The sequence below is a fragment of the Leptonychotes weddellii genome, chromosome X (assembly GCF_054177405.1).
Source record: "Leptonychotes weddellii isolate Sample4059 chromosome X, ASM5417740v2, whole genome shotgun sequence".
Lineage (NCBI taxonomy): Eukaryota > Metazoa > Chordata > Mammalia > Carnivora > Phocidae > Leptonychotes > Leptonychotes weddellii.
Genome location: NC_138385.1, coordinates 89379365 through 89451453, shown reverse-complemented (window position 1 = coordinate 89451453; position 72089 = coordinate 89379365). Strand labels below are relative to the sequence as shown.

Below are 72089 nucleotides of genomic sequence, written 5' to 3'. Positions count from 1 at the left end.
GCCCCCCAACACACATATCCTAGTTCTTGCTTGGTCCTCCCAACACTCATTTACAATCTCCTTCTCCCCTTTCTGACAGGCTAAAAATCCTAAACTCTTTCTCAACCTCTCCTGATTTTAGGAGTGGCCATGTGCTAGAGGTCTAGCCATGAAGACATAAGGGGAAATCTCCTGGGGTGCTTCTGGAGAAAATATTACTTTCCTTATTAAAGGAACAGATATAACTTTCCCCCTTTTTCCTGCCCGAGGTGCATATCTGATGTCTAGAATTGTGAATGTTGTATTTCAAGCATGAGGCAACAAACTTGAAGGGAAGGCTGAGAGAATGGGAGAGATGCCATGTCTGACATTCTTGAACCACTAAATCAATGCCCCAGTGGCTAAATCCAGATTCTGACTTATACAGGAAAAAAATCAGTCCTTTTCTTGTTAAAGTCATTCTTAGTTAGGTTTTGTCACTTGCAGACAAAAGCATTCCTAACTCATAGACCACAATAAATAGCCCCCTTCTTCCAACATCCATCCATTACTCCAGGTAACCACCCTGTTCTATTCCCAAACCCATCTGTTGTGAGGCCTACCCTTCCCCACCAACCCTTGAACCTACACAAATACTGATGACACCGGTGATAGCTCATGGCTAGCACTGCTAGCTGGGCTCAGATTCAATGTCAAATCCATCTCTTCTAGCTCCAACCTGTACAGCATCCCAGGCTTGTCTCATCACCCAACTCCCCACACAGACTTTCCACAATGCACAATTGCAGAGTGGCCAGGTATGTACAGTTCTTGACCTTAACCTACACAGTTTATCTCAAACCCCACTCCAAGAAGTCACCCCTTGTCACCCCAGCATGATGTGACCTCCCCAGCTTTGAATGCCACTTACACCTGCACCACCCACTGAGTGTGGAACACTGATGGAACATTGGTCTTAGTTATGTTCCACCTCCAGGAAGCCTGCCTGACCCTCTCAGTCTGAGTTAAACACCTCTAACACCAACTCTTGCCAATGCCCTCTGTGTTCCTCTATTAAAGTCTCCACCAGACTTTTGTCACCTTCCGTCAACCTCTCTACACCCTCCAGTAAGCTATGATCTTTCACATAGGGATGATATCTTACAACATAGATCAGTTCTCAAATTGGACCTACACATTAGATGTTTAAAATTTTTTTCCTGAATGAGTGAATAATCATATCTCCCCACTAAGATATCAAGCTCGTTGAGAATAGATATCTGGATTTTTGCCTCCTAGCAACCCCCCACCAGTGATGCATACAGTGGGCTTATAATATATATTTTGTCACTAATCTGTAGAGAGAGACATCCAGATTTTAGTTCAATAACTTCTACTTGACAACTAAGCAACATGATCATGTTTGTATATGCACATATATAAACATCTAATCACGAACTATGTAGGTATAAACATATACAACACTTAGCCTAAAGGTGCCAAATGAAAGCTTGGCCTGATGATTCTTTCCCACCAAACTGCCCAGTGGTTTAACTCAACCCTCCAGCTGATCCTACAGCATGCATACATAGCTGCTATTATTGTCTTACTAAAAGCTTTGCAACAAAAATAATCAACAATTAAGAGGAGCTCCTTCTGAAGAAGTTCTCAGATGAAGCAGAGCAAGATAAGAAGGTTTATCACAGGTAAGAGAAAGGTGCCTTCGAAGGCCAGTTTAACACCGACATAAACATCCTCTGACATTACTCATCGAAAGTCCAAGGCACTGCTGGAGATGTTCTCAGGAAAGAGAGAGCCTTGCAAACCACAACCCATCACTACGCCAAGGGCTGACCTCTCAGACATGATGGTTCTAACCAAGGTGTTTAGGATATTTAAGAGGATGCTCACCATCCCCCTTCTTCCAGATGGAAAATGCTAGCCAAGTAATTCTCCCAAATTCAAGGAGAAAGCCCCACAATGGTAAAGATGGGGTGGAGCCGGCCATGGTGTTGGCTGGCGGAGGGGATGCGGCAGGGAAACTGGGGCACCTGTTTTCAAATAAAGTAGAAGGAAGGACTCTGAGAGCCCCTGTTAGGTTAAGAATATTAAAATTCTTGGGGAGAATACCTCCTGTGGGAGAGAGTAATTTTATAAAAAGTAAAAAAAGAAAATACCCATGAATCTTCAAAATTTCAAGCTAGGCTGGAAAACATATGAAACATGCTAAGGAAGAATATTGGATTATGATCTTCAAGCCAAGGGGAGACCTGAAGCACCCTCAGAAAATGTGAGAGATTCGCCAAGTTCAAGCTTCTCTTGGACCTCAAATCTTAAAGCAACTTTTAGTCCCAGTCCTCTCAAATGTGGAGAGGAAGTTTAGAAGGGCATTAAGTGGGGGGGAAAAAAAGGATTAAATGATCCTAGCATCCAGTTGACAGTAGATTTCTACTTTGCCCTTATCTTTATCCAAAAGCATCCAATCAGAGATGACCCTTGATGAGCTGACAGAGACCCCTGGGCCTCTGTGGAGGTGCTATTAATTGCTTACCAGATGTTATAGCCTGAATTATATCCCCCCCTCCAAAATTCATATGTTAAAGTCCTAACCCCCAGGACCTTCTTTAGAAGTAGGGTCATTGCAGATGTTATTAGTTAACATGAGGTCATACTGGAGAAGAGTGGGCCACTAACTAACTCAATATAACTGATGTCCTCATAAAAGAGGAGAAATTTAAAGACAGACAGACACAGGAGAACATCACGTGAACATGATTAGTCTCCACTAAGGAAAGCCAAACGTTGCCAGCAAACGACCAGAAGCTAGAAGAGAGGCCTGGAACATATTCCCCCTCACAGCCCTCAAAAGGAATCAACCCCACTGACGTGTTGATCTCGGACTTCTAGCCTCCCAAACTATGAGACCATAAATTTCTGTTGTTTAAGCCCCCCAGTCTTGGGAATTTCGTTAAGGAAGCCCTTGGAAACTAATACACCAGATTCATCCTTGCAGCCTCCAATGTTCAAATTGCCAAGTGCCATCTCCTCCACAGATGATCTTACCACCACTAAAGAATTACCACCGCCTCAGTTTTCAGAGTTATCTTTAGGTTGCCTTCTGCCTCTGGGCCCTTCTTACGTGTTTACTTCCTTTCTACAGTTAGAAAAATCTGTGTTTACTAATTTCTAAGATGGGATTGATGCAAAGCCATCTGCTTAATGAGAAAAATTCCTGTATATATGAGATAATCAACAAATATGGCTCCAATTAATCATTTTTCAAATTGCTATTTAAATATTGACTTGGACTGTGCCCATATGATGTCAAAATAACTGATTTGCATGTGAATATTTCGGTCAAACAACTAGCTGTTTTGTCTACATAGCTCCGAATAATGTGGTTGATTGTTGTTCTATTACCAAATTGGATTGACCGGTAATTTTTGGCATCATAAAACATAGCCTAGATTCCTTTATGAGTACCAGGAGATCAAGCCAGAGAAATAAAAAGGTATTTCTTTTCTTCAAACTTCCTAGGACTGTTAATAATGAAATATTACAGTGGAGGGAATTTTCACTAAGAAGTATCACCTAATAACATTAGTTAATAGTCCTTCCTGTGGGATTTTGTCACCACCTTATTTCACCTTTATTGTTCTGTAGGGGAGTTCATTACCATGGCTTAGGTGATTCTACTGCTTTATAGAGATCAAAGTGTTATTGCTTCAGGTGAGGCAAATTAAACAGAACACCTACCAGACTGATAATAAATAGGGAGGTGAAGAAGTGGGGGAAGTGTCATGAACACATATGTTCTCACTTTTCTTTTTCCCATTCCCCAATTTTCCTCACTACCCACTGGCCAGAGTGATGGGGAATGGATGGATAAATGTAGGGTGGAACTGGAAGAAGTAGACTGCGGAGAGTGGTCTGAACTGGAGAAAGGGGAAGAAGTGAAATGAGCAAGCTTCCAAGGTCCAGACAAGACCCACTATTGTACCTTGGACACTGGCCCTCCACTAAGGTCAAAGCTATAACAATAGTCAGCACATTACATCTTCATGGCCTTACCCAACTCCCTCTCAGTCTTTCACCTCCTTTGGCCCTCCTTCCTTTCTTCCCTCTTTTCAGTGTAAAATAAGAGACCATCATAGTGGTCCCCATATTCCATCTTTGCTGTTCCACGGGTTAAATGAATCTCCCTTTGGGGTGGGGGGAGGGGGTGCCTGGGTGGCTCAGTTGGTTGAGCATCTGACTCTTGATCTCAGCTCAGGTCCTGATCTCAGGGTCATGACTTCAAGCCCCATGTTGGGCTCCACACTGGGTGTGGAGCCTACTTAAAAAAGAAAAAATCCCCCCAAGCTGGAGACTCTATGGAAGATTTGGGTTTCCACAGCAAGATGTGGACATCGCAATCTGAAATTCAGAATCCCCAAACAATGAGCTAAGTAATACACTGGTCCAATCTAGTATAATTTCTAGATAATCTCATTATCCTAATTCTTACTAATACGGGGATTTTCAAGTAACATTCTAAAATATTAAAAAAAAGTATTTCACCAAAAAGAATTTAAAAGGAAGACAAATCAAGAAAGAGGGGCGCCTTGGTGGCTCAGTCGTTGAGCATCTGCCTTCAGCTCAGGCCATAATCCCAGGGTCCTGGGATCGAGCCCCGCATCAGGCTCCCTGCTCAGCGGGAAGCCTGCTTCTCCCTCTCCCAACTCCTCCTGCTTGTGCTCTCTCTCTCGCTGTGTCTCTCTCTGTCAAACAAATAAAATCTTTAAAAAAAATCAAGAAAGAGATTGCAAAGGCTTTGTGAAACTAACATCTAACAATAAGTAGAGAAAAAACGATTACATATAATGATTAAAACAAACAAGCAAACAAACAGAAAACATTGCTGGTAAGAATGTAAAATGGGTCAGGCCCTTTGTAAAACAGTTCAGCAGTTCCTCAAAACGTGAAGCATAGAGTTACCACGGGACCCAGCTCTTCCAGCGGTAGTTACATAGCCAAGAGAAACAAAAACATATATCCACACATAAATGTTAATAGCAGCATAATTTATTTTTTTTAAAGATTTTATTTATTTATTTGACAGAGAGAGACACAGCGAGAGAGGGAACACAAGCAGGGGGAGTCGGAGAGGGAGAAGCAGGCTTCCCACTAAGCAGGGAGCCCAACGCGGGGCTCGATCCCAGGACCCTGGGATCATGACCTGAGCCGAAGGCAGACGCTTAACGACTGAGCCACCCAGGCGCCCCAGCAGCATAATTTATAATAGGACTAAAAATATTTCATTAAAATGGTCTCCCATTTACAGTGCCCCACACAGGTGTCAGTTAAAGAATGAGTGTCTAATACCATAAAATATCGGTGCCTATTTTCTTCAATGTGATTGCTAATTGTGTCAGTTAAATCACACACATGTGAAATGTGTGTGTGTGACCTAACAATGTATAAGCTGCCGCCAGAAATGGGGCCTTACGTATAGAGTATGCTCTTCGGTCACCTTCAGGGATGGGTCCTGGAGAGTCAGCAGAGGAGAAATCGCAGGTATGCATTACAAAGATGAAGCAAATTGAGATGAAACAAAGAGGGAGGTTTCTGGGGAATCTCACCCATGAAAGCCACACATTTCATTTTCCCAACCCCCGCTTCTCATTGATCTCCTTTCCTTCCCCTCTAGATGAAACTGCCTTATGTAAGCAAAAGCCCTAAGGTGTAACTCAATTCCCTCTGAAGAACGACATTCATCAATCCATGTGAATCACCATATTATGGATTTGACCTGATCAGTTTTCACCTCCACCTTGTAAACTCCTCCAGGCCACTGACCTCTCTTGTCCAGCTCTCATGTCCAAACCTTTACATTCAACCCCCCTTTGTTGTAGCTTGGAGCTTGACACAGTCTCCCCATTCCTTCTTCCTCACCCTGACAAGAGGCTCTGACCTCCAATGGAATTTGGTAAAAATGCACTAGTATCTCTAGGGTTGCGTATGGTTTAGCGTAGCTCTTTGGAACAACACTGTGTCTTCAGAAATCTTGAGGCAGTATCTTAGCTCCATTCTGCAATCATCTAAGTCCTGCTAGTTCTATCTTCCGAAAAACCTATCAACCCTTCCCTTTCTATCACACTGGCCTCTACCTTGCTTCAGGCCCTAATCTCTTCTCGTCCTAATTATTATCATGACCTCCTAATTGGTCTCTTTGTCTCTAGTCTTGCCCTTCCTTTATCCACCTTCCATGTGGCCACTAGAGTAACTTTATAGAACATAAGCCTGGCCATAAACCGCCCCCCCCCCGCCGAATTCAAAGCCCTGAAATGGCTTCCCGTCACCTTCAGAATGAACACCCAGCTCCTTATCTAGGCCTGTAAGTCCCTTTTTAACCCAGTTCCTGTCTTCTTTTCCCAACTATTGCCTATCCATCCTGAACTATTCATAGTTCCCAAAACAAGCTAAGCTCTCTATCTATCCCATCCTTAGAATTTCAAATGATATTTCCTTTGCCTTGAATACTCCAAGTAGCCTTGAATATTCTTTCCCTCCATGGGGGTTAGCTAATTCTCTTCTTTTTCAAACAGCTTTACTGATGCATAATTTACACACCATTAAATTCACTAGGCTAGACTGAACTACTAACCTTTGAGACTCCATTTGGATGTCATCTCTTGTTTTTGATTGGGCTCCCTCAAAAACAGATCTTGAAACAAAGGTGTGGGTGCAAGTGGTTTATGTAGGAGGGGATTCCCAGAGAGCAAAGTGAGGGCGTAGAGATGGGAGATGGAGAGGAGAGAAAAGCCAACAAAGGGTGTGTTCAAGAATGGGTTACTGCTGTGGGCAACTAGGGCAGTCAACTCTGCTGGGAAGTCTTTGAGAGTCTGCATGAAACACATCTCTGAGTTGTCCCACAGAGAGGCAAAGAAATTTGGGTACTTATTTTCCTGTTCCTCATTAATTGAGAGTCACTCCCAGGGCTGCTAGCCCACTGGCACTTCCAGCCTACCCCACGGCCATAGAATATCTCAAACAGAGAAAGGCAGGAAGCCGTTAATGTATATAGGAACAACCTAGAGTGAACTTCTAAGCCAAGACAGTGAGGATGGAGCACCAGACAGCATCTCTACGCATTCTCTCCAAAGCTTTTCCAAACCCTACCTCTACATTTCAGGTTGGGTTAGGGAAACATTCTCACTGGTCCCATAGCACCAATGTCCTTTCCACACTCCGCAGTTCTGTGGTTTCATCCGTTGGCCTCAGTCCACTACACTGTGGACTCCTCAAAGGCAAGGACTTTATATGCCTTCATGCACCACATTTAACAAAGTGCCTTGGACCTTCTACCTAGCCCAATAATGTGTGAGGTTGTTTCAAAGCACTTTACATTCATTATTGTATTTCATATCTGAAAATCTCCTTACCAGGGAGATAGCATCATCATCTTTAATCATTCTGATTTTATGGACAGAAAGCTAAAATACAGTGATGAGACAGAGCTAGATGAAGGACCACATTTGCTGATGGCTAGGCCAGTGGCCAAACTAGTTTCTGCTCCTTGGCACACCTCAGGAGGTAATAGCATTCACCTGAGGCTAAATCTTTCAACCCATGGCAGAACAGACTATTCCATATCTAGAATAATCCGCTTTACAATATTCAGAAGATGCCTGAAGGTGGAAGCAAAGCAGGCCTAGAAATGCCAAGTCCTATGCTATATCTGAAAAAGGAACCTTTGATTTTTTTTTCTCCTCTCACTTAACCTCTCCAAGGAACTGCCTCCCAATGTAATTTTTCTACAATTCTAATATCTGTGAATATGTAAATCAGATTTTACTATTAATTAATTCACCAACATAACGCCATTCACTGGAAGGAAGTGATCAGCCATGGGGAACACAATGCCTTGTAGCTCTGTCATTTTTAAAAGTCAAAGCAAGAAGTACACAGTTCTAATAACAGAAGGGATGAAGTGCTTTGTTCTTAGGTTATGCTCTGGAGTACAATTTTTAAAGGGATTAAATATATAAACGTCAAAGAAAGACTGCCCTGAAGCTAAGAGTTGTATCAGGAAACCCCCTGCTTTTTTACGTCCCCTATGTTCAAACATAAGACAATGGATCTGGTGATTATAATAGTCTCTACTCACTTTACACAGGAAAGTAAAGGAAGAGAATTAAAGAATTTTTCCCTCTGCAGTATAATGACTGTTGGTGAACCACTAAAAAATGGAAGAATTTCAACAGGCATAAGGTCAGTCTATTTGGTTGCTTTTTTCATTATGTATTTTTTAACCACTCGACAGTTTTCCATTTTAACATTCTGAGAGATTTTTCTTGGTAGAAAAATCTAGACAAGGACTGCAGAAGTTTTACCATCTGCAAAAAGAGTGGGTTGTATTAGATCAGCAAACACTGTGGGTTCCATAACAATATTTTTGTTTGTCCACAGAACTCCTCTGAGGAATACCAACATCAGAAATGAATCCAAACACTGAAAAACTGATTAATGGACGGGAGGTCACAAAATTGCCGCTTTACAACACTATTATATGAACAGCAAATGCAGAAATAGCAGTAAATTGTTTATAATATTCATAGCATATTATGTTATCGGATTAAGATGTTTTTGACGTATTATGATACCCAGTCAAGGCATTTTAGAAAAGGAGTTAAGTCAATTGTGCTGAGAAGAAGAATGAGTGAACAGAAAAACATAGATTTTGATATCAGATAGGCCTAGATTCTATTTATACTTCCATTGCAGTGTAACCCTGCATAAGATATTTAATCTCCTTAATCCTCAGTCTCCTCTCTCTTTAAAATGGGTATGACAATTCTTAATAGCCCATGGTAATTTTGCAAATTACAAAGGTAAGATATGGGAAAGTGCCTAGGGCTAAACTTAGCACATAAAATGCATTAAAATGTTCTTTCCCCCATGTTCTATTACTTCTGTAAATTGTCTGCAAAATTACTCCTAAAATTCAAGAGATTATTTTTTAGAGTCAGTTCTAATGTATCCCTGTAAATGTCCCCCTCCCCATACAAACACATCACAAAGGCATAAAAGTATTGGGCACAATTTTAAATATGATTCTATTGGATTTAGTGTTCCACCAATTTAAATATATTTCCATTTTAATTGGCCTGGCTTAGAAAAAAAATTGTCGATCCCCTGGATTACATTATTCTAAAGAATCTCTTTAGCTCTAATTTTTCTCTAAAAACGGTTTAGAAGTGATGGGGGCTAGAAGGGGGAGGAGTACCTAGGTTTAAGTGGATCTGTCCCTGGTGCTGAAAGTGAAAAATGTACCTAAACTCTCCTCATTTAGGTGTGGTGGACGGAAAGCTAGTTTAACTTAATGAAAAAACCCGAGCGGCACTTAGTTTGATATCAAGAAAGTGACATTACTCAGGACGCCCCAAGACTTTAAGATGATCCCAAGGGAAGAGAGAAGGGGTCCTCTAGCAGCTCAGCCAAGTGATCAAAGGGCTATAAAAAAAACTGACACATAATATCATTAACATGTAGATATCTATAACATTAGATAACAAAGACACTCAAATCAGCAAGATGCTAATTCTAGACTAAAGGCATTCTAAAACTAGAGACTAACCAGATATCATTTATGCCTTTTTTGAGACCCACACCATTGTTGTGAGCTCTCCTCTGACATTTCCCTTACTCAGGTTCATATTTTAGTCTTCGGTAGTCTTTAGTTTAATAGAGTTATTGATCCCATTTACAAAAAACAAAAACAAAACAAAAACCCAAAAATGTCTCACCCTGAATCAGTGCATGAAATAGCCCTCTCTCTTAGCCCTGAGTCCTATGTTTATTCAGGAAAATGATTCTGCATGACTTTTTTCCGTATGTCATGATAGATCACTTTTTTAAAAGACTCACGATGATACTGACTGAGTTGGCAGAATACCCTGAAAAACACAGATATCCAATTAGCACACTTTCCTTTAGGATGGCAGAAACACCCAACACTTAAAAAATATGAGTGTCACTGAGATTGGAATAGTATAAAGAAGTGATAAGCACACTATCCTAAGTGCTACCCTAAATTGTAGCTGCCCAAATATCCTTTGCATGATCCTGCTATGTATAGTGACTTCATGGTTGACATCGAACTGTTTAGATTTAACATATATGCATGAAAATATTTTGTTGTCTCTCTGGCAGAAAATGGTGGTATGATTATTGAAAGCTAGTGAGTGACACGCTTGTTACACAAGAGTAGACCCCTGTTTCTAACCTTATCAAACCAAATACGCTTTTCTTTTGAGTCCACACTCCCTCCACACCATGATTAATCCCTCTGGCATCCCTGAGAAGACTGAGCCAAGAGACTTAATCCAAATGTAACAGATGATAGGAATCCCCTCCCAAGTGAGAATACTTCATTAATTTTATCAACAAATTTAATTCCCATGAAGTAATGCCCTTGTCCCTTCCAATTTAACAATAATTAGAAAGTCATCTGTAAGGAGCAGTCTACTTAAAAAGTAGTGATGGATATTTGACCCTAATAGAGATGTAGTCACAGATTTATGTAAAGGATGTTCATCTCAGTGTTATTTATAACAGTAAAAATTTATTTATTTGTTTATTTGTTTTTAGAGGGGCGGAGGGGCAGATAGAAGGAGAGAATCTTAGGCAGGTTCCTTGTCCAGCACACAGCCCAGATGTGGGGCTAGATCTCACAACCCTGAGATCATAACCTGAGCCAAAATCAGGAGTCAGATGCTTAACCAACTGAGCTACCCAGGCGCCCCAACAGTAAAAATTAAAAAAAAAAAAACCTAAATGCCCAAAAATAGAATATAAGTTAAATAAATCCAGTTTTAGCCATTTGATGGAATCCTATGCAGCCATTAAAATGTTTTATAGCAATATTAATCAACATGAGAAAAAGCTTACGATCTATTTAACAGGAAAAAAAAATGTTTACCAAACAGAATCTTTACTATGGCTTTCAATTTCAGAAAAAGTGTATAAACATTTCATATACATTGCCTAAGCCCTCCTGCCAAAGACCACCAGGAACACACCAGTAGTTGAATGAGCTGGGTTTATTTTTTGTTGCAGTGAAGGAGAACATGCACCATGGGGAACTGAGGGGCATCTCAATAAGAAGGGTTTGTGTTTGTGTTAAGTAATTTGGGGGAAAGTTTAAGGCAGCGGGGCTTGCTGTAGATTGGGTGCCGTCAGGAAGTAGGGGTAGTTTTATGATTGGGTGTTTTAACAAATCTTTATCTAAGAGAGAAGACTAGACCGAAGCTAAAGCTGGAATTTGTTTAAAAATAAAAAACACAATAACCACTCCTATTAGCCAGGATAGGGACTTGTTTGGTCATTTTTGGGATTTGGACAACGCTCACGCTTCTTCATCTGTGTTCAGACATGATTATGGAGTGGTCCTAATTTTGTCTGGATCCATCACAGTTACCGAATGACCTTATCTGACATTAGTGTTTTGGAGAATAGTTTTTATTCACAAGGAGAACACGGAAGCTTAGTTGTGAGTACCAGGGCAGCTCCCAGCAATACCAAGTCCCAAATGATAATACCAGGCCAGCTCCTGGATGGCAGGGGCTGATTTTCTTTTCCACACACACATATTCAAGAAAGACTAGAGTTATGATGGATAATCATTAACTAGGTGTTTGTGATATTCCAGGCACTGTTTTAAGTGCCTTACATCTTTTAACCAATTTACTCCCCACAGCAACTCTATGAGATAGGTACTATTAATTATTCCCATTTTCCAGAACAGGAAAGTATGGCATAAGGAGGTGAAGTTACTCACCCAACTTATCATAGTAAGTAGTGGAGCATGGATTCAACTTAGTGGCTATGGAACCAGCAGCCCAAACCTCTGCATTATATTGTCTATGTGTGCAATAAATTATCACCGGTGGCTACCTTTGAAAGGCAGTGCGAGTAACAGGGCTATGGAGTCGTTCTGTTTCCTTCTTTTTCTAGTTCTTATTTTCTAAATTTTCTACAATTAAAATGTATCAATTTTTAATCAGAAAAAGGAATAATTTACAAATGTACTGATGGAAGCTCTATTCCCAAGGTTATTGTCCCAAATGCAAACCCAGGTCTTTGGTTGGTGGTAACGCTCCCCTGAACATCTGAATCAAGAGAAGAAAAATCACATCGGGAGGAGGCGACACCCCCCACGCTCTTGCTCCAACTCAATTTAGGTAATACTAACGGAATTTCCCGCAATACAAAGTGGCAGCAAGATCCACTCTGAGGTCACTCAGTGCCTCTGAATTAAAGGAGGCAGGGTGGAAGCTGCCCCACATATACATCGAGACGATTAGGAATAGAGTTGGAAGGACTAGAAGCAAAATGCCTGGGTCTCAAATGAAAGGCCTTTCCGTGTAGGAGGACAACAGTCCCACCCGGGCCAGCTGACCAACGCTGGGTTTCTCCAGCTCTCAGATTCAGCCCAGGCGCTGAGAAAGGGGATGCCTACTCTTCAGCCTGCGTGAGGGCTCACATTAAGAGGCCGGACATTCTCGGGTCGCGAGGGGACCAAGGTTAGGAGGGAACCATTTCGAGGGACAAAGACTTCAGAATGAAAAGAGCTTCGCCAAAATGTTAAAGGCTCCCAAGGAGACCTGTCGGTTGGTTTGCCTTCTCTTACTTTTGTCGCTGCGCTGGCGTCAGGGCATACGAAACATCTCTGTTCGCTCCGCGCGCAAAGACCGACTTTAGTTAGGCCTGCTGAGAGGTGCCCACCCACCAGCTGCCGCCAGCTCAGCGGCAAAGAACTGGGCTCAGTATTTCCCACTGCCACCGCACACACACCCCCCGCCCTTTCCGCCTTTCCTTCTGCCCCGGCTGAGAGCCACGCAGGGCATCCACCCTGCCATTTAGCACCTCGGCTGCACAGTGGTGGGTGGTTTCCCAAAGCGTGTGCCCTCGCAGCCACTTGCGCTTGCCTCGCCAGTTGCAGGGGCACAAGTCAAAGAGGCTTTTCCCTCCGCGATCATCGTGAATCAGCAAAGCGCTGCAGAGCAGCGGCGTCTCCTCGAGCAGATATTACGATGCTGGGGGAAGGGCACAAGTGGAGTGTTGCAGGGGAATTTCTAGCCCCTCCCAACGTGGCCCTCCCGGGGACGACGATACTGGGGTGGGGGTGGGGGAGGTGTTGGCTGGAAGCTGCTGTTTGAACCTAGGCGCCCGGGGGGAGCCTTTGGAAACAGAGATCGGTGTGGGGGAATAGCGAGGGTGAGCCGGGAAAGTGGACTAGAGTGGATGGGTAGAAGGACCTAGGGAGCAGGCAGAGCAGAGCGGGTGCGCCCCCGGGGTGGGCAGCGCAGCAGTTGCAGGTGCTGCTGAGGGAATGTAGGAAGGAGGGTCTGGTGTGGGGGAAGGGAAGAGAGAAACCAAAAAAGGAGGATTTCCCAGCCCAGGGCTTCCTGTTTCTAACGTGCAAGTTCCCAAGTTCAGTTTGAGAAGTGAAGGGCCGTTTGGCATTGGGGAGTCTGGAATGGGAACGTTAGGGGAATACCTCCCTGAATCGCGTTCTCCCACCCATTTCTCTCTCCCTCTCCTCTTGTCCTCTCCTCCTCCTCCCCTCAGTCCTCCTCCTCTTCCTCTCCCTATTCCGTCTTCCTTCAGCTTCAGTATGCTTGTCCATGCTCTGTAGTGCGGACTACACTCCAGGGACCGCGCCTCCAGTCGCCACCGCCTCTCCTTTGACCCTGGGCACTGGGAGGCCAAGCGGGAGCGACAGGAGGCATGGAACGGAAAAACCGAGCGCTCGGAGCGCAAAACCTTGCGACCCCTCACCGCGCACCAGTCCCCACCCCCTTAGCCGGACCGAGCGCCTCAGTGGCCCAGACTCCGAGATCTGGCTCGGTTTGAGTTGCAGTGGATGGACCCCGGGGCTTAGAGCGCACAACGAAACGCGCTAAATTGTACCTGTGCGTGGCCGTTCCCGCCGCCGCCGCAGGTCTATCCCGGGCCGGAAGCCGGCGCCCGCCTTCTCGGGAAATTCTCTGGAGGGGGAGTGCGAGGGGAACCACAGTGGCTGCCTGGTAGCTCAAGGCTGGCGCGCACACGCACACGCCCAACTTTGCCGAGACGTCGGCGCCCCCCGGGCTCCCCCGCGCCCCCTGCGGCTCGGCAGGCTCGAAGACCAGTATCTCTCCAGGTCTGAGATAAGGTGTCCCCCACTCCCACACTTGCGTCTTTGAGAATGAGAGGGCGGGTGTTGGAGAGAAGGGGAGTAACGCTACGGATTCCCGGTTCACAAACACTCTACGCCCGCCCGCAGGGGCGCCGGCTCCAGCCCCGCCGCACCAGGTCCCCCAGACCCGCCTGTGACGACAGAGGGAGGAGGAGGCAGGGCGGAGAGCCGGGAGTCCGGGAGCTCTACCGACTGACCATCAGTACCAGCACTTTTGCTACTGGGGGACGGGGTGGGCGCGCAGATTGAGGGGCGCGCAGCAGAACTGCCCAACCCCAATACACTCTGGAGCGACCCTAAATAAGGGCGAGAAGAAAGATTCTCCACAGACGCCTTTTGGGTGGACGTGCCCCAGACGCACACTCGGACCCCGTGGTCCCGCGGCAGCTGCAGTGTTGGGGATAATTTAAATGGCTCTTACTTGAGAGGAGGCGTGATTTCCACGTTCGAGCGTCTTCGCTCCCCACCCCCTCTCCGCACCAGCCAGTGCGCGCCACCACCTGAGCCTGGCGAGAGCCCGGGCGCACGCAGTCTTCAGCCTCCTCCTTTCCGCCTCTGGGGGTACTTGGCTCTGAGCGGGTCCACCCGACGCCCCCAGGGAGAACTCTTTACTTTTTGTTTGGAAAATAGGGGCCATTTCTTTATTCATCTCTGGGTCTCCCCGGAGGAGGACAGGGGAGGGGACGGCGTTCGAGGCGGGCCGGGCCGGGGGAGGGGAGCGCGGGGAGGGGAGGGGACTGGGTGTAGCCTGGAATTCTCCGTCCTCGTGTTCCTAGGCTGGCGCGCAGAGTCTCCCCGAGATAGCGCCGCCGCCGCTCCCCGCGCCACCCCGTCGTTGGCCTTGGGGGTCGGGTGAGTGGGGTCATGACGCGCCGCGGGGGCTGCTCCGGGCCCCTCCCGCGCTGAGCCGGGACGCGGCCCCGCCGCGCGGAGCCCCTCGGGCTGGGAGGCGGCGGGGGGTGGGGAGGGCGCACGGGGTAGGGCGGGGTGGGGGCGGCGCGGAGGCCGCCAGGCTGGGGGGCTCTCTGGGCCGGCGCGGCCGCGGGCAGGAGGGCGTGTCTCCGGCCCGAGGGGACCCTCCCGAGGCGCGGCGCGGGACTCCCCGATGGTGGTGCCGCGGCTCCGGGAGAGCTCCGGGTCTCGCCTCCGCCGCCGCCGCCGCCGCCGCCGTCGCCGCCGCGGGCGCCACCACCGCCGCCGCCGCCGCCGCCGCCGCCCGAGCCCGCGCCGAGCGTGCGCCTCGCCCTCCTCCCGCGCCCGCTCTGCTCTAGGATGCTGCGGCAGGTTCTGCACAGGGGCTTGAGGACGTGTTTCTCCCGGCTCGGCCACTTCATTGCCAGTCACCCGGTCTTCTTCGCCTCGGCGCCCGTGCTCATCTCCATCCTGCTCGGCGCCAGCTTCAGCCGCTACCAGGTCGAGGAGAGCGTGGAGCACCTGCTGGCGCCCCAGCACAGCCTCGCCAAGATCGAGCGCAACCTCGTCAACAGCCTCTTCCCGGTCAACCGCTCCAAGCACCGACTCTACTCGGACCTGCAGACCCCCGGGCGCTACGGTCGGGTCATCGTCACCTCCTTCCAGAAAGCCAACATGCTGGACCAGCATCACACCGACCTGATCTTAAAGGTGAGAGGGGGGCTGGCGCGGGCAGCCTCCGCCGGCGCCGCTGCCGCGGCTGGGCTGGCTCTGCGCGGGGGTCCGGGCTGAGAGCGCCGCCTCTCCCATCCCAGGCGGCTGCCGCAGGGGCTCCCCTGCACCGCGCGCGCCTCGGAGGCCGCCCGGAGCCTCCTAGCCTCCTGGGCGGGGAGCGTCCGGGTCCGGGCCCGGCCCTGCCCTCGCCGCTGTCGCCGCCACCCCGGCAGCTGCTGCAACAGTTGGGGCGGCGGCAGCCACGGTGCTGTGGTCCGTGCGCTTGTTTTGGTCGCAGTGGTCTTGGGGGTGGGGAGGCTTGGGGGTAACTGGGCCAAGAAGGAGCAGAACAAGAGAAGACATTGTAGAAAGTCCTGGTACTTGAAAACAAAATATTACACTTGGGAGGGGGGAAGGATTCAGAGACCCCTCTTCCCTGTCCCCATTCTTTACCCCCTTCCTCTGACCTTTGGAGTGATTTCAGAAAGGCTGCTCGGAGGGGCTGGGGCCGTGAGGGGGCAAAGGAATGTGAGGCGGGATGGTGAGGAAAATGTCTCCTACCCCCCCAGAAAGAAGTGTGGTCCCTGGCGAGGACGCGGGGCTGCCCTGCTGCCCTCTTCCCAGACCGAGGTGGCCATCTCTGTCTTTCAGGGTAGGAAATGGTGTCTGTCGTTCGCAGTTATTTTGTCTTGCACAAGTAGCTCCCCTCTTCCGAAATGCAAAAACTTCTTTGGGAAAACAGGGATTCGACTAATCCACTTTTGTTTGGGTGCATTTGGGCGTGAGGGTGAGGGGCAGAGCCAGAAGGGTGAGGACAGAAGCCCGGCTGTGTGGCCCTAAGAAGAGCACAGGAAACCAAGCAGCTGGTTAGAGGGGGACGCTCGTGGAAACAGGTTGTGCCGTCAGCCGAGGTGGAAATTTGATGTGGAAAGTGAGGTTAATGGTGATAACTTTCAGGAAGTTCCTAAGAAAAGCAGAGGAGTGAGGACTAGAGATGGAAAAGTGGAGACCTTCAGAGAGAAAAGCAAAATTAGGTGAAAATGTTCCATCCAAGTCCCTGGTGGGAATTGTGGGGCTTGTTTACTTGAGGTGCCCCTCTGCGGAGGGCAGGGTACAACCAGTCCCAGCTGGAGCCCTGGGGCAGAGGCATAAAAGGGGCTGGTTTTGTGAGGGTCTCCGGTCCAGATCTGGGATTAGAGGTCGGTTAGATTTCTAGTCCACTTATGCCACGGGGGGTCAGCCAATGAACCTGGGGAACTCTCTCCTCTTTCCCTCTACAGGTAATCCTCTATATATCCCTGGAGACCAGCTAATTTTCCTATGTTATTTCCCTCCCTCTCTCTGTTGATGTGTTACCTATGGGCAATTAGTAATGAGGGGAACCTGACTAGGGACTCAGTGGAATTAGGACCTTCCCACGTTGAGTGGCTTGTGATATTTTAAATGGCACACACATCATCACAGAACCTTAGTAACAGTGGTCTGGAAATATTGCTTTTCTCATGATTATGCTTCCAACATCGAAGTGAGGGGTTTTTTTGTTGTTTTTGTGTGTGTGTGTGTCAATACTCCAGTGAACATATTCTGACACACAGAAAAATACGGCCCCAAATTTCCCCAAGAAAACACATAGTAGTTTCATCACAGGCTTAAGGAAACTATAATTTAGCCAGTCCTGACAGCTGGAAAGCTGCCCCACGTTTTGATAGATGATCTACTAAATGATGTTTCTCTTTGTATTTTTTTTTTTTCCCAAGGTGATGTTTCTACTGGCTTTTCCCCCCCCCTAACAAACCGTCACGCCACTGTGACGGGCACTCACCAGTTACATTCACTCTCAAGGTTAATGAGACATCAACAGGCACATCAGATCTCTTTTCAACAGGATTGTTTCTCTCCTATTTGATTTTGATCTGTTCAGGACACAAAACCGTATTATCAGAGAAAGTTGGGACTGGAGAGAAAGGGAGGCTGTCTTTGCCTCCATGGCTAAAGGGCAACTTTAAAGGACAGCTGTCTTGTCAGTAAATTGTTTTCAGATTCAAGATGGTTTTTCATGTGCTAGGTATCTGGGGAAAATCAAAACCAAGTCAAATAGTGGTCAGAAGCCATTTCAAGCTGATGGCTCTCTGGTCAAATGAATTCATACAATTTATAAAAACTCAGACCTAGGAAACTGAGGGAATTGCCTCAATTTTATATATCCATTTTTTTCTTTCTACATCTAACTCTTATATCCGGACAGTTCTGAGCTGGGGGACAGAAAAATGGACCTCCAGTAGTCATGGTAATGTGAAGTAGGGAAAGGAGCACTTATCATAATTTGTCTTTCTTCCCATGAGATGAAGATGTGTCCTTTACAAAAGGTGTCAGGAGTCAAAGAGTCACTGTTTCTGCCCGTACTAGTGTTGTTCTGATACTTTGCTGCTGGAATCAAGGATAGCCCTGACAGCTAACATTGCACACAGCACCATCCAGCTCCTGCCTATTTGATGGCATCACATTTGAAACGAAGTGGACAAAACATAAGCAGGGTTTTATGAAGGCTTTCTCAGGCCCCGTTACGAAACCAGAGGAAGAACCTTGCAGGGCTATGTCATTACTCCTCATGGTGCTCTGCGGTTGTACCCATTTTACGAAGGAGATCCTTCTTGGGATATTAGTCCAGTTATTTTCTGAGCAAAAATAGACTGGGAAGGGATGACAACAAAAAATACAAACCCAGGTTGATTTTTTTAAAATACAATTGAGAGTAACACCAAGAAAAAAAATCTACACTGGTCTCATTCGGAGAAGCTTTCTCAAATTTGTGCAGGTGACATGGTTACCATACTCAGAGTGTACAGTGTAGATTTCCACCGCAAACTGTGAGAGGGGTGACTGTCCCTAGCAATGGTTTCCTCTGAGGTCTGCGGGGCAAAGAGGTAATTTGGGGTGAAGGGGGTGGGACCTGATGGTGCTGATAAAGGATCAACCATTAATTTCTGGACATCTTTAAAAGTCTTCGTTTCACTAGAAGATTAAATTTAGCTCATTATTATATTTTAACAGAAAATCCATGATGTTCATCTTGGAGCAAATTTCAGAGTAGCCCCTCATGAGCTTTTATAAATCTGTTTCTTCTTGATCACCGAAAATGAAGTGTAAGGAGGTCTTGTTGGTAATTGATCTGGGCTGTGACCAAGACACTACCTGATTTATCCCAGAATCATCCATGTAGAATGAAGAACCAGTTTAGCCCAGTCCTTACAAGAATGATATCACCTTTATACCACATACAGTACGTTTAAACACAGCAAACGCCTCAGGGTAAAAGTGCTGTGATCCCATTTTACAGAGGAGAAATCTGCTCCTTACAAATTCACTGACTTGTCCATGGCAAGAAGACGAGGACAGAAAACAGGACAGGACGGGACAGGGTTTTGACCTCCAGTCCAGTACTCTTCACTCTAATTTACTGCCTCCCATACGATAAACTACTCGAATGACTTAAAATGTACATTTTTTAAATCCAAATGAAGTATATTTGACTAAAGTCTCATTCTCGTCTCACAGTGTTGTCTTGACAGTGGTAACTGGATGGTGAGGACATTTTCTTGACTGATTCTGTCTGGTGTCCGTGAAAATCCCCAGAGAGAAACTCTAAATGCCCAAAGTAAAGCATAAGATGTGTGGAATTAGCAATACACAAAGAGAGAAAGATAAAATGTTTTACTGGAAAAATCTCTGGATGATTGGGTGAAGCTATTTCCTACTTGAGCAGTGTTCACTGTCCACATGGAGTCGACCCCAGTGCCTCACACAGTCGCTGGCACATTCTAAACCCTCACTAAACCCTCACTAACTACTTGTCACATGGACCTGCCCTAGTTTATTCAGACATTTATGTGACGGGTAAAGAAAACTCCATAGAAACTACCTTGAAACGTATTTTCAAAATGACATGTTTTCATTTTTGCAGTTTCTAGGCTTCTCTTTTTCCATGATACCGTTCTTCCTTCCTTGATAACCTCTGTAGTCCTATTAAAACATATTTCAGTTTTCAAATTGTGTAGGGGCATTTCCTTTGTACAACTTCTTCTTCTTCTTTGAAGGAACCCCCTAGGATATTTTATTCCAAACCAATGGGAAGACACATCCTCACTATGCAGACATTCTTCCACTTAGGGGGAATCTCATTTTGTTCAAATAAATACTGACTTTCAATTTTTTTAAAAAAAAAAACTTTTTATGCTTAAATACATTAAATAGAACTAAGTTGCAAAACAAGAGTAGCAGCGTTTAACTTGGAGTTCATTAATTCAGGCTTTCCAAGAAGGGCAGCCGAACTGCTGGCTCAGGGTCATGAAGACCTCGTAGCTGGATCCAGATGCCAGTTGTTTCCAAATACTGTCCCAGCACTTGTAGCCACTTCAGGAAGAGCCATCGTTCCTCTCTCTGCAGTCTAAGGGTGGGCCAATTCCAGCCGACTTTTGAGCTCAGAAGGTGTGTTTGTATTTTTAAAATATTGTAACAAAACAAAAACAAAGAATATGAGGCAGAGATGGCATGTGGCTCTCAAAGCCTAAAACTATTTATTCTTTGGTACTTTACGTCAAGAAGTTCCTGTACTGTCTTCCAAACCCCTTTACTGGAGCAATTTCCGGAAGTGAGCACTGTTAAGTCACGTGGAAGGCAGCGGTTCTCCCCGAGGGGTGGTTTTGCCCCCAAGGGGACACTGGGCGACGGCTGGACACATTTTTCACTGTCAGTACTCGGGGGCGGCTGCTGGCATCCGGTGGGTGGAGGTCATGGATGCTGTTAAACATCCTGCAGGCACAGGACAGCGCCCCATAGCAGAGAATTATCTGGCCCCAAACCCTGCTTCAGGGGGTTCCTTTGTGTTTCTCTGGCTTTGTTAGGGCATTTTTTTTCCAGCTGCACTGATTACGTAAAATGAAAAAATGCCAAAGAGAAGTTCACATCTTACAGAACTTTGGCTGGAGACAAATACTATGACCTCTTGAGATGTTTTTGAGGGCAGTTGGGCAGAGATCAGATTCTCCAGCGTAATCTTCCCTCTCCCTCACACCTCTGTCCTTTATAGTCTAAACCCCACTGTAGAGGAACCCAAGAAACCCAATGCAGTGTAGCTGCCTGGATGGCAAAGCTGCTCCGTTGGCGCTGGCCTTGAGACCTGTTGGGATGGCCGTAGCCGGCAGGCCGGACCCACAGCTCTAACAGTCGTCTGCTGGGCCAGGCTCCTCCCGACAGCGTGTAAGGCCCCACCGGGAGCCATGACCTGCTGAGGAGGCGGGAAGCTGTGCTTTGTTGCCTGGTCCAACTGCTTGGCTTTTCGGAACACAAAACGAAAAAAGAGCTTGCATCCAAGGAGCAGTGGGCCAAAGACCCCTGGGTTTGGAGGCCACCTTAAAGGTCATCTTTGCAGATGCTGACACTGGAATCTGCTCTTAGCATCTCAGGGTGCTTTTTCTGGTGACAGGTGCCATGGCCACTGGAGCAGCCCAGTCCCTTCGGTGAGCTACATGAGTGGCAGGTACTCTGAGAAAAGATGGAGGCCGAGCCTGAAAGGGCAGCGTTTATGCATCTCCTGGGCCAGCCACAGGCCTTTTGCATTTCATCTGTGCACTAGGGGGAAATTAAGGAGAGACTGAGATCACTATTCCTTCTCCTTACATTTCATAGACGGTGCATCCCAGTAATCCAAGCACGGTATCAAGCTAGGGTTGTCTGCCTTCACTGCACATTTCAGTGGTGTGAGTGGTATCCTCGAATGGCCACCCTGCTTGTCTCCTTTAGATTTGGGGAGCAGTCTCTTACTTCCCCATGCAGATGACCACTGGGGGCAAATTTGGGTAAACTGTTCATTTAAACTGAAATGTAAAAATAAAGCTGTAGCGGGAGAGGAAGCCCACCTTTTTAATGATGCATAGTATCTTGATAGATGCTCTATTAGAGTAAGAGAAGCCTGATCTTAAAAAATTAACACAAACACTGAACCTCTCCGGACTCGCCAGACTTACAAACCTCGCAAAAAGAACAGATGAGCATTTAATGGGTGACTCCTTCCGCTAAGAGAAGGAGAAGGAAGCTAAAAGTTCTTTGATTCCTGCCTGAGAGGGCACAGCATCCCTTGGCACAGGAGCTAGGGAGGTGCAAGGTGCTGGGGAATCTGATCAACTCTGACTTCGTGAGACGTTCCATCTGGTACCTGACTTTGGGGCTCAGTGTGAGCCCCAAGTGATACTTGAGATAGGCTTGACGCAGACCTTTGAAGTCACCTGCTTGGCAGCACATCACAGCAAGCAGGCCTGTCTGCGGGGCTGCCTGTGCTGCTGCCACATGCCCGGAAGGCCGCAGAACTTCCGAGGACTCCTGCCAGACTGATTTAATGACCAGCAGGGGAGGTGAGTAATCGCTAACCTTTAGAAGACAAAAAAAAAAGGAAATCAACACCAGTTGTTACTTGATACGGGAAGCCCTAAATAATATGTCGTGCCTTCAACTTCAGAATTCATATTTTGAACAAAAGGAGGCAATGAGGGAAGAGGGAAGCTCTTTTTATCTTCTTGCTCTCTAAGAAATTCTCCTGAGAATATTGTTTCTGGTATTTTGAAAGATCCCCATTGTTAGGTCTTCCACTTTAAGTTTAACTTCTGGGTTCCAAGTAGAGTCGAGATGAGGATTTTCATGCAAGCAGATACCTTGGGAGGTGATACCCAAAAATCCCGGTAAGAATGTGGGGACATGAAACGGGGTGGCGGGCAGCCAGTCAGGGGAGCCAGGTGTCCACTGCGGGCACCCGGGGCTCAGTGTGGCTGGGGAGCTCTGAGACATACTGGGGCACACACGTCCAAGTTTCCCACCTGTGGGTGAAGACGCCAGCTATTTATTCCCCAACTCTCCAGCCACCATCAGTCAATCGAGCTGCATCTGGGGCACTAAATAAGCCTCTGACAATTCCAGATGCTCTATGTGCCCCCTTGAATCAGAACTGTCCTTGTTGCATTATGAAAGCCTCAGGCGAAGAGCTGCAGGTGTTTCTAGTAAGAGGACTTGGCATGCGGAGGGGAGGGGGCCCTGAGAGCATCCGCCCCACAGGTCTGACCCCCATCTAGGGTTACACGTCTCGGAGCTTAGGGCTCACATCCCTAGGCCATGTTCCTCCCTTCACTCAACAAAATGGCCATGACTGCATCTCCATGAAGCTACAGGCAAGAATGATCCAGCAGAGCTGTTTCGTTACTCTTGAATTCGAAAACCCATTTTCATTTTCAGGTCCTCCACTGGATGGTGGTAAAGATGATTCCCAACAGGGCTTGGACACCACCAGGACTGGGAGTTTTCTATGCCAAACCCCCAGGTCTGAGGGGCCCCGATCCAGCCCCTCTTCATGAATACAAGTCCGCAGGCTGCTTCTCATAGCTCCATCTGCACACAGGGACTCTTGTTGCTCTCTTCCCTAGAAATGCGTTCACTCCTTACTTCGGGTCCAACTCACATGCTTCCTACTTTGTAAGGCCTTCCCACATTCATGGCTCCTTCCCTCCCTTAAGTCTATCTGGCTTTCAGTCATGTCCACATTCCTTAATGCTTAACTATACATTATTATATAATCCACTGTATTGTCGCCTGATATTTTCTCTTAAATAAGACCATAAGCTCTTCAAGGGCAGGAACAATGTCTCATATTCCCAGATTTCTCCCAGAACCTAGCATAATGTGGAGTGTGCAGCAGGTAGTTAATAAATTACTGCCAGTTGATGGTTTATAGGATGGAAAATGTGCTCTCCCTTCCCTATTGATTTATTTTGGTCACACTAGAACTGCTAATTTCTCAGCATTGAAGGTGAGATTCCTTTGCCCATTTTTCCATGGGCACCACGACTTTGCCAAATACCACAACTACACCAAATCCTAATTGTCTCAAGGAAAAAAAATGCATCTCGGCTATAGGATGATCACTATAAGCACTCAAAAAAAAATCTTTGTGATACTCAATACACCTTACTTTTGTGAGGTTCGCCTTATAGCCTCTTGTTTTTGTTCTTGTTTTGGTTTGGCATCTAGGTGAGTGGTCATACTGAGTAAAAGAGGAATTGCTCTTGGACTCTTTTTAAGAGTCCAGTCACCTGGACACCTTGTGAAAATACAGGTTCTGCTTCAGCCCAGGGTGGGGCTGCAAGTCTGGATTTCTAACAAGCTCTCAGGCAACGCTGCTGGGCAGTAGAGCGCATGCTGAGTAGCAAGGCTCGGACTTACCTGTTGTGAACAGGACGCTGGATTTGGAGTCAGGGAAACCAAGCTCAAGTCCCAATTTCCAGAACTCCGTGACTTTGAGTAAGTTGCTGACCCTCCCTGAGAAACAGGTTCTTCACCCACACTGAGTGTAATAGCATCCTGTGCACCCACTTATGGTAAGGACGCACTGAGATAAGGTACATGACGACTCTGTGTAACCACAGCCTTCTGTAGGGTATGTGATCGTTATTGCTCTTGGCCTTGAAAATGACTGTCATTCCTTCCTAAGTGCCAACTCCCCCAGAGCCATTGTCACCTGTTGAGTAAATAACACATCTAAGCTTTTTTTTCCCCCCTTTGATCCAGCAGGCCATAATGGGTACTCAATCTCCATTCTTAATACTCAGATTGGCAATGTGTTGGTTTTTAATGACTCCATTTGGGTCGTAACAGATGACTGGATTCATCCTACTTCTGAACATGCAGCTCCTAAGTTCTTAGGCAGGCAGAGCTGTCAATTGGGTGGACTGCATTTTGCCTCCTCGAGGTGGTTTCTTGGGGTTCAGAACCTCATCTTCATGCTTGACAGAGCTTCACACACAAAGGAAGCCTTCACTTCCTGCCCAGGAAAGTGTCTTTGGAATTAAAAGCTCTGGGAGGCTGTGGGCTCCTGCTTCAAGGTTCCCTTCACCACTCCTCACAGCATGCCAGACAGGGATTCTCCAGCTATTTAGGTGAGAGAGTTGATAACTCTCCTCTCTCACTTAATTTACATGACTACAGTGTTTCCCTGAGAAATCTTGCCGACATAAGTAGATCTGCAAGCACTTCAAAGGGAAAGTGCCCTCAGAATTGCCAGAGATCAGGAAAACCAGGCAAAGTGATAATTGTAAAGCCCTTTGAAACTGTGAAATGTAAAATTTTGCTGACTGGGGGTTTTAATCATTTAGGTCAGTGCATTTCCCCACCTTCCCCTTTCTAAAATTTCTTTTTATGGGGTTATAAAAGAAATCTATAATTATTTAGGATCAAAATCAAATCCACCAAAGAAAATCCCCCCTGCCTACCTGGTTCTCTTTGCCAGAACTCTTCAAATGGATCTAACCTCAGTATAAGTGAGGATTAGCACTTCTTCTCAAATTTGAATATGCTTTCGAATTCCCTGGGAATTTTATTAACATGCATATTCTGATTCAGAGTAGGTCTGAGACAGCAGGCCTAAGATCCTACACTTCTAACAAGCTCCCAGGGCTGCTGCTGCTGGTTTGAGAACCACGCTGACTACAGCAGTGGCTTAGTGGACCCGAGGAACCTTTGTGTTTCCTAATTACTCAGTGCCATTGAATTGCTTCCATACTGTAAGGGAGTGGCTCTCCAGCTTGAGCGGGTATCCCCTGGAGGGCTTGTTCCAACACAGATTCTGGGTCTCACCCGAGTTTCTGATTCTGTAGGTCTGAGGTGGGACCTGAGAATTTGCATTTCTAACAAGTTCCCAAGGTGATGCTGTTCCCATTGGCCCAGGGAACACATTCCGAGAGCCACTTCTATAAAGCATCTTGGTAATTAGCTGCCAGGTGTAATTCCAGAAATACAGTCTCCCTCTCTGTGGAACCCGGCCCACAGGTATAAGCAGGGTGCAAGATATATTTGCTCAGCAGTTAATTCTGAACGATGCTGCAACAGCTATTGTGCAAATGCTACTTCGTAAGTGTGAACCTTTTAAGTTTGCAATTTAAGGCAAGCGTATTGGACAGAGGGGCCTGCTCTGCTGCCTGTTTGGGGTTTTTGGAAAAGGGGCTGAGAATAAGAAAGGACAGTCTGAGATGGAGTGGGGGCAGGGGAGACATAAGCCCCCTACCCACACGTACGCTGTAGATGTTGTTGCTACCATCACTGTGTGATTGCCGAAGTTTCCTTTTTCCAGAGACTTCCCACACAGGGTCACCTGCCATTTGCTTTTGCAGAAACTTTCTTTTACATCAAACCAGAAGGCACAGTGGGTACAAACAGGAGCTGCATGTTGTGTTTTTGAGGCAAGGACCCAGCTCTGTGGTTGCCAGAGGCGAGGTGTCCCCAGGGAGGGCCCAACAGCTACTGTTCAGTTTCAGCTACTGTCTGATGTCAGTGCTGTTAAAGAGACGGAAAGTAGAGCTGAAGTGAACTTCAGTAAGTACTGGTTTGGGCATAGTGGAATAAGCACTGCAGAGCCCCCAGGTTCTGTGTTTGAGGCTGTGAACCGTTAACGTGTCCTTGATCAAGTCGCTTAACCTCTCTGGGGTCTCAATTTTCTCACCCATGAAATGGGATCAGCAACATCATCATCACAGGGTTGGAAGATAAAAGGAGATACGTGTGTGAACAAAATTCATCAAGTGAAATATGCCTAAGGCCACACTAATCTCACAATTCCTGCACTGAATACACATGTTTGTCCAGGGCAAGAGAACAAGCCTCTGGGGATTCCTAAGGGAAAAGAGTAAGTGGCTTAGTTGGTTGACATGTTTCATACCACCATTTCCTTTTGTAAAAAGTTCCTGTAGAGTCAGTGGCTACCTTTTATGAAGCAGAAGCTTTGCTGACATGGCCTCATACTCTTAGATAGTGTAATACTGCATCGGTCTATATTTTTACTTTGAAAGACCCAAGGAGAATAAAAAATAGCCTATCTGTTCATCCACTGTTGACACTTCTAAAGCCTTAGACCTGCACTGTCCAATTCAGAAGCTACTGGCCACATGTGGCTACTTGACTTAAATTTAAGTTAATATAATTAGAAATTCATTCCCTCAGTTGCAGTAGCCACTTTCCAAATGCCCCATAGCCACAAGTGCCTGTAGTGGACAGAACAGGTAAAGCACATTTTCACCATCAGAGAACGTTCTATCCAACATTGCTGCTTTTCACAGATAAAATAACTGATACATCCTATGGCTTAACTAATAAGCAGGAGAATCAGGATTCAAACACAGGACTGGCTTGTAAAACATCATTTAAAAACAACTATACCAGATTGCCTCCATGAAATACAGAAATAGATGAGTAAGGCATGACCTCGGTGTCTGATGGCCTCGAGGCAGTATTTCAAACAGTAACAGAGTAAGGGGGAGAACCTTCAGTTTCCGCTTCAACATGTTAAGAGTTTGGAAGTTGTCACTCCCATCTATACACTGAGAAAAACATAGACAAACTGAAAATCAATGACTTCTCTTGGACACATCAGAGAACTGAGGTCACAGGGAAACTGTCATCCCAAAATCTGTAGAGGCAGGCACATCCATACAGACATAGACATAATCTGCTTACCTGAAGCAGAAGGCTCCAGTAGAAACACTTAAATGGTAATTTTGATAAATTGATGGAGCCTTAGTGTGGACTAGCATGAGAGTGAGAGACTCCTGGGAGCTGCAGTCACTGTCTTTATAGGGGAAGGAATCAGGAGACTCACATCTTCTTGGGCTTCATCTCCAGAAACCCCACCAGATTCCCAAGGTGAAGATCTGGTAGGGAGAGGTGAAAGAATAATCACTGTGAAATCCACCCAGTCTTCTCCATAACAAAGGCCTACTCTCTAAAGAAGAGGATTTTGCTAGAGTGCAATTCTTAAACTTTGTCCTAGGTTCCTCCCCACTGAAGCCCCTTTCAGCCTTCCTGTCTCACCTAAGTGGGGGGAAAAGAGTCCACAGATGTCAAGACTTCAAGGAAATAGACTAGAAGTGCTACATCCAGGGATGGAAGTCGGGGGGGGCGGGGGCTATACCACTGGAGAAATATTTGTGGAAGTCATAGCCCCAAAACACAGGCCCACTTAAAGACTGAGATTTCATCAGGAGATTATTATATAGCATTTCCCCTCCCTAAATCTTACCACCATATCAATAAGGTTCCAGGATAATAATAGTGGATTACAGCTGCATGATATAAACTCTCTCTGAGAAGGAGTACTTAGGGAAGCCCAAAGTCAAGAGGATAAACAAAAACAATGACAATGGAGGAATTTGAAGCTTCTGGTACATATAGCCCCAACAAACATTAAATACACCCCAACTCCTAGAGGGACGTAAGTCCTCATTGTAAAGGCCCATTCACCTCAGTTAGCATTAACTGATAAAACATGCCCAGCTTTGGAAAAGAAAATTACAAGGATGCCAAAAGAAAATAAATACAGTCTGAAGAGACAAAGGAGCACTGGTACCATACTCAGATATGACACAGATGTTAGAATTATCAGACAGGAAATTTAAAATAGCTATGATTAATGTGTTATGGGCTTTAATGGAAAAAGTAGACATTAAGAACAAAGAGATGATATAAGTAGAGAGATAGAAACCCTCAGGATGAATCAAAAGGAAATGCTAGAAATTGAAACTGTAGCAGAAATGAAGAATGGTTTTGATGGAATTATCAGTAGATTCAACACAATCCAGGAAGGAATCAGTGAGCTTGAGTATAAGGTAATAGAAACTTCACAAACTGAAGGACAGAGATACAAGAGTGAAAACACCCCAGAACATACAAGAATTGTAGGATAATATCAAAAGGTATAATATACACACAATTAGACTGTCAAAAGGAGAAGAGAGAATGCAGCAGAAAAAATATTTGAAGTAATAATGACCAAGAACTTCCCAAAATTAATGATGGACACTAAATTACAGATCCAAGTAGCTCAGAGAACACTAAGGAGGATAAGTACCCATAAAGCCACACTTAGGCATATCATATTCAAACTAGAAAAGAACAAAAACAAAGAGGAAATCTTGAAAGAAGCCTGGTGTGGGGGGCAGGGGAGGAGACACTGTACATATAGAGAAACAAAAATAAGAATTATATCAGACTTCTCATCAGAAACCACACAAGCAGGAAGACAGTGGGGTGAAATAAAGAGTTGAAAGAAAAAAAATCTCACCAACCTAAAATTCTGTATCCAGCAAAACTATGCTTCAAAGTGCAGGAGATGCAAAAAATTTCTCAGATAAACAAAAACTGAAAGAATTCACTGCCTGCAGACCTGTCCTGCAAGAAATGTTCTTCAGGCAGAAGAAAAATTACATGGGTCCAAAACTCCTATCTACTAAAGAAGAGTGTTAGAGAAGGAATAAAAGGTGAAATAAAGTCTTTTTAGTTCTCTTTTTCTTAATCTAAAAGATAACTATTTAAAGCAATAATAGTAATAACATTATGTGATTAGAACATATAGATTAAGTGGAATGAATGTCAGCCATGTCACCAGGGACAGGAGGGAGGAATTGGAAATACTCTATTATAACCCAACTGTACTACACATAAAGCATTACAGTATTATTTGAAGATGAACTTAGATTAGGTATAAATATATAGTGTTAAGTACTAGAGCAACCACTAAAATTTTTTTTGAAAGAAGTAAGGTTGATATACCAAGGGAAGAGATAATACAGAATAACTTAAAATTCTCAATTAAAACCAGATAAGGCAGAAAAAGAAGGGGAAAAATAAACAAATGCAACAAATAGAGAACAGCTACAACCACGGTAGATATTAATCCAATTGTATCAGTAGTTACTTTAAATATGAATGGTGTTAAATATGCCAATTAAAAGACAGTGACCCAGAGGGGACCAAGAAAAAACAAGACCCAACTCTATCTTGCCTATAAGAAACCCACTTTAAATAGAAAGACTGAGACAGGTTAAGAATAAATGGATAGAGGAAGCTATACCATGTTAACGCTAATCAAAACAAAGCTGGAATAGCTATATTAATTTCAGATGTGGCCGACTTTGAGCAAGGAAAATTATCAGGAATAAAGAGGGCATTACATAATGATAAAGGGATCAATTCTCCAAGAAGATATTAAATCCTAAACATGTATGCACCTAACAACAGAGCATTAAAATACATGAGGCAAGAACCCATAGAACTGAAAGGAGAAAGAGACCCATTCTTATAGTTGGAGCCTTCAACGTTCCTCTGTCAGTAATTGACAGGGCAAACAGGCAGAAAGTCAGTAAGTATACAGATGACTTGGACAGAAGGAAGGGGCAGGATGTTTAATAATCTGGGGAGAGTCATGATTTAATTTTTATAAGGATAGCTCTTATAGAAGTGTAGGGGTTAAGTTGGAGAAGCAAGATACTGGAGATAGGTAGATCCCCTCCTCCACCCAGAGAACTTTCACTTCAAGTCTGTAAGCAAGAGGCTTTGAATAAGATAGCTATAGGAGCAAAAAGGAGATAGATTAGACCACCATTTTCCAAAATGTGTTTTAGGAAAGTTTCCTTTGATGTTGCAAAAAAAATTTGGGTTCTGTGACAAAATAACATTGGGAAACAATGTTTATGGTATCTACATATCAGAGCCCCCATAGTGAGTGCACATTAACATATCAAAGGCTTTCAAAGGAAATCTATTTAACTCTGTCCTGCTCAGCATTTCTCAAGTTTATTTGGTCATGGATACTTTTTACTTTTTTGGTGACCCCTATTAACATCCCAAGGAACTAATATGCTTCAAAACACACGGAAAATATTATCCCTAAAATAGGGAGGTGGGATTAATAGGGCTTAAGGTTCATTGGATGTGTGAGTAAACAAAGGGGAAAAACGTGACATTGGCCTAGAGGTTTCCCACCTGGGTGAGTAGAAAGAGGACGCTGTAAACCATAAGAAGCGGGTGGGAGAAAAATCTGGAAGAAAAGATTCTCCTGTTGGATATATACCAGTTGGAGAGGTGAGGCACTGATGTGAACCAGTGATTGGACAGCATAAATGTGACAAGCCAAACCATGGCAGTGGAATTCATTGCCTAAGAAGAGTGCATTTGAATGTGAAAAAAATCAGAAATGCCAGAGACAGAATCTTGAGTAATATCAGATGTACAAGGTAGGCAAAGGTAGAGGAGTCAGACAGATGCTGGATAGCCAGGTTAAGAGGTAGGAGGAGAGAAGAAAGTCGTGTCATGGAATTCATCATGGCAGAGAGGTAGAGTTTAAGTCAAACCATACATATTTATTGAGCACCTTTGTTTGCCAGGCATATAGTACAGGATGCAGCAGTGAAGAAAGCACACCCATGCTTTAATGGAGCCGACTGGATTCCCCTTGAAAAGCTCAACATGCTTAACCATCTTAGATATTTTTAAAGTATTACTTTGACCCCACATTATTGCCTTAACTGTATCTGCTGGGAGTTTAGGTAAGTGAGGACTGAAAAGTAGCCATTGGATGTACATGCTTAGAAGTCATTGTTGAGTTTTGGTTGAGTGCTGGGCTAGAGTCTAGTCTGGAGTGGTTTGAGAAGTGAGTGGGAGGTGAGGAAATGAAGTTAGCAAGCATGAATCACTCTCTGAAGTGTAGTTGGAGACAAAAAATGTAAAGAACTCTTTACAGAAGGGGAGATGTGGCAGAAGCTGGAAGTGAAGTGGGGTCACCGAGGCCTTTTTTGTTGTTTTTTTTTTTAACATGGGAAAGACATGAGTGTATTTCAAAGCTCATGCGAAGGAACTAGTAGAAACAGAGGGCATGTTAGAGGAGATTAACAAGACTGGGAAGAAGGAAAGGAAAGCCAGAACCCAGTGGAAGAAATGGATCTTAGAGGGAGGGTCATGGCCTTGATTTCCACAGGGTGAAAGAATAGAAACAGATAGATGTGGAAATTTGTATGTGGTGACAGCAAGTTGAAGGCAATTTCTAAATGATGGCTTGGGGTTTTCTCAGCAAGACAGAAAACAAGGTCGGTAGCCGAAAGTGCATCTTGTCAAGTGCTAAAGAAAGTGAGCATTTGTCTAATATCCATGGGCTTGGAGGGCGATTGACAAGGCAATGAGGTAGTAACTGGTAGTAAATTGGAAGCCATCTCTTTAGCAGAATTTGGGTTTGAAAACGGAAGAATCTCACCTTCCCTTTTGTCTCAAGATAGGCAAAGTATAGAGAAGAAACTGAAGTGAAAGGCAAGTTGAGAGAGTTCACACTGGATACTTCTAAATTTCAGAAAAACAAAGTGGGTTATGTGGAAAGAAGGGTTTCTTTTTTTAAAAAAGATTTTTATTTATTTGAGAGAGAGAGAGAGATTGAGAGAATGAGTGGGAGGAGGGGCAGAGGGAGAAGCAGACACCCTGCAGAGCAGGGAGCCCAATGCAGGACTCAATCCCAGGACCCTGGGATCATGACCTGAGCCGAAGGCAGACGCCTAACTGACCGAGCTATCCAGGTGCCTGAAAGAAGGATTTCCTAGCTCCAAAAGTTGGTTGGCATTTGGATGACTCATTAGAGGAGACTGACATGACCTAGAATGGTTCAAATATGGGTTGGGACTGTGAACTCCAAGGGTGACATAGTCTTCAAATTCCATCACATACCTAAGTGGTTGTCAAGCCTGACTCCATGGTAGAATCACTGGAGGGATTCACACATACCGTGCCTCGGTCTCACTCCCATAGGCTCTCATTCTATGTGTCTGGTAACAGGGTGGCCTCCTCCACATGTGGTCCACAGACTGGCAGCAACAGCAGCTGCATCCCCTGGCAGAATCCCAGGCTCCACCGAGACCTACTAGATCAGGGTCTGCATTTTTATAAGATCCCCAATTGATTTGTGTACACATGAAAATCTGATAAATGCCAGACTAAAGCATGGTCTAGAGTGGGGCCAGACATGGGCACTTTTTTAAAGGTCCCCCAGGAACTTCTGTGCAACCACAGTTGAGAACTGCTGCTACATAGAAAAAGAGATATTTTTAAACTGTATTTAGCCCATGTGATAAACGTCATAACATTCTGTGTGCGTGCCCACACATACAAACATGGAGAAATCCAAATAAGACCTGTAGTTAATAGTATTGTGCCAAAGTCAGTTTCATGGTTTTGATCATGTGCTATGGTTATTTAAGAAATTATCATTAGGGGAAGCTGGGTGATGGATACATGGGAACTCTGATCTATATTGGCATCTTCTTGTGAGTCTTAAATTATTTTAAAATATAAAGTTAAAAAGAAAGCATTTTAAGCTAAGAGAGAGCCTGCCTAGGATGAGGAACAGCTGTTCTCCATCATCATCTAAGAAATAAACAGGCTCCGTCATTCATTCGGAAGGGAGCCATTGGAGGATTTAAAGCAGAGGGATGACAGGTTTGAATTTGTGTTTTGGAAAAATAAATCTGGTGGCAGTTTGGAGGACTGACTAAAAGCAAAAAAAAAAAAAAATGAGTTAGGAAGCCATGTCTGTTGTCCAGATAGAGTATCAGGGCCAGAACCAAATCAGGAGCAATGGAAATGGAACACAAGAGGATGGATCTGCGAGCTTTGGGAGGTGAAATCAACAGGATTTGTTGAGCGACTCAAGGATTGTCAACGTTGGCTGCGTGTATAGGCCCCTGGGAAGCTCTTTACAATACAGATGCCTGAGCCCTGGCCAAGAGATTCTCGGATTCCAAGGGGTGAGGCTGGGCCCAGGCTTCTGAGTTCCTAGCGCTCCACAGGTGGTCCCCAGTGAGCAGGGTTGAGAGCAGCCGGCTCCGGCTGAGGAGGCGGGAAGCGCAGGGGAAACCTCACAGGTTTTCCATGCAGTCCTGCCGCTCACCAGCAGAGAGGGGGAGGAGGCAGCCAAGAGACAGCAGGATAAATCAGGGAGGTAGCCCTTCCTCTTCCACTTGCTGTATGTTGAGTAAAATTGTAAAACTTGCGAATTAAAGTGTATAAATCCATAATCCTTGCAACCTAGCTATCTTCTCGTCTCGTGGCTTATCTAAACAAATCTGTTTTTTAAATGAAAATAAAACCTTAGTTCAGTTGTTTATGTCATCTAAACATCACCTCAGCTTATTAAAAACAACTTTCTGTTAACGCCAAATTTTGAAACATTTATATAAGCAAAGAAATCTTCAGGAGGCTGGGGCTAAATGCTTTGGGAACAAGGTGAAATTCCTTGTTTTTACTGCTCCTGGTCCCTCTGCAGATTCTGGAAAGCCCCTCCCAACCTTTCTCCTTCATCCACCCAGATACTCTTTCCATCTTCCTCCACCCAAGTCTTTCATGTTGTGTTGGTTGGTTTTTGCTCCTGGGACGCCGTGTTTTGGAATCCATCCTAACTCTGCAACAGATGCGGACTGTGGTCCTTGGCCCCGCCCTCCTGGGGCAGCAGGCACATGGGGCCTCTGAAGTCAGCACTCTCTGCTAATAAAGCCCCAGATGGCATGGAAGGTGTTCTGGGAGCCTGCACCACGCTTTCAGAGCCGCAAGTGGGAAGCAGCCGATGGCTAATGGATTGTCTTTTACAGGGTGACCTGCCAAAGCCACCAGTCTCCGCTCATAAAAACAATCTGGGGTTTCCCTACTGAGAGTTGCTTGCTGCCTATTGGGATCTGTCTTTATAAAGTTGTGTGCAAAGCACCATGAAAATGCTTCCATTTCAAAATGGTCTGCTCTTTAGCATTTCAATTTTCCCTTTTAAGGGCAGTTTTGACCATTTTTTAACTTAAAAAGATAAGTTACAAAACCTGATCATAACCATTATAAAAACACATAAGCACATCACAGAGTTTAACGATTCTTTTAAATGGTTAATGTGAAAAAAAATGTTAAGGTGAGGGCGCCTGGGTGGCTCAGTCGTTAAGCGTCTGCCTTAGGCTCAGGTCATGATCCCAGGGTCCTGGGATCGAGCCCCACATCGGGCTCCCTGCTCTGCGGGAAGCCTGCTTCTCCCTCTCCCACTCCCCCTGCTTGTGTTCCCTCTCTCGCTGTGTCTCTCTCTGTCAAATAAATAAATAAAATCTTTTTTAAAAATGTTGAGGTGGCATTTACAAGGATACTTCTCTGTTCCAGGTTCTTCTATTCCACCGCAGCTTCTACTAGCTATGTTATTTACAAGGTAACAGAGTAACACCTAAGCTCATCCACTTCTTAAATGAATCTAAACTTAGTTTGCAATCTGCAGGCTTGTTTATATTGATTCTGATAAAGCTACTAAAGCTTGGAAAAGGAGAGTGGAAATGATAGACTGAGAGTTTAAAAATCTCTTTATTCCTAATTCTAATGTCTTGTTCTTTCTGGAGCTGCATATATTAATATCTGCCTGTGTATTCCCCTGAGGGCTGGGCTGGAAAAGCATTGCTATGCTATTTGGTTTTGTGTGTAAATTGCCACAACATCTTTAACTTTCGACATAAAAGTACATATATACTCATTGTAATGGTCATCTTTTCCAACCTGTTCCGGTTCCCCTTGTTTGTCTGCCTTTTTGTTTGGGTTGCTTTTTCCCCCGAGTCTTCGCAAACTAGCTAGTACTGCTGCTCAGTCCAGTCAGTGACAGTCTTTAAGCAGGTTTCAGGACACAGATGCATGCCGGTGATGGCAAGGTGACTGGACGAGAGTTTGTTGGTTTGTCCAGAACTCTGTCTTGAGTACTGTGTGCTACACGGTGCTGGGAGGAGGAAATGTAACAAAGAATAAGGCTCAAAGAGCTGAAAGAAGACGTCCTTATAACGTGGCAAGTGATGACAGACGTGTCCCCATACAGGGGACCAGGGAGGACCTCATCTGCTTTTCCAGGGCAGGCTTCCTGGAGGAGGTGATGCGTGAACCAGGCCCATCACTCCTTGCAAGTCCTAACTCCTGGAAGGGAGGGCTGGGGACCCGGACTGGACTGCTCACTCGGCAGCCCTTCCCAACACAGCCCGCTTCTTAGGGCTGCTGGCCTGCAGCCGCTTCTCCTCAAACAGAGGACGGGCCTCTAAAAAGTGCCCAGCAGATCCTCCCTGCCTCACATCAAATAAGGCACGGCAGAACGTCATGATAGCAAACCTTGCTGTTGCGCCTTCCACAAAAAGACACATGCTGCTTCTCACAAAGAATGAAACCCTCACATCAAGAGACAGGCAGTTGCTCTATGACAAGAACACCACTAGTCAGCCAGGAAGAAAAGAATATGGGCTTTCCAGGCATTAAATGAAAACCATCATTGTCACATGAATAGCAACCCATGAGGCGAAAGTGCCAGCTACACTTTCTGACTGAGGTGGGGAGAGGTTCCACCATTTACTAAGAACCTGTCATGTGCTCTTCTGTCAGGCGCGCTCTCTCCATTGTCTCATTCAGAACTCACCGACTCTTCTAAGTACTAATGCCATTTTGTTGAGGAGGAAACAGGCTCAAGAAGGGGAATCTGGGGGCTCCTGAGTGGCTCAGTCGTTAAGTGTCTGCCTTCAGCTCAGGTCATGATTCCAGGGTCCTGGGATCCAGCCCCGCATCGGGGTCCCTGCTCCTCAGGAAGCCTGCTTCTCCCTCTCCCACTCCCCCTGCTTGTGTTCTCTCTCTCACTGTCTCACTCTGTCAAATAAATAAAATCTTTAAAAAAAAAAAAAAAAAGAAGGGGAATCTGCTCAAGGTTACCAGGTGGTCACTAACTTAGTTCTCTATGAACACAAGTCTGTGTGACCCCAGTGTCAGGTTCTTTCTAGCATGCCAGGCTGCCTCTGGAGCGCTTCTTTCTGGAAGTCTTTCCAGTCAGTCTCAATTGTCTTGATTTAGATCTTCTCCTACAAATCAACAAGGAAAAGACAAAACAAACCCACCATCCGAAGGGGCAAAAGGCTGGAAAAGAGGATAGCCACAGGGCTCATGTGCTTGTGCAAAGGGGCTTCACTTCAGGCATCGTGGAAATGCAAATCAAAACCAAAATGAGATACCGGTGACACACTGGCCAGAATGGTGAAAATGTCAAAGACTGATAATACAAAGTGTTGCTGAGGATATGGGGCAACTAGGACTTTCACCCATTGCTGGTGGGAATGTAAAATGGTACAATCACTTTGGAAAACTGTAAATATATTCTTACTCTCTGATCCCCAAATTCCATTCCTGGGTCTTTCTACCCACCCAGTGGTATCCTGAGGCTGGCGCCCCCTACTGGCTCCTGGCATATCTCTTCCTAACTCACGTCCCCCAGGAAGCTTGAAATTGGCCATCAGAGCTGTTTTTGTTAGAGAATTTACTGTTAAACATGTAGCAACGCGACTATATACCTGAAAGAAATGACCGTGTATGTCCACCAAAGGATTTGCACAAGAATGTTCACAGCAGTTTTATTTATAAAAACCCCAAACTGGAAACCACCCAAAAGGTCCTCCAACAGGAAAGAACAATAAATTCTGGTATCCTTCATGCAATGAAATACTATACGGCAAAAAGAAATAAACTACTGATAAACACGACATGGATGAATCTCACGAGCTGTGGTTTGAGTAAAAGGCAGAAGACACAAAACAGTACCTACGGCATGGTTGCATTGATCAGAAGAAGCTCAGGAATAAGCAAAGCTAAACAGCGTTGCTAGAAATCAGAATAATTTTGCCCCAGGGGTGGTAGAGGTATTGACTGTGAAAGGAAATGAGGGAGCCTTCAGGGGGCTGAGCAATACTTATTCAGGTATGTACATATAAAATTCATTGAGCTGTACGCTTAAGATTTGTATACTTTACTATATAAATGTTATACCTCAGTAATGAAGAGTATACACACACACGTTCTATTCAGTGATCCTGCGAATAAGGTGGAGGAGTTAGACTACCATCCCAGCAGTGCAGAGCATCCAGCGATGGTAAGGAACGACAAGAAAGACAGCCTGAATCTTGGCAGACAAGTCAGCTCAGTTTTCCTGACATTGGACACACTGCCATCATGGAGCCTTTCCACACCTGTACCAGCAGCAGGGCCGACGCATGAAGAATCTGCCTCCATCAGCACATACTCCCCAGGCACATCACTGCCTGGGAAGGAATCCAGTGAACACATCAGCTGTCTCTCCCACACACCGACCGCCATAACAGCAGAAACCCAGAAACGTAAAGATAGGGACTCTCATCCAACTTGGGCAATATTCCAGGATTTGCTGTCAACAGAGAACACCGAAGCCTGAGACCTTACCTGCTGACATACTCCAGAAGGATGCAAAGAGGCTGCTGTGTCTCTGAGTGTTGTTGTTTTGGTTTTTTTTTTCAAATAAAGTAAAAGCCAAAGAAATGCCTGCTTCCTTTATCATCAGCAAGAAGAGAGATGAGAGATCATGTCATCTCACAGTGCCCTGGTCCCGGCAGCATGCAGGCCTAAGCCCTTCTTGAGGAGTTATGGTGCCTTCTTGTCATTAGTGTACCCTGGACCCAACATGTGATTAGCTTTAAACTTGAATGAAAAGACTGGACTATGTCCCAAATGAGGGAGATAGCTCCTCCTGTGCTCCTGATAGCATCAGCCATCTGTATTCATGAACTTTTCAGAGCCACTTGAGAAATATTTGCTACGTACCTACTGTATGCAAGTGGGCACTGTCCCCAAACATGTGTCCACCATCAAAAGATTGAGTATAAAGAGGAGCTCGAAAGATCCTAACTTTGCTCCCTATGGGTTGTTTTATTTTGACATAACCATATTTGGGTTTTGAGGGTTTTTTTGGGTGGGGGGCTCTAAATACTTACTTTTTAATTTAAATTCCAGTTAGTTAACATACAGTGTAATATGCGTTTCAGGTGTACAACATCGTGATTCAACACTGCCATACATCAACCCGTGCTCATCACAACACATGCCCTCCTTAATCCCCTTCACCTGTTTCACCCAACCCACCCACCCACCTCCCCTCCAGCAGCCATCAGTTTGTTCTCTAGAGTTAAGAGTCTGTTTCTTTTGACATAAACATATTTGAATACACAGGAAATTAGCAGTTGGATTTAGAATGCTTTAGTGTTTTGAGAACAGTAGGAAACTCCAATTCCAGAGGCTTTGACCATGGTTAGACATTTTCTTAGTTTGGGTTCCCACAGAAGCTGACCCTGAAACAAGAAACCAAGTAAAGGTAGTTTGTTTGGGAGGTGAAGGGCAACCAGAAGTGGGGTGGGAACAAGGTAGCAAGACAGAAAGGGGAAGGAGCCTAAAAGGGTGTGTGATCAGGCAGGCCATGGCTGGAAACAAATGGAGCACACCCCCACTGGGGAAGCTCTGGGAACCAATTTAAAACACACTCACCCATGAATAGTCCCACCCATGGGGAGGGAAACTGGGTATTTCCATGCCAACTCCCATCTGTCATTGGTTGAAGTCTGTTCCCAGGGGGTGTTAATGCCCCAGAACTTCTGGTCTGCCAAGCAGATGGCAAAGTGGGCTCTCTGACAAAGAAGCATGGGTGCTGGCATTTGCAGTCGGGCAGGTGTGCTCTCAAGAGGTAAGCACTAGAGGATACGAGCAGGATGCCAAGTGCATCTGCTACAGAGGAACTTGAAGCAATTGGCCAAGAACTTCTGTACTTGTGTGATCTATGACTGCACTTTAGAAGCAGACATACAGAAAAGTACAAGGCCACACATCAGTTAGATCTTCACATTAATAAATCCAATTGATAGGTGACACATTAAGGCCCAAACCTAGGAAATGCAGCTCAAATGTTTAATCGGTACCATGGATCTAAACATTGTCATCAAATTTGAGTACGTGCCTTACTCCCTGGGCTAAGCCATCCGGATCTCTAAAAAGGTAGAGACATCAGTGTTCTGCCTCCTTCTTGCCAATATGTACACTGTGGTTCAGACCTTCTTTTCCATCTCCCTGCCTCTGCTCTCCAGCCTTCCCAGGCTGTCTACCACACGGCAGAGAGAGTAATCTGCCCACAGTTCTGATCATCTCATCCCCTGCTTGAAACTCTTCATTGGCTCCCAGTTGCCTGCAGGACAAAGTCTGTCTCTCAAGTTTAGGAGACAAGGCCCTGTGTGATTTGGGCTTTGTTTGCCTCTGGCTCCCCCGTGTTCTCCCACCAGCCCGAACCACTTCTCTTTCCCCTGACATCCGTTTTGTGCCTCTCAGACTTTGCCCAAATTGTCACCACCGGTTCCATACCCCCATGCCAAGCCTCTGCCTGTGGTTAATTTCTCTTCATTCTTCAGGTGCTAATTTATAAGTCACTTCCTCCAAGAAGTCTTCCCTGGTGCCAGCAAGGTTGCCAGAGATGCCCTTTCCCACTTCTCCCATCTTAGAACTCCATGCAAATCTTGTAATTGCCTTGTTGGTGTATCTCTCAGAGTCTGAGTGCTCTGTGAAGGCAGAGCCCTATCTGTCTTGTTCACACAGCTTGATGTAAGATTTACTAATAGCTACTAAGAAATATTCCTTGAATGGGTGAATGAGAAGATCTTCCCTCATCTGGCCCCATTTCAGCTCCAACTTTGCATTTCACCGTGCCCCTCCCACTGCTTGTACGCACACACATGCCAACATACTAGTCTCCCTGTCGCCCCACTGCACCCTTTAGCTACTTCTATCACGGAACTGTAACACTTTACTTCATTTTGTGGTTTGCATGTGCTAACCAGTTCCGAGACTCTGCCTGAAGTCCTTCTGCTAGATTCTTAAGTTTCTTGAGGGTAAAACTCTCTTGATGTTCTTTATCTTCCCAGGGCTTATATTAATAACCAACCTAGTATAGACACTTAATATATGTTGAGTAAATGGTTCATTGCTATAACTGGTGATGAAATGGAGAAGACTTTCTCGCAACAAAGCAAAAATGCTCTGGCCTTCCACCTGCTGCCTCTCTGAGACCCATCACAGACTTTACATGTGCGAGCCTTGAAAAACTTAATCAGCCAAATCTGTGAGCCATTGCCAGCCCTAAAGCAAGAAAGAATCACCCAGAGTGACATCTTTGGACATGAAAGCAATCTTTGCTCCTGGCTGGGTGAAGCCACGTCACTGAGACAACCGAGTGGAAGCCATCTGTCAATTCCAGCAGGGCTGGTGTGCTTAGGGCATGTAGATGGAATGTTCTGAGGACGCTATAGATGCACTCCACCTCTGCATTAGAGAGCAGAACTGGGCTACATGAGAGCTGAATTCTGCAAAATATCAGAGCCTTACCATGGAAGGAAGTTGCGATGGCGGGAGGGTAGGAAGTAATTAGAGACAGAAGTAGTTTTCCCGGATTCCTTTCCCAGAGGACTATCTGATGACAGCTTAGTGTCACCTGTAGTAAAAGTCTAGGTTCCATCAGCAGGGATGGGTCTGCAAACCAAAGGACTGCCATCTCGTGCCCACTGTGAGGCATAAATGGATGAAGTCACATCAGTGCTCACATCCTCTGAGACATTCATAGATAAGGAGAGTATCGTGCTTTGCTTGTGATGGTCCCACATTATGCCTGCTGTTTCTGTGAAATTAACAGTGCCCTCCTGGGGGCGCCTGGGTGGCTCAGTCGTTAAGCGGCTGCCTTCAACTCAGGTTATGATCCCAGGGTTCTGGGATCGAGCCCGCATCGGGCTCCCTGCTCAGCGGGAAGCCTGCTTCTCCCTCTCCTGCTTCCCCTGCTTGTGTTCCCTCTCTCACTGTGTCTCTCTCTGTCAAATAAATAAATTCTTTATAAAAAAAAAAAACAAACAGTGCCCTCCTGCACTCTCAAAAGTGTTCCAGTCTGGATAATAAATTGTATGATCACCCTACCCACCAACAGCATTAATATGGGGGGGGGGCAGAATCTTCAAATAGAATGACACTAGATGTAGATACATGAGCGTGTTTATATTAGTCTCTAAACTTTTCTGTATTTAAAAAGAATTCCCCTCCAAAAATAGAAATCCAACAAATACACAATAAAAATTCAAACTACTCTGTAATGAAGTATAATACATAATTATTTCAGTACCCAGTCTCCTACCTAAAGTGCTTCTCTGCTCTTATATTTTTTAGATTATAGTCTAACCATATCCATTTATCTAATGAGATCAGCCATTTGTCTGCAGTGTGTAAGCGACAGGACTAAATTCAATGTCATCTGTTTATTTAAGATGGAAATGATATGCATGTAGCACAGTAGCCTTTGGGTACAAATGAAGTATCATTCAATGTCACCAGAGAAAATATAAATCAGCAAGAAGGAACAAACACAGAAAGTTCAGTCAGTACATCTTTGTTGGGCTTCCTGTCTGTGCCAGGGATATGGGATGGAGTGAAAGAGAGTCCTTGCCCTCATGGAACGTATATATTCTGGTGTTAAACAGCCTTGGGGGGAGGGGTGATACCCGCATCCTATAGCATCCCCAACTTCAGCCTAGTGTTTTGCAATAAATTCCGAAATTGCTAGCCCTTTCCACTAGTATGTTCTGTAAAGTACTTTTTTCTCTTTTTCCTTCGGTGTGTGCATGGGGTGGGAGGCGGGCAGTCACACAGGAAACATGCAAGACAGAAAGGATGTTATTTGGACTGATGAAAGTCTCATCTCTTTACACACCTGTCTTCTTCATCTCCAGCCGGTCGTACATGCCTGTCATCGGTACCAGGGTTGTGGCTTCTCCCTGAGGTTTCTGGTGTAAATATCTGGCATTGGTTGGGCCTCAGTGTTCAGTACTTGAGTCCTGCTGCTTCTGCTAGGCTGCTTTGTCATGTTCGGCCCCTTGACTTTGCTACATCACCACCCCTTTCAATTCATAACTGCTGATAAACATCTCTTACTGTGGCTGGACTGTGCTGAAGCCTAGTACCCAAATACAGGTTCATCACTATCCCAATGGCCAAGGCACAGAGATCAGGGTGTGAAGTCTTTACTCTGCCAAAGGAACTCCCATGAGGGAACAATGTTCCAAGCCCAAGATTTAAATGTGGGCTGATCTACATCCTCAATCTGTGACCAGGGGCAAGTTATTTAAGCTCCCTGGGGCTCAGTTTCCCCACCTGCCAATGTAAATGTACCATATACCTCCCTGAGTTGTCACAAGGATAAATGAGGTAACAGATGCAGCATTCTCTGCACAAAACCCAGCATGCAGTAGGCACTTCAAACCTTTTAGTTTCCTCCTTTTGCCCCCCACCCCACAGTTCCCTGCCTGGTCTAATGTGCACGGTAATCAAAGTAGGCAGCTCACCTGGAAAAGGTGGGATGGTGTCAGGCTGTAGCTGATCCTGGAATTAGGGAGTGCCAGTTTTTACACACATACAACCCAGCTGTTCTCTTCAAATCTGTGTATTAATGCATGCATCTACCCCTTAGTCTCTCAGTGAAGATGTGAGCAAAAAGAGGTCACCTTTACATCCCACTGAATATGCTTTTCAAGAACAACTGAGAAACAGTTGTTCAGTTAAAGAAAAAAGACATCATGGGGGACAAGGCAAAAGACAGGATAGAAATGGGGCGTTTTGTTTTTGCTAACAAACCTATGCTGGGTACCACTCGTGTGTCAGAGACGATATCGAGCAGTTCACATTCAGTTTCTCATTTATCCTCCAGCAGTCCTACTAGATAGGTACTCCTCATAGTCCCTCTAGGCCCCACTTTACAGATGAGGAAAGTGAGGCACAGAGAGCTGCTACAGCTTCGTGTCCAGGATCACACAGTTCCCAAGTGCCCCAGCCAGCATTCAAGCCCAGGCAGACAGCGTCCACCCAGCCAAATTAGGCCACCAACGGTAGCACTTCCAGAAGGGTCAAGGCCCGGGCACGCTGAATCACAGACCCCATCACACCCTTGGCTATCTGCTCCATAAGCCTCTGCAGGTCTGGAAAAGGAGGGCACTGGTGGGATCACTCCTGTGATTCTTAAGGGCAGTAGTTTTGTTAGAGAAGCTTGATAACAAAACCAAAAACAATATTATTTCCAGTGGAAAAAATGCAACATCAGGTAACACACTCGTTTATGAACTACATCATGCACTCAGCCTCAGAAAGCTCACGGTCCATCATTCAGGAGGGCCATTACCATGTCATCAGGTGGAACTTTTTTTCTTGTTTCTTCTTTTATCAGCCATATAATTTACACTTTTCTCAAACTCAGTGCTCATGAGAAACTTAGTCAATCGTTGGAAGGAAAAAAAATTGCCAAAGAATTCATCTGATAGTGACACTTTTTCATAATTTTGTAGATTTAACATTATTATTAATTATTTGCAGTTTCAAATATTTCAGGGATGTGGGTTATATGATGCTTTACATTTTTTGTCTTAAGCCGAAACTGCTACACGTGTGAATTCCAGCTGCATGCAGGCGCTCATTGTGCAGTCTTGTTTGTGGATGTGTAAGACCTTTCCCAGCCCAGAACTCTTGTCTTTTTCCTAAAAGCCAGTCCTGGTACCACCAAACTGTACCTTGGAAACCAAATAAGATTGTCTGGTGCTCCAACGAGGGGAGCCCCGGTTCTGTCAGGACTCTTGGAAAGAAAGAGGGGCCAAGAGGGGGGGAAAGAACAGACCCTCACTGAAGGTCAGTTAGGTGAACTACATAAAATTGCCAACACCGAACCACTTTGTTCCCTACACAAATGGCAATTCCATATGGCTTAATACATAATAAATGCCAGAGCAGACACCTTTTCTGTTTTCCCACACTCGATCCTCCTCATGACCCTATGACCCCACTTTACAGATAATGAAATGGAATTAAATGCCTAAAGTCATTGTTTTAGTTTGGGTTCCTCCAAAGGTTGACCCAGAGTCAAGAACTCCATACGAGTAGTCTATCTGAAAGACAATCCCAGGAAACACTGGTCAGGGAGTGGCAACATACAACAGGGAAGGCAAGCGGTCAGTTGTAAAGTCCTTGTCAAGCTAGTTTACGCCCCCCCCCCCCAAACCAGGCAACGGCAGCCTAATCCTGCTGGGGAACTCTGAGAAACGGCGAGGAACACATGCCCTGGAGTCATCCACCTTGGGGACCGGGAGCTGGGGTATTTATACACGAACTGTTTTTAGTCATAGTTCCAGGCTGCTGGGGACTAAGAAAGTATGTTAATGCCCCTGTATTCCCACATCAGGCTGGAAGGAGGGCCAGTGTGCACTGAAGTCGTGAGAAGACAAGGGCAGGGCCCAGCCGTGTCTGCTGTGGTCCCATAGGCAGCACCAACAGAGGCAGGATTTGAACTTGTGGCATCTGACCTCATAACCCATGTCCTTCCCACTAAAGCACAAGATATTGTCAAAACCCAGGAAAGATCAGGGCCTGCAGGACGATCAGGAATCAACTCTAGGTCATATGTAGACAGCTGTAAGACACTTCTCCCACAAGAAATACCACCCCGTGCTTCCCCGCTGTAGAATAACTGCAGTCACCTTTGCATAGCCCTCTAAAGTTTACAAAATGCACACACTCTATCATTTCATTTGGCCCGCCTCTTGCCCATGACACAGACTAAAATCCAGTCATGCACAAGATTATTATATTCATATGTCTACTCCACAACTAGTGAGCATATGTGGTAGGAACTGTTCTAGGTAGCGAAGCTCTACATAGAAGTAGACCCAATAGACAGACACACCGGCGTGGCTTAACTCGTGTTCTAGTGGGGGCAGCAGAATAAAGAAACAAAAAGAGCTGCATAATGTAACATCATATCACAGCTAGTGCCATGAAAAACTTTAAGTGAGAAAAAATGATGGTGATGACGAGGGATAGTTTTTTTAAATGGGGGCTGGGGTCAGGGAAGCCGATTACATCTGAGCAGGGAAGTGAAGGAAGCGAGGCTGTGTGGAGGCAGGACATTCCTGGCAGAACTAAGAGAGAGACGGGCCATGTGACTAGCACATGGTGAGACGTGAGTCCCCAGATGTCAGCAAGGACAGTGTACCATCTTATTGGTTACAGTCAGGACTTAGGTGTTGGCTCTCAGTGCTGGGAGGAACCACTGGAGGATTTAGAACAAGGAAGTGGCATGATACATGTTTTTAAAGGCCCATTTTTAAAAAATTTCTCTCTAACCCATGTGATCAACAAGACATAAAACCAGGATTTAAATTCCAGTCTTCTGACCCCTGATCCAGTGCTTTTCCCACTCAGGTTCACAGTCATTTTCAGACTTGGATGTCCTTGGTACTCTGTTTTTCTGGTCCCTTGAAGAGTTATTTGTGTTCTCCTGACCAAATCTTAAAACTGCTGTTGCATATTCCCCAGGCATGTGGCTCTTTGCGACTTTTCTTTGCCTCTTGGCCAATCAGCTTTAACATTCTCCCATTTCTGAGGGCATTCTGTCCTTCTTAGAGATATTCAGCAAAACTCATGACCCACAAACTTGCTCTACCAGAGCTTAATCCTGACCGTGAAAGTCAAGTGAGGACAATGGGATTAAAAGATAACCACTCTAATCAGAAAGTTTAACATAACACATTTCCAGGGGTCTTCATGATATCAAGGAATTTTTTTAATTAAGACCACATGAAAATTTCCCCCAGACTATGCAAATAGAGGTTATGGGACCTCTGCCTCACCACGTTGTCTTTCTCCTCCAGACCAATGTGGAATTGGGCCAAAGTTGCAAGGAGATATTATACTTGCCTTTTCCTCCATCATTACTGTTTTTTGTTTCTAAAATCTCAGATTTATTCGCTTCAGATCGAAAGCTGCATTGCTTTTTCAGCCAAGGCTGCAAAGACAAACAGCCTGTTTGGGGAATTACAATGTGGGGCTCTCTTGGCTGCTTTTTAGTGTCAACATCAGCAGCAAGAGTGTTTACCCCCTGGTGGGAAAGCAAGGAGAACAAGAGACACATCCCACTCTCCCAGAGCTCCACTACACGACAGTATGGACAGAGGCACCCATTTGTCTTGTGACACTAGAGCAGGTCAGGCTGACACCAGGCACACATGTACAGAAGAAGCGTGTAGACAGATAGTCACTTGTTTGGCTACATCCACAGCTTAAATTTGGTGTCCTCCAAACATGTAATGTTTCAAAGGCAGAATGATATTTCTGTTCACTTATTAAGAGATGACTAACTTGCTTTTGGCTGCACTACAAATGAATCACGGTAACAATCCCCAACTTGCGACTTCTGGTGTTCTGATGTAATGCATTTCTATTAAAAGAAGAGGAAAGAGAGTGGGTGAGAGTGAGATCATGCGAAGACAGAACATAACACCGAGGGAGCTAGTGTAATTGATGAACTGCCGAGACCAGGTCCATCCACTTCAAGGTGTTTTCTCGTGTCCTGGGTGAGGATCCCTTGCCAGTCGGTTCCTATCCATTTACAGCTGCAGAATATAGACCCAGATTAAGACGTGGAATTTGGAGGGATTCAACGAAGAAAAGATTTCATTTGGGGGTGAAAACCAGATATTCCTTGAAAGCATTTTTAAAGCAATTTTGATTTAGTGTCACTTTGAAGGTAATTACTTGGGGGCAAATGATGTAAGTTAGAAAAGCTAAGTAACGACCTCCCTTTTTAAAGTGTTTTAATGGGGGTGCCCGGCTGGCTGGCTCAGCGGGCAGAGCAAGCGACTCTTGATCTCAGGTTTGTAAGTTCAAGCTCCAGGTTAGGTGTAGAGATTACTTAAAAATATAATCTTTAAAAAATGTTTTAATGAGTGAAGCTTATTTGTGACAGTCAGAGGGAGGGGGTAGGAAGGGGAGGCAAGAAAAGAAGGCAGCTGATAAAGACTGACTCCCCCTAGGGAGCTGGGGACCCTCACCTCCTGCCGCTCTCTCCTCACAGGCGAGGTTGCTGGGGAAAGCTTGACGCTGCTCCCAGAGCCCATTAATTGCCCTGCCTGGCAGAGTGGCCGTCTGGCCTTGACCCTACCCCTTGTCAATAAAAAACAAATACAAAGAGGAACTGAAAGGTTTTGTAGAAGATCCTGTGAACCCACAGGTATTTTTCCTATGTTAATCATCACTCAGGAGCAGACACTTCCTTCCTCCCAGATCCCTTCTGTACTCTCTACAAGGTGCCCCTGCTGTCTTCTGAGGAAGATCTGAGTGTGCCAAGGAGAGGCAGAGAGGAAATTAGACTCTGGCCTGTCGTGACCGGCAGTCCACACTGGCTTTGTCCCAGGCTCTGGCAGAAGGGGATTAGAAGAGCCAGTGCCTCCCCAGTAACGGGAAATCACTCAGAGAAGGGAGTCTTTTTTTTTTTTTTTTCCAGTAAACCTATTTTCCCTACCCTGTGGTTTTCTTTCTGGGTTTCATCTACTATCAGATCTGTCATTGACCTAAAAAGAACTTCAGTGTGTTGGAAAAGCATACTTCAAGCAGCTATAATAAATCTCAAATTGATATTTATGAAGTTAACTTTCTCTCACCTTGCATCTGATCGTATAGTATGTGGATGTCACTCATCTTAGAATTATGTTGTGTTAGAACCAAAACGGTCTGTCCGTAAAGATTAGCTAAACCAACCTTCTGTTTTTTACTGATAAATCCGAGACCTGAAAGAATGACATTCCTAGGGTCTCTGACATTCCCACGGAAGCAGTGGAAGCAGTGGAAGCCAGACTTGAAGCCAAAACTTCTTATTACTGGATTCCATTGTGTCCCACAGCCTTTCTTCTTGGTAAGCCTGTCTGTGAAAAGTTTTATTTGGCAACTACAGAGGCTGGACGGAGAATAAGAAAAGTCAGAAAGCTCCAAGCCCATCCCCTTTGCTACCTGTTAGTATTGCCACGTAATGCTGCCATCTACAGATGAGGTTTGGCTGTTTGGATTATGTGTGGTCTCTCTTAATGGACCCCAGATCCCCAAGTATGGCCATCCCACAGCTCAATCACAGCCATGGCCAGTCATGTGAACCTGGTGAGCTGACGGCGCTTCACCCCTCCCCAAATCCTCTTAGTCCTCATTCAAAGTTGTGCTGGGCTAGGGCCACACATCCCGCTACCCCCAAGATCCTACCTCTGCCCTTTACTCACTGGGCCAGTCAAATGTCCTTGAGGCCTCAACTGCTCCAGCTATAAAATGAGGATAATCCTTTAATCATTTCCATTGAGTCTTATATTGAATAAATTTTTAAAACTGTAAAGAGTACTTAGCAGACTAGTACTTAGCAGTACTAGTACTGCTAGCATTTAGCAGAGTAGTACTATTACTGTTATCATTCTTAATCTGAGGGGTGATGAGAGCAAAGAAGCTAACAACTGAAATGGTATGTTCAGAGCCTGGGAATGAATCTCAATTTAACATTCAGTTCTGGCCTCTTTGGCAGCAAATACAGAATAGAAAATATTGTAATCAGGATTGACGTTGGATTGGGCTTTACTAGTACAAAGTGTTTGGCATTGTCCACTGTTAGAATATTCCCTTTGTTTTGAATGTTGTATCTCTTCTGTGATTTTCCATGTGTGAGCATGAGCACACTAAATTCAGGGAAATTATCCTATTATTGACAACGCGGTAGATTTGATGAGTATTTATTGAATGTGTGTTGAGTGAATAATCTAGAATCTATACATAGTTATGGAAACATGGATTATGTGTTGATTCACATGACAGATTCAGACTGTATTAAGGGTCAGGACTATTACTTTGTGTCACTTTCCCTTGTTTTTTCTGAGGGTCTCTTACCAAGCTCAATAATAACCTTGTGTGGGGGCGCCTGGGTGGCTCAGTCGGTTAAGTGGCTGCCTTCGGCTCAGGTCATGATCCCAGGGTCCTGGGATCAAGCCCCACGTCGGGCTCCCTGCTCGGTGGGGAGCCTGCTTCTCCCTCTCCCTCTGCCTGCCTCTCTGCCTACTTGTGCTCTCTCTCCAACTCTCTGTGAAATAAATAAATAAAATCTTTAAAAAAAAATAAGCTTGTGTGGCTGGAGGTTGTCCATTTCGTGGACAGAGGTGTCTTAGTCACCATTTCACTATCATGCTTTCATGTTTTCCTGGCTTGCTTTCCCCTTTCTGGCCCCAAGAGAAAACATTAATTTAAAGGCAAAGATGAAGTCACCATAAATTAACCTGTCATCATTTTCACCTTCCTTTCCCAGTGCAGAAATTTAAAGTAAGTATACAGGAAAAAAAAAAAAGAGCGTAGCTTCAATCTCTGGCTTCCCTTTTTCCCTGGGAATATATCTAAGTATGCCTACTAATGTGTCTGCTGTCCTAAGCGGGGCTCCCTTAGGAAAGTAAATCAGGGCATTCTAAAACCCTAACAGCGTGATATCCAGGTAGCGTGTGCAGTGTACCTGCCAAAGGCTATGCAAACGGCCAAGGATACATTGTGTACGAACTTGATAAGCAGTCATAAGAACCAGAGATCAGAACTGAGGAGTTTCGGATCTTCTGCATGCCTCTTATTATCCTCTCATCTCTTATCCCACAGTAGAATCCCACAGACGCCTCCTGCCAGGTGGGTGGCCACAGCCAACACCCCCTCTATGGATGCTTCTGCCACTCAGAAGCAAGAGTGACACACGCTCTACCCACCTCTCCATTGGCAATTCAAAGCAGCTGCGTCTCACGGCAGCTGTGGTGCCGAGAATTAAGAAACGTTCCTTCTCAAACTTTACTAAGATCTCCTTTCCCAAGTCTCCCTCCTATGATCTGGTGGTACAGGAGTTAACAGAGTGTCTGCTTTCTTCGGTCTGTGGTCCCAGGGATCAGAGCAGCAGATCTGCAGAGTTGGCAGATCACTAAATAGTTTATAACTCCCCACCCAGCAGGGCATGGTCGCCTTAGGGAATGGATGGAAAATATCCCCTTGCTATAACTAGGTTCGGCCCTGTGGCTTAACACCGTCTTATTTGGCAATCTTTTTCTCTTGACATATTTAGTAATCACTCTAAGGGAGATTTATTAGACTGTTCATAGGAACAAACAATGCACTAAATATTACACATATGCATGCTTTCCATACCACTCCTTTTCTAGCCTATTCTGAATCTTTCCCCAAAGTCTTTCTTTCAACACTTAATCAAAACTCTCTCTTGTCTTTAAATTCCTCTCGTTTCATCTCTCCCCTAAAATAACTTTATATTTGGGATTTTTTTTTTTTTTGTAGTTAGAAGTTCTTTTAATCAAAATTCACTGGGCCATACTTAGAGAAGAATGGATAAAAAGACACAGAGTTTAAAATCATTGAAGACATTTGCTCATCATTAATCCCAAAGCACCAAAGCAAAAATTAAGCAGATGGTAAGAGTTTTGTGAAAATAATCTCTTAGGTATCTCTGGGAGATCAAGAGCGTGTGTGTGTGTGTGTGTGTGTGTGTGTGAAGGAAAGAACTCAAAATTATTTCATAATATGGTGAAGTGTTTCCTGAACCTGACGGTTGGTGCCTGTGAGGAGATGTGGGGGAGGGTGCACTGAGAATTAGGATTAACAACTCATGCTCTATGCTAACGAAAGGACTTTGCCAGCTGGTACCCCTCCGACATTTTCAAAAAGCATAATAAATATCCCACTCACCCTGGCACATGCACAGCAAAATGTCTTCACAAATAATCCATCCAGAGCAGATTTAAGAGAAAATATATCAGGGTCATGGAGATGCTCAGAAGGTTATGAGTTATAATGGCACAGTCACAGTTTAGCAACTGGATGTTAAACTTTCTTCCCTTTGCATATGAAATGTTTTTCTTCATTCATTAGATACACAGTGGCTATCTCTGCTCACAGGCACACTCATTTACTTAACACTCAATTACATGTCTACCGCTGGCCTCCTGTTGCAGACTGGGCTCATCTTACGGAGAAAAGGGCCTATTTTCTCACCTTAGACTGTAGAATACATATACTCCCACATATCTGACTTTGAGCACTTGTAATTTTTTAGGCCACCTTAGCACTTGGGCAGGGCAAGCCCCAATTTAACCATTAGTTGCTAGCAAGAACTTTGACTCAACTCCCAGCATTGTTAACCTAGAGGTCTGTGGTCAGGGGTTAGGAGCACAAGTTCCGGAGCCAGGCTGCCTGGGATAGCCTAGCTCTCTCTTTCTCTTACTATGTGTGCGACCTTGGGCAAGCAACCATCTGTTTCCTCATCTGTAAAATGAGCCTAGTACTTGTACCCACATCATAGTTTCTTGTAAGGGTGAAATGGGTTAATCTGCATAAAAGGCCTCGAACTGTGCCTGGCATATGGTAGGAGTTGTTAAATGAGCGCTTGTATTCCCAGTGTCCACTTTGATCACAGGTGTATGGAGCTTGGACATGGCGAATCTGACTTGGGGTGAGGTGTGTAGAATAAATCCCACTGTGCTCCTTTAGCATGACCGCCATATAGCCCGGCCAGACTGTTACAGTCACATCTCCCCTCCCATATAAGCAGACAAGGAAAGCCAGAGAATATGAGGTCCCTCAAGGTGAGCCTCTTGTCTTTTATGGCACCAAGTGACTGAATTGGATGGGGAAGTCATTTAGGGGCCCTAGAAATTGGTAGCAGAGGATGGGCTTCCACGAGAAGTTGTACCTTAGTTCACCTGGTACATTACATCTTCAAGACAGTGGTCGTATGTGAGATTTTCAGACATTTATGGACCAACTGAGTCACAAATAAAGAAGAGAACATGTGAAAACCCAGATTCCCGGGCCCTACCCCAGAGATTTCTGATTTACCCGGTCTGACGTGGTCTGACAATTTTCATCTCTGACAAGTTCCCAGGTTGTGCTGATGCTGGTTTTGCATCCTTACTACCTGTTTCTATCATAGGGTTATAACATTTCATTTGAACCCTTCAGCTTGGAGATGACCTAAGTGACTCTGCCACCCCAAATAGAGATATTTGAATCCACAGAGCTAATGTCATGCATTGATGTCTTATTTTTGGTAATAAACTGACTTTCATTCTTTTTCTCCCATAGTTGCATGCTGCTGTGACCAGGATCCAGGTTCCAAGGCCTGGTTTTAATTACACGTTCGCCCACATATGTATCCTGAATAATGATAAGACTTGCATCGTGGATGACATAGTGCATGTTCTGGAGGAGCTAAAGAATGCTCGGGCCACCAACCGGACCAATTTTGCTATCACATACCCGATCACTCACTTAAAGGACGGGAGGGCAGTGTACAATGGACACCAGCTTGGAGGCGTCACTGTGCACAGCAAGGACCGGGTAAAATCCGCAGAGGCCGTCCAGCTCACCTACTACCTGCAGTCAATCAACAGTCTCAATGACATGGTGGCTGAGAGGTGGGAGTCCAGCTTCTGCGACACTGTCCGACTGTTCCAGAAATCCAATAGCAAAGTCAAAATGTACCCTTACACGTCCTCCTCACTGAGGGAAGATTTCCAGAAGACCAGCCGTGTATCGGAACGTTACCTGGTCACCAGCCTGATCCTGGTCGTAACCATGGCCATCCTGTGCTGCTCAATGCAGGACTGCGTCCGCAGCAAACCCTGGCTGGGCCTGCTCGGGTTGGTGACCATAACCCTGGCCACTCTCACCGCGGCCGGAATCATCAATCTTACTGGTGGGAAATACAATTCCACCTTCCTGGGAGTCCCTTTCGTCATGCTAGGTAATTACTGCCCTTCATTTTTTTTTATTTCCTCCTGCTGCTGGTGGTGACTGGGTTCCTAAAAGGCAAGGAGTAGCCATCTAACAACTTTCTTTTGTCTGTCATGTCTTCTTTTTGCCCAAAAGTCCTGGGACCAATTCTATAATGTGCTGGCCATTGGCAAGGGGCAACCTTATTTGGTAAATATGCCAGAAGTCCCAAGCCCTGGGTCCCAGCCCTGGTTCTCCAGTAAGTAGCGGTGTGGCATTTAGCACATATTAATCTTCTCTGGTGCCCCAGTGTCTTAGGTGGGGCTTCCCCTGAAGCAGAACCTGAGACAAGGATTTAGATATAAGTCGTTAATTTAGGAGGTGAGCCCAGGAAGCCCCAGCGTGGGAGTGAGAACATGAATCAGGGAAGGAAGACAATTCGGGCTATGTTAATGGGCAGGTTACTGCTTTAGGCTCCAGTGGCTCAATCCCACTGGGGACCTTTGGGAGACTTAACAGAACACACCTCAGAGAGGTCCTCCTTGAGGGGTGAGGAAGCTGCAAGCTGGGTCATGTACCCAGAAACCTTGTGTATGAGTCATTGACGGCTCTCCCCGGGGAAGACTGAACACATTCCTGCAGCCGCAAAAATCCCCCAGGTGGATGGTGTTTGTCGTGAGAAGCCTTCCCTGAGCTCCAGAATAGTGACTAGGAGGGCACATGGGTTGGGCACTGACAGGGTCTGCTACCCTCCATTTCCCCACCCTATGGATGGAATGGATGTGAATATCACAAAAAGGGACATGATAAGTGTACAAAAACTTTGAAAGCAACAAGTGAGAAATAAATAAGAAGGTATCTTTTTTCCTGTCCTTGCTATAATAACTCAGGGGAATATTTTTAAATGACGATGTGAGAATCCCAGTATATTCTCTCTTAGGGGCTGCAAGAATTTCCTGATAGAGATAACGGTGAAAACAAAGCCAGGGTGGTTATAATACAATGTCAGTTGCTCTGTTCATCTGGTATTGAAGATGGCATACCCAGCAAGCCTGATGGCAGGCTTCCTGTGGGCCAAGGGTTCCAGGGGCTCGTTTCTCCCTTTTCTGTGGCCACTTCTCACCAATTCCTTTAGCAAAATTAAAATGTCATTTGGAATCAGATACTGACATGACAAATGAAGTTGTATTTTTCATTGAATGAGAAAGAACTATGGTTGAGTTCATTAGAATGCCTAATGCCCTGTTTAGGGGTAGCAGAAGGAAAGAAAAGAATGTACTCAGATCTCAGCTGCTTTTCAGTTAAAATGATAAGCAGAGTGGCAGGGCTGCAAGGTCACAGAATGACATGCTGCCCTCCAGGCTCTGAGGCCTGTGGGAGTGCAGACCTGGGCAATAAAAACATATATGTTAGCTCCTGGGAAAGGGGGCGCTGTGGAGATGGAGCAAGTCCTACATTCACCAGGTCACTTTGCTCATCGCCGCCAAACACAACAGAGAAGGAGGCTGCCATACTTCCTCCTGAAGTCAGTCCCTTAAGAAGGCAGCATAACTAGCCTCCTGAACCCCAAGACGGTGTGTGCTGATGGTGGGCTCCACGGCAGTTCCTTGAAGACTCAGTGCAACTGGGTAGTAGCTTCCATGGAGGCTTGAGTCAAGGTTTCTTTAAATGAAGATGTTTTGCCCATGATTAGTCCCATGCTTGGGTTTTATTTTTTAGCTTTTCATTTTAAAAATGCAGTGGTTTTTGTTGTGACTGTTTTTGCGGGAGGAAGAAAAAACAGGAATAAGGAAGGAGTGGGGAACTGAAGGGAGGCAGTGGGTTTTTAAGATCAAGAAGAAAGAATGTCAAAGCTAGAAAAAGGACTATTGGCCCAGGTTTGATGACACTCCCAAGTTGTGACCAGTGAGCCCCAAGTATGATACAGTATTTAAAACTTCCTAAAAACTAACTGCATTAAGTAAAATAAAACTTCAATATTTAGAGCTTCTTAAAATTATTTTTAAGTAAAACAACATAGCAATAGTCAAAACTTCTTAACATTAACCTCACAAAAAAATCAATTTCACCAAATAAAATGAAATGGAATATTCGAAACTTCTCTAATTTTATTAAGTAAACTAAGTTATGATATTTAAGATTTCTTAAAACTTCTTTTTGTACTTCCTAAAGAAATTTTAAACATCGTAAATCAAAGTCAGCACAAAAAGGAATATACCAGCTAGGACTGGTACAAGGAAGGATGTAAGAGATTGGACGATGTTAGCCGAGAATTGGCTTTAGAAAACAAATCCAGAAATAGTAGCGCCACAACCCCCCAGAGACCGAGGATCACTGAACTTGACGTCAGAGTTCAATTCAGAAAAATCTGGCGTTCGTGGTGAAAGAGACCAAGCGCCGCAGGTACCCAATACTCCCTTGTTTGCAATTTGTGAGGAAAGTTACATGCATTGATTTGATGGCAGTTTTCCCTGCTGACAATCAGTATGCAAACTTTCTGTACATTTTAGCCCAAAGAGAACTATTACTTAGTCACAACATGAAAGGAAGCTATGCGTTTTAGTAGCTAGGGTCCATCTGCAATAAATACTTTGCACCACGTAATGGGTGCTTACTATGCTCATAAAGCCAACAGTGCCTGGATTTAGGATGGTCACCCTTCTGTGTTTCACAGATAAACTCTTCGTTCTCAGAATTTGATTATAAAATGAAATATAGGCAAGAGCATGTTCATAAATGTTGCATTTAGGGCCCATGTTTAATTCTGGATTTTTGATGACCAGTCCCAAAACACTAATAAATATTTCAAACGACAAAGAAGAAATGCAGTGCTAAGGGTTTTGCACTATGAGTCAATAAACTGTCCAGTTTTAAATTTTTCTGTCTATGACATAAAATGGCTATGTCTAAACTAAGATTTAAGCAAAATGTCTTGATTTTCCATGTTATATAAATACAATATCAAATAAAAATTAAAACTATATGGTCTCATTTAAAAGGAAAAGTATCTCAGAAAAAAGGCTCTAATACAGAGATTTCCTTGGCCAACAACAGGTCCATAATATGATAAACATTATACTTAAAATTCAGCAAACTAAACATTCTCAGTGTGATGCCGGTCACATAAGGCCAGATCCAGCCAAATGCCAAAATGGCAGTAGATTTAGAATGGAAAATTTTAAGGCCACGTGTGTCAAGCAGTATTAACCTGACAAAATTCCAGAATAGGAAAGAATTTGGATAAACTCTGAGAGTATGCCATAATGGGATGTGACTGTGTGTTTCTAGCCAAGACAATACGTGACATCTCTGGCAATAAGAATATATCCTACACAGATGAATCATTTTGGCAATGATGTAAGCATAGATACATCATGATTTAGAATGTTTTTAATCAGTGTCATGCATATTAGACAATCTCACTTCTGCCAAAACCCCTGTCCATATGAGTCAGATCAGTTTATTTAGAGCTGAAATCCTTAAAGGTCTACCGCATTATAAATGCCCATTGACATTTTTTAGTTACTATAAACTTGGAGAAGAGTTTCTATCATCCCATTATGCATAAAGTACTATCCTTTTTTTCCAAACTATATTAATATCAGGTACTGAAGTACTTGAACTGCCATTTGTAAACAGAGGACACTCATCATTTTAATCCATTATGGAACTTCCTTTAAAGGATGAGGATTTACACCATTGTCCTCCAGTTGGCTATGATTTAAGAAATTGGCAAAGATTTTGTGCATGCAAGCTCTCCTTAGAGGCTTACTATTTCCACAGCATTCCTGGTCAGACACAAATGAGGAAGGGAATGGAATGTTGGAGAATATAGAAGGGAACAAAAGGAAGGGTTCTTCCTTCTTCATCTGGAAGGTTTGTGGCTTCATGTACATTCTGACCAGCTGAAAGGGGAGAACCGAAGTTGTGCTGAAAGAGTTTCGATACTAGTTTGTAAGTGGTAATCTAATTTATAAGGGTTGCTTTGCATTTATCAAGATATAAGAGCCATGGAGATCGGATGAGACAAAAAAGTATTCTTCAAGAAAAATATTCTTCAAGCCCTTTCACAACACAGAGTGCTAACCACTATACGCTCACAGTGAGCTACTGGGGATTTACAGCCCTTTCAAACGTTTGGGACTTTTGAGAAGGTCAAATACCACATCCAGGGTACCCTCTTCCTTCTGAATTATAAAGCCAGGCCGCTCAAATTCAAGGATGGGAAAGGAAGAAAGGATGTAATTAAGTGCTAGGAGGAGAATAATAGCAGGGGCATTTGGTACCTTTCAGGTATATTCTAAGATTATCTGTATTTAGCAGAAACCAGAAGATCAGGTTCAGTTTTCCAAGAATTTGTTCTCATTTGATGCCACCTGGAATATGATGCAGTATATGGAGCTCAGGCTTTGAAGAGGTGAAAGTTCTTATGCCGGAAATTTAGTTCTGAGAAATCAGAACTCTTATTTTTGTTCTAAACTCAAGCAAACCTGAAAGGTTTTGTTTTCAGGTTGAGCTGGTATATTTCTTTTTTTTTTAAGTAATTCCTATGCCCATTGTGGGGCTCGAAACTCAGGACCCCCCAATTCAAGAGTCACATGCTCTACTGGCTGAGCCAGCCAGGCACCCCATTCTGGTATATTTCTAAAATTGTGAGACATATAGGGCAGGGAAATCAGCCAGATAATAATAAAGTTCAAACCATAAGAAATTGCCAATATTCAACTATTTTTGACCTACAAAATTGGTACCAATATCCAGCCATTTTTGAACTACAAAGCAGTAATTTCTTATGGTTCAACCTAATACATTATTGTACAAGTCCGTTATTTGCAACAATATGACAGTCTACATAATGGAGCAGACTGCTGTGGAAACACTCTGCTTGGATATAAATCACTAATTGGTTCGGTAATTTCTGGAGGAAAAAACCCTGGTTGATAAGGGTTTTATTGTTCTCAGTTTTCTTTACATCTGATTTAAAATAAGACAGGAATTACTGTCTTATTTTAAAATTACAATATTTTCAAAGTTTTTTCCTGGATATTTTTTTTGCAATGTCTGACGGTCATTTGGGGACTAATTTACAAGGAGATTGTGCAATCTAGTTTTGTGGGTAGTTTTCACCCTTTTATTATGCTCCACCAATCATATTCCAGTAAGGGGTGGGTGGGGAGAAATAGGTCTGGGGAGATGGAGCAAAACGTGTTTTATTGTTCTATTCTTAACCGTAAAGGAGGACAAGAATAGGACTGAGGGGGCAGGTCCATGCAGAGCTCAGTAAGGCAGAGGAATGCAGTGACACTTCCTCCTTGACCCTGGTCTCCGGGTATACTCTGGGTGGTCTAGCCCCACCTCATCTAGGGACTGGGGGAATGGCAGATGTTACAAAGGTCAGGCAGCAGGAGGCAACGTCAGGACACTGACCTGGTAAAAATAGACCATGAAGAAAAATACCGAGTTTGGTGTTGCATTTGGACCAGCATCTGAGAAAGTCACTGCCGAGACCAGGCAGTAGTGACCAGATGGGTCTATAGGAGCTCACAATGGAAGCAGATACACAGTCATCGTCAAGGAAATCCTGCATTTCACCTAAGCTACTTCAGCAGCCAAGAACCAAAATGCAGATGGAACCTAAGAGAGGGATTCTAGCCTCTTCTCTGCACTGATGGTGTAGGTAGTAGCACTCGCTTTTCTCTTCCTTACCAGTAAAATAACTTTCAAATCAGCCTACTATTCATCATATGTGTGTGTGTGTGTGTGCATAGTGTATATGTAATATATATTATGCAATAAGTTCATGTACATATATATGTATTTCATGTGTTTATAACATTATGTAGCATATATTGTTTGAATATTTGGGTATAAATACTATACATTTCCCTATTATATAGTATATATTCACACATTTTATATGTAAATATATAAAATATGTTTGAATAGGATATGACATATATGCATATATTTATATATTACATATGTCTCCTATATGTAAAGATATTGCACAGTGACCATAGCATATGCTGTGGGCCCCATTTACAGACACTGATTTTATATAGTGCACACACACACTCAGTATCTAAATACCTTTCTTTCAACAAGGAAGAGCTATTAGCATATTCATTTCTTGGACTCTTATTTGCAGCTCTCTAATGAGGGAAAAGCATTTCTCAGATTAAAATCCAATGCTGTGATTAGAATTGCCAAACTGTGCAAGTCTCTGGTAGAAAGCATAAGATGTGTGTATTTGCCCTGATGTGTGCATCCTTCTTAACTTAAGCAGAGTACACCTTCCTTTACTCTCTCTCTTAACTGTGACACAAAACAGGCTGTGATAAACCAAACAATTCAGCATAGAAAGTAAATGTTTATAACTGGCAAAGTGTAAATGTAACCCAGTTAATGAACTTCTCCCTGAAAATAGATGTTACTCAACCCAGACATTCATACGCTTTAAATTTCTTCTCAAAAAAAACAAAAATCATGGATTTATGGGGATGTCACTGAAAGTAAAGCATTTTAAGAACATGAGCTACTTAGTGAAGCTCATCTAAGAGTAAAATATGTTCTAGCAGATTTTGCTCATGCATTCATTATACTCTGGATCTTTTAGAAGAATGTAGTAATTTTATTTCCACATAAGAAATTTGGCACTGCCCAGGCATTCTATAAATGGCTTCATTGTCTCCTGATATTAAATGTTTTTGCATTGAAACTAAAAGATCATCCATTAGCAAGCCATCCCTTTTCACTTCCTCATCTTCTCAGCTACTCCTTGTGTTCTGGAACTCCAGATGAGGAAATCCTGCTAGTATGGAAAGGATGAAAATGTGAGTAGTGCCCAAAGGCATCAGCCTCTGTGCTATGTCTCTGTGTGTTGGGGAAGGCATGAGAATCTGGGCCTGGGGAAAAATCTGCCTTACAGAATCCAGATGCACAAAACAGATCAATTTGCTTGTGATTATTCATTGACAAAAAAATAAACAAATCACCCAGACTGCCTCTGATAGCAAAACCATTAAATACATTGAAAATATGATTCGTTTCATGAACAGCTTTCCAGAAGCACATCTACTGGGTAAAGCTGGGTTAACTCTCAACTATTCGTTGGTGGATTCTTGCATTAGTGGATTATAAACAACCCTGAAGGCTTTGGTCAGGCCCCAGAAAAGGGTCTGGGTGAGGGTGAGACTTAATCTGTGAGTGTTCTTGAGCCTCACCTTAAGTGACTGGAGGATAGCCAGTTGAGGTTTTTCTACCATTAGTGTTATTTATCACTTGTGTTGCTTTTTCTCTTCATGGCTCCAAAGCCTGAAAGTCATGTGCACATACAGATATAAAATCACTTGGAAAAGAAGGAAAACTATTAGCCTAAATCCTCTAGTATTTGATTTTACTAAAGGACGGTCCCAAAGTCTACTGCTAATAAAACGTAAATTGCACTCCTGGTACAAACTGTATCTGAACATTGGCGAAGAGCTCTATCTACGGTCCTTATCCCAGGACCTGGCTAAAAGCCCCCACCGCTTCAAAGTGTTCACTCTTGAATAATTAGACCTTGGGCCTGTACGTGTGTCCTGACACATACTGACACCCATGGAACTATACAGACACGCAGTGTGCCAAAATAGAAACAAACATCTTGCATGTGCTTTTAAAAGATAAGTGAATACTTTAAAAGCTTCTTTAGCTTAAGAATTTGATAGAATCAATATGTGGTGTTTAACAGTTCCCTTTGGCAACTCTTCAGCCTTAAACACTGTGACTGTAAGACAGGGACGCTATGGGATATTGATCAGTTCCTGGCGTGCTCACCAGGATAGTCTTTACTTCCGGGTCTTGAGCTATGGACCTGCCATTGGGATGTGGAGCCCTGGCTCCTATAACCACCACAGGGCCTCTGGTCACCAAAGGCTAAGTCTGTCTGGAACTTCAGGTTTGGGTACCTCCCTATGTGAGTGCTGCTACGAGGGAGTGCTCGTGAACAGGCTTGCAACATTGGAGATGGATAATGGTCCCTTGCTGAAATGATGCTTTGCACCAATGACGTACGCCCCTTGGTCAGATTTAATAGAGAGGCTTACAGAGTTCCGACTTCATAGAGAAAAATTTAAAAACTGAAGTGCAAAGAAGACAGCAGTATTTTTGCTTTTAAAGCACCTTTTAAAAATACGGGAAATGACAGCCAAACCTCTGAAAAGTATCTTCAATCCACATGCAGTATCTGTTTGCCTACATCTGTGAGATTTGGCCTCAGAGTCCAGCTTACTGGACCCCAGCCCCAAAGCTAAGAGGTGATGGATGATGGTGACACTAAAGAAGGGAGGCACCTGCTGAGAGAGGAAAGTGGAGAGGAACGGAACCTACCAAAACCTTTCTTCCCTGCCTTTCCTTGATATCACTGGCCCATTTCTGAAGTGGCTACAAAAGATAAGGCCAGGGCTGGCTGAAGGAAAAACTGCAAAGGATTTAGTCTCTGTGAAATCCACCTACCTATAATTTCCTCTTTACTGCCTCCCCATCTCCAGCCTCTGTCCCACCGCCCCGCCCCCCCGAATGAAGGGAAGCTGCTTCAGTACACCACTGTCCCGGAGGGGTATGCATTTATAAGAACACCTTTGAAGGCTAAAACCAAAGGGAATTTGGCTATAATTATGGGCAGAGTAGGCATTCTGGGTGGTTGTGGGAGCAGGCAGGGTATTCGTCATGTCCTAGGACTCCCAGAATATGACTCCCCTTGAGTCCAGGCCAGGAAACAGAGACCCCATCGTTCAGCTTTCCTTTAGGGTAACAGACTGACCTCTTCAACATAATTACCCAGCTGTGAATCAGGTCTAGCAGCAGTGAGGCACCCCCGGCTGTTAATCCCCGGGAGGCACCTCCAGCTCTGTTGGCATTCATCCTTCTCTTGACTGACTGAACTTCAGGAAGGAGGCCCAGTTATGGCGTCCGCAGTTGTCCCTGAAATCCAAAGAGCTCTTCAAAGACACTGCACATCTCCAGTTTGGAATTTAGGGTGTAGGCATCTGCCAGAAAGGTGTGGCTTGAGAAACAAGAATTTGGCCTTATCAGGAAGGATAGTGGGGGCCTTTGGAGGCAAGACCAACAATGGCTAGCAACAAATTCTGAATGACTTGGTAGAATGTATTCTTTCTTGGGGCCTCCTCTTCTTGCCTCTACGAATGTCTACATGTACACCCCTGTAGAGAGAGGAGAGAAGGAAAGGCGTAGTTTCCAACAGCCCCCAAGAACAAAATGAAAATTCTCTCTGGAGCTGACCCCAGAACCAAGAGCATATGCAAAGAGAGTCAGGACTCAATAAAAATGATCACACTGTAGAAGGACAAGGCATTTAAATGCAGCAACAGAACTCAGGAGACAAGCTCAAAGCCTATTTCCATCTTTCCTCGACTTTTGATTATTTTCATTCTGGACCCTCGAGCCTCACTCTCTTCACCAAATAGCTCTGTTAATTCCAATTCTTTTCCTCACTTAGCCTCTAAGACTACTCAACAGCATGGTAAGAAATGGATTCTTAGGGTATTTTCCAACAAGAGTCAGGGTCAGATAATGTCGTAAAACATCCCCCCCACCCCCAACACCTTTGCTGGTGCCCCTCTAATGCACTGCACGACTAATTCTAATCCTGCTATATGCATTCTTATGTTCTTACCATATTTAATGACTCAGTACTAAAGCCCTGTTTTAAAACATTTTTCTTGTTTCTGGCATGTAAATACTATTAAAAAAATCTTCATCTGCCATTTTCAGTGAAACTTTAGTGTGTTTTACCCAAGAGAACTTAGTCTACTTGGCCCCAGATGAAATGGTCAGTATTGTTTGCCCAGGGTGCAAACGCCTTGGAGGTACTAATCCTCCTTTTATGCTCATTATCCCGGAATTGGTTACTTTTAATAAAAGGTCGGTCAGTCCTTCCTGAGAACAATGTGGAAACAGACAACAAATAGTCTTCCTTTCTGAGACTAGATGTTAACTTTCTAAAACATAATTAACAGGATGCCAGTCAATGAGTGCACTTTTGACTTCATGCCTGGGGAGTTTAGGTGCCTCCAATTTAGTAGGGGCCACAGTGCCAGTTACCTAATTGACAGTCTCCACCTGCCCTCTCAAGTGGCTGCAGAACGATGCCTAGTAAATTAAGATAAATGCCAAATCCTTCTGAGGAAACAGGCCTATATCACGACTATGGAATGGGCATTCAGGTTTGAGACTGAGCAAGACTTCACAATAAGGATATAAATACCCACCTGGGCACAAGGGAAGATGTTCACCCAGTTATTGTACACACAAAATAACAGTGACTCACTTCACTCAGCATTACGCTTGGCCAGAGATTTTTAATTCCTTTTTAAAAACAAGACTATTGTACCACCGGGTAGAGATTTTATTATCCTCAGTAATGGGATTGAATATGCCAAGGCATAGAAGGAGAAAATTAGATCTGTTGATCCCAGTGCCAAGATAGGGGTTACTGAAAGCCACAACAGGTCACTTCCGGTGGGCTTTTCAATGTCACAGTGGCCTGGAAACCCAGGAGAGCCATCGGGCAAGTGTCTGCCTCCAAGCAGGAGAGGTGGGGGAAGTCTAGCTGGATCCAGCCTCAAGCACTAGAATGGAGTGAAAACAGGGGCACTTAGCGTACCTCTGCTATTCCAGTGCTTCTGGAATGCTAACCAAGGAGGCCAAGGCACTAAGTAGTTAAGGAAAAAGGTTATTGATCTGGCTCTCTTCCTCAGACGCCATGGCCAAATAGTGCAGAGAAGCCAGCAGAGTCAGCCCCTGCTTGATATATCATCTATGAACAAGCAAAATTGGTCAAACAGGTCCCTAAAGACAAAATGCAAGCTATACACCTACAAGCGGAATTTTGATTTTTATCAGTTGCGGGGAGAGTTCGTGTGAATCGTGTTCCATCTTCCACCTTTCCTATTCACTCAAACTCAGTGCTACTTATTGTGCTTCCCTCTGTGTCTCAGATTTATTGCTTCCTGGACTGATACTTGGCGGGGGCAGGGGGCATGGGGAAGAGGCTGTGATTTAGGTTCCCATCAAGATTCAAATTGAATACAGTGCCTCTTTCTCCCTAAAGTCTTCCACTTGGCCAAACTTAGAGGAGATGATGAGACATTAACTCAGAACCCTCTGCCCAATACCTTCCTCTGTGCTGACCTCCAGCCAGACTTGTGGGGATGACAAGCCAAGCGATGAGTGGCCAGGAACCTTCTCTGGAGTGTTCCACCAACCAAGGGAAACACAAACTCTGCAAGCTGCACCCACAGCCCCAACCTCTCGCTGTATATAAGCCCCAAGGGACAGGCGCCCGTCTACTTGGCTTTCCATAGGCAGAAGTCCACCCTGCATTCTTAAGCCAGAAGGGAGCACGAAGATCTTAGCCCCTCGATCTTCTCTTTCACTTGCCATTACCATTTAGGATTAACTAAAATACAGGGCTCTCTTCCACAGGAGAAATTCTTGGCATTTACAAACTGTCACCACCAAGGCTGGTTGTATTTCCCTTGACCCGGTAGTTGCCCGTGACCAAGTTGGTTCCTCTCTTTCAAGAGGTTACTCCTTTCAAATTTTTGATCTGGTCTTTTTCTGCCCCCTCAGGTCATGGATTATATGGGACTTTTGAAATGTTATCCTCCTGGAGGAAAACTAGAGAAGACCAACATGTTAAAGAGAGAACTGCAGCAGTCTATGCAGACTCCATGCTCTCCTTTTCTCTCACCACTGCCATGTACCTGGTCACCTTTGGCATAGGGGCCAGCCCTTTCACGAACATTGAGGCAGCCAGGATTTTCTGCTGCAATTCCTGTATTGCAATCTTCTTCAACTACCTCTATGTACTCTCGTTTTATGGTTCCAGCCTGGTATTCACTGGCTACATAGAAAATAATTACCAGCATAGTATCTTCTGTAGAAAAGTCCCAAAGCCCGAGGCATTGCAGGAGAAGCCGGCATGGTACAGGTTTCTCCTGACAGCCAGATTCAGCGAGGACACAACGGACGGCGAGGAAGCGAACACTTACGAGAGTCACCTATTGGTATGTTTCCTCAAACGCTATTACTGTGACTGGATAACCAACACCTATGTCAAGCCTTTTGTAGTTCTCTTTTACCTTATTTATATTTCCTTTGCCTTAATGGGCTATCTGCAGGTCAGTGAAGGGTCAGACCTTAGTAACATCGTAGCAACTGCAACGCAAACCATTGAGTACACTACTGCCCAGCAAAAGTACTTTAGTAACTACAGTCCGGTGATTGGGTTTTATATATACGAGTCCATAGAATACTGGAACACTAGTGTCCAAGAAGACGTGCTAGAATACACCAAGGGGTTCGTGCGGATATCCTGGTTTGAGAGCTATTTAAATTACCTTCGGAAACTCAATGTGTCTACTGGCTTGCCTAAGAAAAACTTCACAGACATGTTGAGGAATTCCTTCCTGAAAGCTCCCCAATTTTCACATTTTCAAGAGGACATCATCTTCTCTAAAAAGTACAATGATGAGGTTGATGTAGTGGCCTCCAGAATGTTTCTGGTGGCCAAGACCATGGAAACTAACAGAGAAGAACTCTATGATCTCCTGGAGACCCTCAGGAGACTTTCTGTCACCTCCAAGGTGAAGTTCATTGTCTTCAACCCATCCTTCGTGTATATGGATCGATATGCCTCCTCTCTGGGAGCCCCCCTGCACAACTCCTGCATCAGTGCTTTGTTCCTGCTCTTCTTCTCGGCATTTCTGGTGGCAGATTCTCTGATTAATGTCTGGCTCACTCTAACGGTTGTGTCCGTGGAGTTTGGAGTTATAGGTTTCATGACATTATGGAAAGTAGAACTGGACTGCATCTCTGTGCTGTGCTTAATTTATGGAATTAACTACACAATTGACAATTGTGCTCCACTGTTATCCACATTCGTTCTGGGCAAGGATTTCACAAGAACTAAATGGGTAAAGAACGCCCTGGAAGTGCACGGGGTAGCTATTTTACAGAGCTACCTCTGCTATATCGTTGGTCTGATTCCTCTCGCAGCTGTGCCTTCAAATCTGACCTGTACACTGTTCAGGTGCTTGTTTTTAATAGCATTTGTCACCTTCTTTCACTGCTTTGCCATTTTACCTGTGATACTGACTTTCCTGCCACCCTCTAAGAAAAAAAGGAAAGAGAAGAAAAATCCTGAAAACCGGGAGGAAATTGAATGTGTGGAAATGGTGGATATTGACAGTACCCGAGTGGTTGACCAAATTACAACAGTGTGATAGAGTCTGCTTGTATATTTTCACCCTAGGTCTTATTGAGAGCAAAGATATTATGTTAATGAAACAAATTCAAAGTTGTTCTTTCTTTTTTAAGAAACAGACATTGCCAAAGCAAAGGACAAGGGGGGAAATGGGCATTGCATATTTTCAGTCTTTAAAACAAAAGGATTGCTACCAGAAATAATTTACACACACACACATCTCTTAAACTAAGATCAAATAGAAGAAAGCTTATTAGCAAGCAGAATCCTATTTTATTCACGCTGCAGATGTTGCTGGTATTGTGACAAAAACCTACTGATTGAAAGGTCAGCTGCCAAGGCAGAAATAGCTTTAAGCATTGTTCAAACAATAAAGCTTCCAGAACTTCTGCAGAGCAGTAGCTCCAGGCAGAGTCTGTGGTTTGAGGTCTTAGCTGTCTCATCTAGCTCCCCAGCACCCCAAGGAGATGCTTTCAAAAATTCTGGCCAGGAAAAGCAAGCCACAGCCTTGGAAGTGACCCAGGGTAGAGTGGCCATCACCCGTGGAATGAAATTGAGTGATCTGCAAATTCACCCAGGTGAGGCAGTTTTGTTGTCTAGAATGAATCCATCATAGCCCCCCATCAGTATACTTTGAGCATTTGTATGATTGGGTGAATACACCTTTAAACCAATGACAGCCCCAGCACTGCAGAGTTGGAGCAGTTCTATTTTGGAACATCCTGTTGCTTGTCACCAAATGGATCTGCTTTATTAGTTACAGCTCTTGGCAGGAGGCTCTGAGTACCCTAAATTGCAGAGCCAAACCCAAATACCTGGCAGGATTGAGGAAAAGCAGGTGTCAACTTGAACCCAGAGGTAGTGTCTCCATTTTAACAAAAAATATGGCCAGCTGGTACAGCTGTTTGTGGTTTGACCCTACATGCAGTTTTTGTGTGGATGCCCAGAAACAACATCTGCCTGTGCATGGCTGAGGAAGGAGAAGTGAACACTGAAATGGTTATCTGCCATAGTTTTCAACTCGTAGAGCCTGTCTGCCTTTGCTATGAGACATGGCTGCTCAGAGACACAGAGGAGAAAAGGAAGTTCTTTGGTGAGTGTTAGGTCCCAAAACTGAGAAACTTCGGAAAAGTGCAGGCAGGGAGATGAAGGACGGAAGGGGAGATAGATGGAAATGACTGGAAGATGTAATCACAAATACACAATTATCAGTGATGGCGGTCAAACGTTCCTGCTAAGCTGGCTGCACTTTCATCTTCCTGGTACCCCCCCCACCCCCCAATACCTTTGCTGGTGCCCGTCTAATGCACTGCACGGCCCTTCTGTACATTAACGAGCCTAGATGTTTACACTGTTGATTGCAGTATTTACAGGCTCTAAATGGAAACACTTTGATTGGAAGAGGCTGTGTATGTTGCCCCAGACCCCTGCATTTCTTTATGTCTATAAAAATGAAGCTAATACCTGGTCACATTTGAGGCAAATGTCTACAATATTTTTCCCTTTTAGAGATGTAGCTTATTCAGACATCTATAGTGGTAAGCATTTCCCCAAAGCACCTTTGCTCTCTGGACCTTAGCGGATGTACTGTGCAACTCCCCCAACCTCCGCACAGGAGGAAACTGAGACCTAGGAGAATAAAGCGACTCAGCCAGGGTCACACCACTAGAGTGTTTCCATCATTTTAGCATGCCTAAGACAGGGCAGGCCACTTTAAGATTTTCCCTTAAGAGGGCTATTTCTCCCTTCAAAGTACATTTCCAAGGAAAGAACACAGGACTTTACTGGCCACGAGGCAGACTTCTTTTTTTTTTAATGTCTGGGTAATGTTTGGGATTTAGGTTTGCCATTGTCTTTCCAAACAGCAAAAATGCCCAAATGATTCAGATGTAACTGCACCAAGTGCAAACCTGTGCTTTCTATTTCCTGTACTGTTGTTCACACAGTTCTCAATACATAGCTAGTGCATTACACACTTGTTCAGTCTCTCCTGCAGACACACTAAGCGATCATATCAATGTGTTATGCACTCAACTAGAAGATAATGAGCTTTAATCTGAGGACAAGTACAGTCCTCGAAAAAGGGCAAGTTCGCATAATAGATCTGCGATCAATTCTCTCTCCAAGGGGCCTGCAACTAGGCTATTATTTATAAAACACAGCCGAAGAGGGAATTGGTTTTATTCTTAAATCACATGTTGCTAAATCATTTTCTGAACAGTGTGTTCTAAATCAGCCATTGATTTAGTGTCGGCCACGTGGAGCACCTCGGGTTAAAGCGACTCCACAACACTGATACAACACACCAATTAAATGGATTTTGTTGAGAATTTAATCATTCAATTTGGTCAACCAGAATGACTTGCTGTGGAACTTTGTTTTATGACAGATAGTAGTTTTCCAACTTGATTGAGTCTCTGTACACCTTGGAATATTGTATTTTTAAATGAAGGGCATTTTCAACCTTGTCAACTTCCCTTTTCAGCACTTGAAATCAAGGCTTATGGAATTCTGACTGTGGAATGATTTTTTTTTTTTTTAACTAGGGGACTCTGCATGCCAAGATTTATTATTTACTGTTAGATCATTATTATTTATTCGTTAATGATTATTGCTCTGACAGCATCGGTTTAGCCCCACCATGGAGAAGACACTTCAGAAGCAACTCCAAATCACAGTCCCATAAAATTTAAGTCTTTACTTCATGACGTTTTACTTTTTCAATTGCTATAAAGAGGGAAGGAACAAGCCTAGCAAACACTTGCAAAAGTTTTATCTTTCAATTAATTCCAACCAAGACATTAATGTTCACTTTACCAAAGAAACTTATTTGGTTGGTTTTGAGTTGGTGTTAGTTTACCAAAGAAAACATTCCATTCATCAAAAATCTTTCTCTTGGTCAACTAAAAAACTGTGATACTTGGGCATTCTTGGCCAGTCATAGTGAAAAAAAGAAAAGTCAGGGTCAGGGTGATATTCTTTCACTGAACAGAACTCTGCAGAAAATGTAAATTCACAAGAAACTTGGGGTTTGCAAGAAAGAAAATGATACCGGAACAGGGCATTATTGTTTAGCCCTATACCAATGGTACGACAAGTACCATGAGGGCTCCTCGGGCTAAAAGGAGGACATTTTCTCCACAGAAAAAAATAAGACTAATCCTCATGAAGCTCCCTCTTCATTGTTCCAGCTCCTAAGTTTTGTTTTGGTTTGATTTTGCGTTTGGGGGTTTTGTTCTGCTTTGGTTTGGTTTGTAGTGTTTGTTTGTGTTTGCTTGTTCTGCTCCCGTCTTTCCTACCATTTTTGCCCCCTCAATTTTCACTCAGAAAGGAGGTAATCAGATGCCATCCTCCATGGCTATGGCGATTTATGCAATATGCTGCTCTAAATGAGGCCCTTAATAACCCTGTTATTTTAACTAACCACCACCCAATTGTTCTAAGTGGCACTCCAGGACCACGGCACCACTTTCCTCCAGCCCCCTGCAGTGGAGCGTGGCTGGGTCTATCTCAAGAACAGGTGGGTGGGACAGCCACACTAGGGGTGTGGCAGAGGCAGAGCCTCTTGAACACAAATGGTATCCTCCTCATAATGGCTTTATTCCTTTGGATCCTATTAAAGTAGCCCTGCGGCTTGTAGTAGTGTTTGAACTCTGTGAATCTCTGTTTTCTCATCTGCACAATGGGAATGATAACAGTAACTATCTCTAACTTCAGCAAATACATAATGAGTGCCTAATATCACCCAGATACTGTTCTAGAGACTGGGGACAGAGCAGTGAACAGATCAGATAAAATATACCAGCCCTGGGAGAGTCTACATTTGAGTGATGTTGCAGATTTACTGTGAGGGGCAAGGGAGATGATGTCCAGAAAGCGCTCATGGCAAGGGCTGGTGTAGAGAAGAAATTCAAGACATTATTTGTAATTTCTCTATCCCACACAGTAGCACTAGGGCCCATGATGTAAAGCTACAGAGAAGTACATTTTTTGCAGATTTGGGCACAGAATTAGGGCTATATGAAGACACAATGAGTTCTCCTGTTCATTTCAGGACATTCAAAATTCAGCTGGATCACCATTCGGTAGGGCAACTGTCAAGAGGGCACAAGCTCTGGATGTTGGGGTTGGATTGTAATCCTTAAAAAAAAATGGGATATAGGCCCTTGGGGATGAGAGTTGGGAGGGAGGGGCACTTGCTATTTAATTACTATGCCTGACTTGATCGAAGATATTCGAACACTCCTGCTGGGTAATTTGGTTTTAAGTTTGTGCTACACAAAAAGCACCAGGTATTTGAAGACAAAGTTCCCACTTTTTAAAAGCATGGTAAAGCTGTGACATGGAGGAAAATATTAAATTAGTACTAGTGGATTCTCTGGCAAAGACCTGAGGATGGCTGCAGCCAGCACATGGCAGGGTTCCTCCCCGTGGTGGTTACAACTGTTTATTTCTGTTTCATGCCAGTCCAGGAGAAAGCAAAGAGGAAAGTGAATGAGCTAGAAACCGTTCCCCCAAATAGGCAGTGTCATGATGTCTTCCCCAGCCTTGCCTCTCCCCTGCCCCCCTCCTGCCCAGGTGATCTGTTTGAAGTCCTCTTTGATATCTCCTAGGGTACCATGCAAGAAGAAGAAGTGAGGCAACCAGAGAGCTACGGCCTCTGTGCAGATTTTCAAGTTAGATTAAAATTAGCACCACAAGCGTTCAGAGGAGCCTACCTGGAAGGGAAAGGCTTTTTTCAAAGTACAAAGAGAGCAATGTATACCAAGGAGGCAGCCCACAGAGGAACCTTGGTGGAAGGAATGCTGTTCCTGTGGAATGTGCCAGCCTCTTCCCCCTCCAGAATGTTCACACCAGTTGACTCTTTGGATAGAATTAAGCTTACGCCCTCATTTTTCACGTGAGAAAACTGAAACCCGGAGAAGTGAAATTACGTGCACAGAGCTAGTTAGAAGCAGATACAGGACTATAATTCAAGTCTCCTAGCCTCAGTCCTTTCTTCATTCTGCCACTTTACTGCCAAATTCTATGTATCTAAATTATAGGGTCTTAACCTGGGGGCCATGAATAAGTTGGTGGGAGGGCAGGACTCTGAACTCCCCAAAATTAAATTATATGCAAAAATGTGTGTATATGTTTAATATGTGCATTTTCCTAAAAAGAGAGTTCATAGTTGTCATCAGATTCCAAAAGAGGTCTGAGACCCAAAAAGGGTGAAGAACCACTGTCCTAAATTAATAAAGACCTCACTGGGAGTGTGATTCTGGTGTCCTCATTTTGGCTAATGGGCAATCAAGAGTTCCTCAACCACCTTTTCTCCAAGAAGCCCAAACTGCTTCTAAATATCGGTCCCTTCATGCCCAGCCAAGTGCCTACTTCCATTCATTTATTCCTCATTCATTCATCTGTTTGTTTATTTTGCACATTTATGTTCTAGCGCCAGCTGAACATACTCTTCAGGGCAAAATTGGGGAAAGGACCCCTCTGCACTGTGCTCTTCTTGGCAGAAAGAATATCAGGTTGCTACCACATTCTCACTGTTGCAGCAAAGTACATGTAGCCTCAAAATTACAGTAAGCACACCCCCCCCACACACATACACAGAGGGGGCATCCAACAAAGCCAACATATGAAAGTGGGTCCTGTTAAAGAACC

General features: G+C 44.4%; 1 protein-coding gene across 1 annotated transcript; it reads left to right on the top strand.

Annotated features, from left to right (window-relative positions):
* Positions 1 to 15398: 15398 nt before the first annotated feature.
* Positions 15399 to 67160, top strand: PTCHD1 (patched domain containing 1). The gene is made up of 3 exons (XM_081809047.1): positions 15399 to 15805; positions 52535 to 53195; positions 64799 to 67160. The coding sequence occupies exons 1-3, from the start codon at positions 15455 to 15457 to the stop codon at positions 66451 to 66453; spliced, it is 2667 nt and encodes an 888-aa protein (XP_081665173.1). The 5' UTR covers positions 15399 to 15454; the 3' UTR covers positions 66454 to 67160.
* Positions 67161 to 72089: the final 4929 nt, after the last annotated feature.

Coding starts and splice junctions, on each gene's coding strand:
- PTCHD1 (XM_081809047.1), top strand. CDS start 15,455: ATGCTGCGGCAGGTTCTGCACAGGGGCTTGAGGACGTGTTTCTCCCGG. Junction 15,806..52,534: donor ACACCGACCTGATCTTAAAG/GTGAGAGGGGGG, acceptor TTTCTCCCATAG/TTGCATGCTGCTGTGACCAG. Junction 53,196..64,798: donor AGTCCCTTTCGTCATGCTAG/GTAATTACTGCC, acceptor CTGCCCCCTCAG/GTCATGGATTATATGGGACT.